This window comes from Pinus tabuliformis, chromosome Q, assembly GCF_031772625.1.
Source record: "Pinus tabuliformis cultivar Carrire ecotype Pingquan chromosome Q, CPIR1, whole genome shotgun sequence".
Lineage (NCBI taxonomy): Eukaryota > Viridiplantae > Streptophyta > Pinopsida > Pinales > Pinaceae > Pinus > Pinus tabuliformis.
Window position 1 is genome coordinate 123,953,403 of NC_142296.1, and position 72,089 is coordinate 124,025,491.

The 72,089-nt window shown below is 36.1% G+C and overlaps 1 protein-coding gene, 1 long non-coding RNA gene and 1 pseudogene across 2 annotated transcripts; 2 read left to right on the forward strand and 1 right to left on the reverse strand.

Moving 5' to 3' along the window:
• Positions 1 to 3,094: 3,094 nt before the first annotated feature.
• LOC149218565 (cation transporter HKT1;3-like) lies at positions 3,095 to 7,095 on the forward strand. The gene is made up of 3 exons (XM_089382416.1): positions 3,095 to 4,612; positions 4,969 to 5,253; positions 6,624 to 7,095. Exons 1-3 carry the CDS (start codon positions 3,282 to 3,284, stop codon positions 6,718 to 6,720), a joined length of 1,713 nt encoding a protein of 570 aa, XP_089238542.1. The 5' UTR covers positions 3,095 to 3,281; the 3' UTR covers positions 6,721 to 7,095.
• Positions 7,096 to 13,104: 6,009 nt separating this feature from the next.
• On the forward strand, positions 13,105 to 25,729 carry LOC149218566 (UDP-glucuronic acid decarboxylase 4 pseudogene; annotated as a pseudogene).
• A 43,263-nt stretch (positions 25,730 to 68,992) lies between these two features.
• On the reverse strand, positions 68,993 to 69,490 carry LOC149218567 (uncharacterized). Its single transcript, XR_016248627.1, has 3 exons — positions 69,418 to 69,490; positions 69,223 to 69,274; positions 68,993 to 69,080 (listed from the first exon to the last, which is right to left on the reverse strand). It is a non-coding gene; the product is annotated as an uncharacterized LOC149218567 (long non-coding RNA).
• Between the last annotated feature and the right edge of the window lie 2,599 nt (positions 69,491 to 72,089).

Consider the following 72,089-nt stretch of genomic DNA (forward strand, 5'->3'; position numbering starts at 1 on the left):
ACCATCTAATCTCCTCTTGCACAAGATCTGACCAAAGTCTCTCCCATCCTAGAAATTTCTCCCTTCCATTCACCGAGTCCTGGTAGCTATGCCAACCCTTAGGAAGGCCAAGGAGTGCTAGACTCACCATATCCTCATCCTCAACAGTTACCCCCACACTTCCCAGCTCATCCCAGCATTGGGTGAACTTCGTGAGATACTGGGGCATACTGTCTCCACTCTCACACCTGATGTTTCTGAGTTTATCCTTGAGCGCCATTCCACCAACTCAAAACTAAACCGCTTCTGTTCTAAAATTCGTGAGAAGAAAGTATTTCTTGTATAGAGATTGACTGTATGGGCATTCACCAGATATCTCACCTTCCAAAAGAAGGATGAATCCAGAGGCTACCTGGCCCGATTACAGACTCTGCCTGAAGAAATAAAATGTAAACACTTTCTGAATAATAGATCTGATGATCAACAGCTCCGATACCATGTAGAAAATTTGAGTAATAAACACTTATTCAACAGAGATTATCCCGATTATACACTATTGTGGAAAACATGCATAATACATAACCTCCTCTACGTTGATCATCAATTTACAGAAGCAGAAACAATAACATGCGCACATAGAAGCATCAATCACACATATCAACACAGTATTTTCCCGGGGAAAGAATCTCGCTAAAAACCCCAACTATCTGTATATTATATTGATTGAGAACATGTAACAATACATAGTACAATACTCCTCACAAGTACTCAGTACTATCTCCACCTGTTACACACAATACAACTCAGATCTGATCTCCAAATCTCCTCCGCTACTTGCCTGCCTCCACTGCACAATACCTGCAAGAGAATGAATGAGAATGGCTGATCCAAACTCCTATTTACCTTGTGAAAATCACCCACGCTGTGAATCACATGAGAACAAGCTATATTTCACTTGGTATTGGCCCACACTACGCAGAGATCATTGGCATAACTCAATCCCATGCATGTGCACAATCTCATGCACAACTGATAGCAATCTCAACCTCTAATACCTGTCTCCACTGAGCTGTACATGCACTGAGTTAACTAATGTATTCTTCAGTTGCATTATGAGTTAATAATTAGTGAATTAATTAATAACTAATTCACACAACTCATCACTTAGTCTATTGATCAGTTAGACTAAATACAACTAGTTCAACTAAGTCAAACTGAACACAACTCCATTAATTGCTCATCTAAATCCACATAACTCAACCACATGAGTTCTAACTGATGTCCTGCATGCAATAGCTCAACTGACTCATAAAGAAAGCATATTTCCTTTTGGCAGCTGCATGTGCCACATCTGTAGCTCAAATCGAAGTGCTCCAAGAGGATAAGATAAAGTTTATAGTCAAAATATTATTATGAGGCAATAATATTTGACTTTTCTATTTTTGACTAGCAGTCTAAAAATAGACTCTGATCACTCCTGCTGTGATCACCCTTGCTGTGATCACTCCTGCTGTCATCCAAAAATAGACTTTGTGCCATAATTTTCTTGTGGGCACACTTAGTGAAGGCGACTCCTTTCCACTAAGCTCCATCATCTTGTTGCACTCTCAACAAGCATTTCTTGTTGCACACCTTTCAACAAATTTGATTAGAGATAAGGGGTCTTGAGCCTTGAAATAATCAACTTGAATATTTACCTATACCCCACCATTAATTACTCCTACTGAAAACGTTAGCTCAGGCCCTTGAGAATATGGTTTGGCCAAATCATTTTGTATCAACACCTCACTCAAGGACAAACCCTCACTGGATTTTGGCAAAAACTCTTCAGCGAGTGAAACCCATGGAGTTAGAAGAGGATTAATGTCATTAAAGCTTATTGCCTCCCTTCAGATAGCTGAAACTAAGGAACAACTAAAACAAGTGCTTCCAAGATCTCTAGGGGAGCTTGTTCCACATAACATAGAAATAACACTCCATTATGCTCTCGTGTTGGAAACTAGATAGGGTTTCTAACTTCCTGAGTTGTTGTCAAGCCCTAGACATTTCATCATATAGAATCCACTTATCGCGTATCCAAGGAGCCAAACATTCCACCTAAGAATAATGATCCTAGTATGTCATCTCGAGTTGAAAGTGATATGCTAGATGGATAATACATTCTCACCAAATTTTGTTGAGCGGGTTCAAGACCGAAAACAACCAAACTATCCTGTGAATCAAGTTCTAAATCAATGTGACCATCCATTTTTACTGCAGTGAAACCCCCCTCAATTCGCAACCTAATCAACTCAAACCTCCATAAAAGACCCTCTGTGTTACCCGGAACCGCTTCCACATAGTGTAAATTAAAAAACCCAAACACGAAAATCAAAGGGAACCTCGGGTTCCCTACGGTTAGAAGGGCATGTGCTCACACTTGCCTTTAACATCATGATGAACTTTAGAACCATAAAACCGTAGCTCCATTCCCGAATCACTTTTGTCCAAATTGGCGAATCAAAAATATTTATTTTTATTTTAATAAAAGTACTTATAAATCTGATTTTTAGTATAAATGAAATCACACATCAACTCAACTTATACTTTACTGTTGAATAGGCCTGATACAAAATTTAAATATTAAAAAATTTACTATACTTGAACTCAATTTTTGTTTTATTACATTCATCGGTGGTCATTCATGGTTGAACGGAAGGTAAAAAAATCGTAATCTCAAAAAGAAAAAATCCTCATTCATGCTTGAATGGCGTTAGGTAAATAAATCGTAATCTCTTAAAAAAAAAAGGCATGCTACCGTTTTGGAAATGACCTCTGCTCCTACCAAAAAAGAATCGATCTCCTATATTCTCGAATGTGTCAGGGAAATAAATCTCCACTCCACTTAAAATATGAGCATGGCCCGATTTGAAGATGACCACTGGTCGTCATTCGATCCGCATAATAATATTTTTAAAGATATTGAATTGTCGCCACAGAATATGCGTTTTGAGTCATGAACTTTCCTCCATTATTGGGCCACTTGCAGCAGTGTGGCAACCTAACCTAATCAATAAAAGAAATGAAGTGCGTACAATCAAAAAAAGAAAAAATTCGATATAAGACTTTTAAGGCTTCTTTGCTTAGCTTAATCTCCCTCTGGCGGGCCAGCCCAATGTTCCCCGGCGTGTTCTATAATAAAACTGCAACAAAGCCCAATCTCATTCACCTGAGCGTCTCGTTCCTCCGTTACTTCGGCTTCGTCTCAATTACGCAGCCGAATTGTGTTATTAGAGTATGAGGATCTTGTCTGCAAAGTAACAATGGCGAGTTTCAATATGGAGAAACTGCGAGAACGCATAAACGGGCATTCCCTGGTAGGTTTTTTTATGCAGGAAAGGGGAAGAGGTAGAAACGGCCATTGCCTGTCTAAATTAATGGGAGTTGCTTCAGATTGGGATCTTGAAGCTTTGTTAGATCCATATTGGCTTCATGTCTTTTACTTTGTTGGAAGTTCTATATTGGGCTTTTTTTTGCTAAAATTGTCCCAAACTAGAAGCCAACAATATCTGAACCAGTTGGATGCTTTCTATACTTCTGTATCAGCAGCAACAGTCACAAGCTTGGGATCTGTAAGAATGCAAGAACTCTCTGAGTTTCAGCTTGGTATTCTTACAATATTGATGCTAGTGGGAGGAGAAATCTTCACTTCCACACTTTGTCTACATCTCAAAAGACTTTTAACCACTCATAAGAAACACATACCTGAATTTGAACCACAACCGAGGGAGGTGAGGATGGATATCTTTGGAGATGAAAATCTGAATTCTTCCAATAAGTTTTCTCAGATAGAGGGTTCTGATCAATTGATTACAGATGTGGATGATGCAACAGAAACAACTACAAAATGTGATCAAATCGAGCAAGCTTGCAATCATCATAAATATAAGGAAACGGAAGCAACAAACAAAGAGATGTATAATTCTGAGAATATTGTTGAAGAGGATCTAAAGAACCGAGCTGTCCTTGTTCTTAGCTATATTACACTGGTATACTTTCTGGTAGTTCAGTTAGTTGGTATTTTAGTTTTAATGCTCTGCTTCTTTTTTTCTCCTGCTAAACAGCACATCCTAGACACCAGAGGTATCAGAATGTCTACATTCTGTGTGTTTACAACTGTGTCATCATTTGCCAATGCCGGATTCATTCCTTTGGACGATAATTTTCTGCCCTTTAGAAAGGATACCATCTTTCTTATCACAGTTGCATTGCAAGTGCTATTGGGAAATACAATGTATGCTCCATGTTTAAGAGCCATTATATGGACTCTCTGGCGGTTGAGCAGATTAGATGGACCAAACAGGAGGTTGTACGAATATATCCTGAGAGATGGATCCATGAAGCAGCTGTATGGTCACTTGTTTCCTACCAGCCTCTCTGTTTGGCTCGTCATCACTGTTGTGGGATTCTTAACTGCTCAGATACTTCTGTTCTGTGCGTTGCAGTGGCATTCTGAAGTGTTGGAGGGACTGAACACATGGGAAAAGTTGGTTGTTGCAGGGTTTCAGTCTGTGGCTATTAGGACTGCAGGTGAAGCAGTTGTCGATCCTCAACTCCTATCACTTGCAGTTATCTTCCTATATATCGTCATGATGTGAGTTATCTCAGAAGCAATTTTCTTCCATATTTTTGTAAATTTAACTTAATACACAATTCAGGGATCCATGGGTTCTGTAATTGTTTAGAATCGTTTCTATTTCTTACCACTTATAATAAATTTAAGAAGGGGTGGATTCTATAAAACACAATTGTTCATAAATTTATGTTAATATGGATTCTCTTGAACACATAGCTTGGCCTTCAATGAATCTATTAAATCTACCTCAGGCTCTTCATCTTCCTAATATTTGGCTATCTACAGAAATGCTACTTTTACTCACATCATTAAAATGTGATCACTATTACTCAGGTTAACCTGAAGATTCAGTGATTTAGCTTATTTTCTGTCAGGTACTTGCCATCTTATCCAGTGTACTATATGGCCGAACGGGAGGAAGATGTAATGGAGGTTAACAGTTCAGTGTCAAAGAAGAGAGGAGCGGAGCATCGCTGCAAACAGGTCCATGGATGCCATGCAAATAAGAGGAGCATAGGTGTCCAGCTTGAAAAGCTTTTGTTTCAACACTCTTGCTATTTGATCATAGCTGTCATTGTGATTTGCATTACCGAAAGAGAAAGTATTTCTCAGGATCCCCTCAATTATAATATTGAGAATATTATCTTCGAAGTTGTGAGGTAAACGTTTTGTTTTAATGGTTGAATAGAGATGAAGCTATTATATAAAGTTAGTGAATTCTTACTTTAGATCTGGGAATATTGTCTTTGAGAATATTGTCTTCGAAGTTGTGAGGTAAATGTTTTGTCTTAATAGTTGAATAGTGAGGAAGCTATTATATAAAGTTAGTGAATTTTTATTTTAGATCTGCGAATATTGTCTTCGAAGTTGTGAGGTAAATCTTTTGTTTTAATAGTTGAATAGAGAGGGAAATTATTATCTAAAACTAAGTGAATTTTCATTTTAGATTTGGGAATATTGTCTTCGAAGTTGTGAGGTAAATGTTTTGTTGTAATGGTTGAATAGAGAGGGAAGTTATTATATAAATTTTAGTGAATTTTGATTTTACATTTCGGAATATTTTGAAGATATATAAAGTTAAGTGAATTTTGATTATAGGTTTGAGAAATTTTTTAATTTCTTTTATATATTAGTTTAGTTAATCATTTGAAATAGTTTACATTTTAAAATATTCTGTATTTTGAGAATATATAAAGTTCAGTGAATTTTGATTATAGGTTTGAGAATATTTTGAATTTTTTTAATATATTAGTTTAATTAATTATTTAAAATAGTTTATTTTTTTTAATATTTTGTATAATTTATTTAAAAATAATATATAAAATTATTAGATAAAACAAATATATTAATTTATTTTTAATTTATAAAAAAATAGTCTTTATTAATAAAATTACTGAAACAAAAACATTTTTCGAATTTCAAAATAATTTTTACAATATTAATTTTCTTGTTTAACAAACTCAAAAGATATAAATATATGTTATATATGTAATTCATTAAACTTCAAGTTTTCTAATCCCTGATCAAATAAGTTTTAATAGATTGAAACTTCATGGGTATATAATTGCAAATTGTATTTAAATTAATCAATTTCCTTTTAATCTGCAATCAAAATATTGAAAAGTTTGAAGACAAAGTTCCAATAAGTAATAATATTGAATTTTGTTCTTTTCATTGATTGAAGAGAATTTAAACTTTAAATCACATAGTTTCTTAAACATTAAATCATAAAAACAGCCTAGTTAACAATGTGTTTCTAGAAATTGAGCCCATACAACTAAAAACAATCAAAAGTATGCTATATCTCTGGAACTAGATTCCATCGACAATAATACTGAATTTTAAACATACAGGGTCAGCGTTCTTAGTTTGTATATTAAACTTGAGTTTGTTTGAAATTAGTGTTGTTTCTTGTTTTTAATCGATTTTCAATGAACTTACATAGCAAATACGAAGTTCGATAGCTTCTCTCTAAGAAAAACACTGATGATGATAGTTTATGAACACTGAGCCATTCTGCTTGTTGCAGCGCGTATGGGAATGTCGGAATGTCAATGGGGTATAGCTGCAGCCTGTTCAGAAAGCTTACTATAAATTCCGAAGGGCATTGCGAGCAGGTGTCTTAGAGTTTCTCTGGGAAATGGAGCTCTAAAGGGAAGATGGTAATCATTTTGGTCATGTTTATCGGTCGGCTTAAAGGAATCAAACGAAACAGCTATATTTTCTCAAATACCAAGGCCAAAATCTGCAGTTATATACAGAAGCAGCTGAAAATCATCAAAATAGCCATTCACCCATGTGCTTTGCGGTTTACGGACCACGTTTACGATCCCTTCATGAACAGACGGATACAAGACCTTATTAAGCGAGCATTCGTTTTTCTCGCTCGTAAATGATGTAATGGATTAGCTAACCCACAATCACATACGTGTGATTGAGGAGACCTGAGTTCATTTTCATAAATAAGACTAATTTTTCTTCTTAATAAATGAACGTGATTAGGTAAAGCAATCACATTAGTAATAATTATTATTATTAGATGATAATAATAATATTTTTATTGTAATTATTTTTTTGGTATTATTATTTTTATGGTTATATATTTATATATGGTAGATACATATGAAATTTTCGATCATATCAATTATATTGATATTTTTGATGTAGTTGTGTTAGTTCGCTGACACAATCATAATCATATTAATAAATGTAATTGAGAATTTTTATCTTATTTTCATAACCATAATTATAATGTTGAGGATAATGCTTAAACTGAGTTATGTAATTGCTCACAAATTATTGTGTTTTGAGTTATCAGAATTAGGACAGCAAATTAATAGATGTAGACACTTATCATTCAACAAATTATTAGGGACAATAGATTAGTCAGTTAATGGATAATCAAATCAGAAATATGTCAGCTATATAATAATGTATTCATTGCTCCTATATAAATATGAGACTCCAATGAGAGTTCAGCGCATGGATTGATAATCAAACTTCTCTTATTTTTGTTCATTAGTTTTGTTTGTGTTTTCATGTGTATGCTCTTGCTAGATTTAACGTGGTATCAAGAGAGTTGATTTATATGTAAAGTGTGCGTTGTTGGCAAGAGGTTTCAAAAGTTTGTGAAAGCCATTTGCAAGAGTTTTCATAATTTTGTGAAGCCTGTGTAAATTCAAGTTATTGGTGGGAGTGCAATTAGCAGCAATAGCCAACAATATGAATATTTCTTAGCCACAAATACCACCGTTTAAAGGTTATAACTTTGGTTTTTGGAGCATTAAGATGAAAACATTGTTTCTCTCACAAGAATTGTGGGATTTCGTAGAGAATGGATATACAGAACCAAATGTTCAAACACTTGCCCACTAGACTCAAGACCAAAGAAACCAGCTAAAAGAAAATCGTAAGAAAGATTCAAAGGCTCTCTTCCTAATCCAGCAAGTAGTGCATGATTCTATTTTTCCAAGACTAGTTGGAGTAACAAAATCCAAGGAGGCATGGGATGCTTTGCACCAAGCATATCAACGAACTGATAAGGTAGAAATTGTTAAGTTGTAGTCCTTAAGGATAGAATTTGAAACTTTCTGCATGTAAGACTCTGAATCTATTCAAGATTTTCTCACTAGATTTATGGGTATAGTGAATGAAATTAGGTCTTATGGAGAAGATTTAAAACATCAAAAAATTGTTGAGAAGATTTTAGAAAGTTTGTCTGCAAAATTTGATGGGGTTGTTGTTGTTATTGAGGAGTCTAAGGATCTAACTCAGTTGTTTGTGAATGAGCTAATGGGGTCTGTTCAATCTCATGAGCAAAGAATCAATAGATCTTCTGAAATATCTATTAAGAAAGATTTTCAAGCAAGAGGAAATATTTTTAAAGACAAAAGGGGTTCCTCCCATAAGAAAAGCGAGAACACTTTTGGAAGAGGAAGAGGAAGAGAAAAAACATACAGAGGAGGCATAGGTCGAGGACGATTTTTTTCTGCATACAACAAAGGAAGAGGTATTCATGACAGTGATGGAGGTAAAAAATTTAATAAATCCCAAGTTTAGTGTTTTTATTGTAAAATATTTGGCCATTATGAATGAAATTGTTGGAAAAAAACAAAAACAACGAGCTAATTTTTATGAAGAACAAGAAATAGGTTGGCACTTTATTCTTGGCTTCTAATTCAACTAATAATGTTTCCAAAGAGGTGTGGCTTATGGATAGTGGTTGCATCAATCACATGACAAGAAACAAAGATGGCTTTGTAGAGATAGATGAATATACAAAATCTGATGTACTATTGGGGGATTACAAGCTAGTTGAAGCTAAAGGTAAGGGAACAATCACTGTGAAGACAAAACAAGGAAAACCAAAGAACATTAATGATGTTTTATATGTTCCTGGTCTAGCACATCATTTGTTGAGTGTGGGGTGGCTCCTTGAAAGGGGATATTTAATTGCTTTCAAGGACAATCAATGCATAATCTATGATACAAATGATCACAATAAAACTATTGCTAAGACTAATATGCTACAAAATAGAATTTTTGCTCTCAGTCTCCCTTAGGAAGCAAATAAAACATTAAATGTTGCTTATGATGATAGTTCCTCGCTATGGCACATAAGGTATGAGCATTTGAATATGAAAGACTTGAAATTCTTATATAACAAGAAAATGGTCAAAGAGTTACCACTTATTGGTTCTACTGATAAAGTCTATGAAGGGTGTATTCTAGGTAAGCAACGTAGAGATTCATTTCCACTAGGAAAATCATGGAGAGAAAGTAAACCATTGGGACTAGTGCATGTAGATATATGTGGTCTTATGCAAACCTTGTCTCTCAATAAAAATAAGTGTTTCATTATTTTTATGGATGATTTTGGTAGAAGAACATATTTATATTTCATTAAAGAAAAATCTCATGCATTTGTCATATTTCAACAATTTAAAGCTCTTGTGGAAAAGAAAAGTGGTTATTGTCTAAAAACATTACGCATAGATAGAAGGGGAGAATTCACTTCTAATAAGTTTGATTCTTATTGTAAAATGAATGGCATTCAAAGGCAATTGACAGCTACTTATAATCCCCAACAGAATGGCATTGTTGAACATAAGAATAGAACAATTGCTGAGATGGATAGGAGCATGACGGAAGGCAAAAACCTTCCAAACATTTTTTGGGCTAAAGCTGTAGCTACATCTGTTTATTTTCTTAATAGATTCCCAACAATAAGTATGAAAAATATTACCCCTTATGAAGCATGGTGTGGAAGTAAACCAAACATTTCTCATTTAAGAGTCTTTGGATGCATTGCCTATGTTCATGTTCCTACTGAAAAGAGAAGAAAGCTTGATGATAAAAGTGTGAAATGAAATTTTATTGGATATTGTGAGAAACCAAAGGTTATAGATTGTACAATCCAGAAACTAAAAAATTAATGATTAGTCGTGATGTGTTATTTGATGAGAAAGAAGAATGGGAGTGGAATCACAATGTGCAACAACAAACTCCAAGCATTGTTGTACAAGAACATGAATCTTTTGTTTCTGCAAATCCATCCAGTAATCAAAATACTTTAGAGCCCACATCCACTCCATCATCTTCTGCTACTTCAAGTCTTGTTTCATGTCCAAGTCCTTTGAAAAAGATAAAATTTTTAAATGAAATTTATGGTTATACTAATTTTGCTTTAATGTCTTAGATTGAAGTAGAGCCAAGATGTTTTGAAGATGCAGTAAAAAAGTTAGTTTGGTGCAAAACAATGGGTGAAGAGATGGAAATGATTAAAAAGAATGAAACATGGGTGCTTGTGGATCCTCCTACTGAAAAAGAAGTCATGGGGTGAAATGGTTGTATGAAACCAAGTATGCAGCTGATGGATCAATAAAAAGGCACAAAGCAAGGTTAGTAGGAAAGGGATATGCCCAACAACCAGACATTGACTACAATGAAACATATACTCCTGTTGTAAGATTTGATACACTCAAAACTATTTTGGCATTGGAAACACAATATAAATGGTTAGTTTATCAATTTGATGTTAAATCAACCTTTCTAAAGAGTGAGTTGAAAAAAGATCTATATGTTCACCAACCCCAAGGATATGAAGAAGTAGGAAATGAACATAAAGTCTACAAATTGAAAAAGGCTCTTTATGGGCTTAAACAAGCTCCAAGAACATGGTACAGTAGAATTGACACTTATTTTTTGAAAAATGGGTTTAATAGAAGTGAAAAATGAACACACATTATATATCAAGTCAAATGGTAATGCTATAATAATTGTGTGCTTATATGTAGATGATTTGATATACACATCTTCAAGTGATTTTTTAATGGAAGAGTTCAGGGAGGCTATGATCATTGAATTTGAAATGATTGGTTTGGGTTTGCTCCATTATTTTCTTGGAATAGAAGTGACACAGATGAATGATGGAATTTTTATTTCACAAGAAAAATATGTTTCAAATCTTCTTAAAAAATGGAAAACGGGAAATTGTAAACCCATGAGCACACCCACGAACACAAATGAAAAATTTTCTATAGAAGATGCAGCTGAAAAGGTAGATGCTCAATTCTATAGGAGTATGGTAGGAAGCCTTTTGTATCTTACTACCACTAGGCCCGATATTATGCATGCAGTAGGCTTGATTTCTAGATTCATGCAAAGTTCAAGTAAGATTCATTTTGGAGCAGCAAAAAGAATTTTGAGGTATTTTTGTGGAACAAGAAATTATGGAATTTGGTATACTTCATCAAATAATTTTGGGTTAGTTGGTTATACAGATAGTGATTGGGCTGGCTCTTTTGATGATAGAAAAACGCTTCAGTTTATGTGACGCAACCCCAAGGCTGCAGAATCAATATAACTTATCGAGACTTAACTTTCCCTTATTAACGACCCTTTAAAGTTTTGTGCCACATATATGCATCAAAAGCGTTTTACAGGCATCCAGCCTTAAAACTTCCAAGTCGATCAAAAAATGATCCATTCAATCACCCCGCCGAACACCCCTTTTCCTTTATAAACTATGACTTTTCCCTTTGGGATTCCAAAGCCTTTGAAAAGTCTTAGACACAATATCGGGACCGATATATCAAAATACAAAATCAAACATACCTTTTCCCTTTTGAAAGCAACACTTTATATTATAGCCGCAGATATGGATTTGGCCAATCGGACGACTCAGATTAGATCGCAATATCGGAGATCGATAGCACCATTACTACACTTTCGGCACTTGCAACATTCCCTTGCAAAACTCCAACGCGATATCATTGATCGCTATCAGCGATCACAATGTCCAAATTCACACCTCACTACTCCCACTTCCGCTGCGCTGATGCGAGGTGTCGGTGAGCGCAAATTGCAAAGGTCTGCAGACAAACTTTTCTACACGCAGTTGAAAATAATTAATATTATTTTGTATTAATGGAGAAATGGTTACACAAGTTGTAACGTATCTCCTTAGTTTAGGATTTGTTCCTAGAGTTTAGGAATTTGGTTGCAACTTCCTGATCTCTAGTAATGTACTTAATGATGTAATTGCTCATTTGATGGATGTAGAGTGTACGGAGAGAGTTCTCTTTGTTTGAGTGCAGTCTCCAGGTGCAGTACTCACCTGTGAGCTATAACTCCTTCTTTTTCAATTCAGGTCTGATTTTTATCTTGGTATCAGAGCACAGGGTAGGGACAACCTTAATTTTTTTTTTTAGAATGCATCATTGATTACAGAACTGTAGTGGCGGTGGAGTAAATAGAAGCATTTGTAGAATCAGGTGGACTGCAGTAACACCTGAAGCATAGGTCTCAGATGACTGATCATCTCTGAGCGCAAGAAAGGGTTGGCGCGGAATCTTCGCGAACAGTCGCGCCATTTTTGAGCAGAAGCAGCAGCTGGCATGGTTTATTAAGGAACAGACGCACCACTTGGCGCGGTTTTGAGGGTGATAAGTGCGCCATCGCACCAGAAAGTCCTATTGGCGCGGAAAATCAAGCCTTAGTCGCGCCGATTTCGTAATATGTATCGATTTTGTTTCCGGTGCTAGTATTTCGCTATCGAGAAGTGCCAGCCTCTTTCTCTTTGGAAAATCTGCAATTTTTAGCAGACCAGCCTTGCCCAGTGGTGGCACTTTGAAGTTTCTGATCTACTCGGTGGCAACAGATCGGACCTGCCCGGTGGTGGCGCATTGGAGTTCCTGATCTGTTCGGTGGTAGCAGATCGAATTTTCCCGGTGGTGGCGCATTGGAGTTCCTGATCTGTTCGGTGGTAGCAAATCGGATTTGCCTGGTGGTGGCGCATTGGAGTTCCAGATCTGTTTGGTGGCAGTAGATCGGACTTGCCCGGTGGTGGCGCATTGGAGTTCCTGATCTGTTCGGTGGTAGCATATTATATTTGCCTGGTGGTGGCACATTGGAGTTCCTGATCTATTCGGTGGTAGCAGATCGGATTTGCCCGGTGGTGCTCATTGAAGACTTATTCATCAGAGGATCAGAAATTTTATCAGTTCAATATGAATAATAGTGATGAGTACTCTCTTAAGCCAGAAAAAACATGGTCTATTATCAGGCCAGTAGATTATTTGCTCAGGGAGCAGTGGCTGCTGTTTATTTTGATAGCAATCGCCATCGCATCGAATTTCTTTATCCTTTATTCTAGTTTTTTGGCTTCTAATGTTAATGAAAATGGAAGGTTTGTGCCCGAAAAACCTCATCGGGTTGTTTATGAGATTCCTGTTTCTCGATTTGCTCAGTATCATTCGGGTTCGATGGTGAATTCGGGGACTAAAGTGCCCCTAGGTTTGAAGAGAAAGTCCCTGCGAGTTGTCATGATGGGTGGAGCTGGCTTTGTTGGCAGTCATCTACTTGACAGGCTCATGGCAAGAGGTGACAGTGTTATTGTTGTCCACAATTTCTTCACAGGAAGGAAGGAGAATGTTTTGCATCATTTTGGCAATCTGAGGTTTGAACGGATAAGGCATGATGTTGTGGAACCCTTATTTTTGGAGCTTGATCAGATCTACCATTTGGCTTGCCCTGCTTCCCCTGTGCATTACAAACACAATCCTGTGAAGACTATTAAAACTAATGATGTGGGAATCTTGAACATATCCATACTTGCCAAGCGTGTTGGGGCAAATGTTGAGGTTCAAATTGCCCGAATTTTCAATACATACAGTCCGCGAATGTGCCGTGATGATGGTCAGGTTGCAAGTAATTTTGTTGCTCAGGCTTTGCGCAAGGAGCCTTTGACAGTCTATAGAAATGGGAAACAGACACGGAGTTTCCAGTTCGTTTCTGATCTGGTTATGGAGGGAGAACATGTTGGTGACTCTAACACTGATTGGCACATTCCATTGCTAATGGAAGAAAACAATGAGGAAGATGAAGAGTAGGAGCAGAAACAAGAAGAAGAAGTAACAGGAAATGTAATCAATAATGCAAGCCCAGAAAAGGCTAAAATAGAAAGATTTGAGGTAAGTCCCCTACCAAGGAGATCAAGTAGGAATACTCGATTACCTTCTAAATTGAAAGACTATGCATTAATGTCAAAGTTTTTAAACATTGTAGAACCTGTAAATTATGAGGAAGCAAGTAAATCTGATGCATGGAGGGCTACAATGTATGAAGAAATAGAATCAATAAATAGAAACCATACTTGGGATTTGGTTGAATTGCCTGAAGGTAAAACCCCCATAGGATGAAAATGGATGTATAAACCAAAAATAAACGCAGATGGGAGTATAGAGAAACTTAAAGCTAGACTGGTAGCAAAGGGTTACTCACAGAAAGAGGGAATAGATTTCGATGACACCTTTGATCCTGTAGCCAAATGAAACACCATTAGAATGCTAATTTCCTTAGCAACAAAACACAAATGGCAGCTACACCAGCTAGATGTTAAGTCTGCATTTCTGAATGATGAATTGAAGAAAGAAATTTATTTAGTACAACCTGAAGGTTTTGTGAAAAAGGGGTAGGAACATCTTGTGTGTAAATTGAAAAAGGTACTTTATGGTTTAAAATAGGCACCCAGGTCATGGTATGAGAAAATTGGCTCATTTTTTGTACAGAATGGCTTTCATAGGAGCTTGAATGATCCAAATTTGTATACCAAGTTTAATAAACAAAGGCAAATTATTTTGATTTCTTTGTATGTAGATGATATGATTGTAACAGGGAATGCTAACAATCTGATCAAAGAAATCAGATGTCACAAGTGTATGAGATGGAAAGACTCTGGAAAAATCTTTATTACTCAAGGGAAGTATGCCAGAAGCTTGCTGGAAAGGTTTAGAATAGAGCAGTGCAGATCAGCAGCAACACCATTACAGCAGAACTTAAAGTTGAGCAGTGACGACGGTACTAAAGAGGTGGATGCAACCATGTACAGACAACTAGTTGGTAGTTTGATATATCTGACTACAGCTAGACCAGATTTGGCATACTTTGTTAGTGTGTTGAGCCAGTTCATGTCAAAACCACTCAAAAGTCATTGGATCACAGCAAAAAGTGTGTTGAGGTATCTTAGAGGTACTAGTAATTATGGCATTTTGTACATTGACACTTCTGATGTTATTCTAGCAGGTTTTTCAGATTCCGATTGGGCAGGTAACTTGGATGATTGAAGACCTATCATAGGTTACGCATTTAGCATTGGATCCGAGGTCATAGCATGGAGCAGCAAAAAGCAGAGCACTGTAGCTCTGCTTCATCGAGAGAAACTACAGTCAAAAGAGATATGTGTTGAATATTGTAAAACTTGTGATAACATGGCTGATATGTTTACTAAGCCTCTTGGTCATGTAAAGTTTGAATTGTTTAGAGGGATGTTAGGAGTTCAGGATAATCCTTTCTCCATTAAGGTGGGGAGTTGAAAATAATTAATATTATTTTTTATTAATGGAGAAATGGCTACACAAGTTGTAACATATCTCCTTAGTTTAGGATTTGTTCCTAGATTTTAGGAGTTTGGTTGCAACTTCTTGATCTCTAGTAATGTACTTAATGATGTAATTGCTCATTTGATGGATGTAGAGTGTACAGAGAGAGTTCTCTTTGTTTGAGCGTAGTCACCAGGTGCAGTACTCACCTGTGAGCTGTAACTCCTTCTTTTTCAATTCAAGTCTGATTTTTATCTACGCCAATCCAACTACGCGATGCGAATTGGTTTCATGTACCCGATGACCTTAAAAACTCCCATTCATAGCTTTTTCAAGTCCATCTTCTAATTCTAAGTGTGTTTGCGTCCAACACTGTATTTTTGGTTTTCCGCTTGTGGAAACAAAACGATAGGTTTAACTTCTCCGATCGATCTTTTATATTGTATTTCGATTATAACATTTGGAAATCACAGAACCACACCAATTTCATGCGAATGCAAAGGAAATAAGTATTCAAAGCCTTCATGGGTTGTTTATACAGTCATACCCACAACACAGGTTCTTTATTCACAATAAATAAATATAGAGTCTCGGCCCTCGACCTAATTAAACATTAAATACCTTTGTCTCAAGGAATGTAGTCCTCACATTAACTGTCCATCCTCGCTCTCTCTCCTTCTATCTCCTCTCGCATCCCTCCTTTAGAAAATAAGGAAATTACATATATGTCATACCTAATAGTTTCCTTCCACAAATGAATTAATTCACTCTATTCCTAGAAATCCTATCCTACTCTAACTAATCAATATAGCTAATTGGCTTGATCTCCATGTAGGGAGGATCACTTGCCAATTATTTCCAATTTTGTTCAGAATTGGGCCACTCTTAACTACTTACATTTACTTGAAATTAATAATAATTTAATAACCAAGTCTCCCTCCAAACATGTATTTTCCACAATATGTGACCACTCCATCACATTGCTAGCTAGGCCTTGATGCTCCTGCATCAGACTCCCAAAGTTAAATTAATCATGTTCTCCTGATCATGCACTTCTGATTTGTGTCCTTCTGGATCCCATACTTGGTTTGGTAGTCTGTCCTTGGTTACTACTGTTGTTGTTTGTCCCTCAATTCTCCATCCTTTATGCTGTCATGCCCCATTTTCTATGCTCTCACTGTCTAACGCTGTCCTTTTCACATATTTTGCTGTTGTTTTGCTCACTCTAATTCACAATTTTCCATTCCCTTCACCTGTACCATTCATTCTAGCCAATCTTCCTTTCTTCTTTTGCCTTGTATTTGTTTTATTGGAATGTTGTTGTATGAGTTTCCACAACTCATCCAATTCTTTGTTCACTTCACTTCTCATATGTTCAATACTATTCCCCTTCAACTGATTATGTTTTTGAATAAGAACATTGTTAGCTCTACTATGTTCTTTGATACTTGATGGATCAAAATAGGTGTTGAGCAGTGCTGGTTTAGTTATATAAGGCTGGAAACAGTTTTTCATGCTTTCTCCTTCATTTTCCCTTTTCTCCTATAACCCCGCTACCTCCATTTCCTTCTTTCCTTTCATTCTCCTTGTTCCCTTAACTCCATTATTTTTTTTTGTCTTTTATAAACACTATAAAACCCCCAATAATGCTACCTCACACCATAGCTTTCCTTTCCCTTATTTTTCTACTTGCGCTCTTATGGGCCCCCATTCCTCTGTTTTACGCTAAAATTCCTCCATAAACCCTTTTTTTCGAGCTTCCGCACATTTTGGTTTAAATACTATCAAACCCGATAACCTGTTATAACCCTTCACTAGCCTATTTTACATATTTTCACCTATCATATCAATTAAACCACATGTTTTAATTTTTCACCGTCTGACCATCCGCCACAAGATCGGACAGTGGACGCTTCCCACGATCATGCGACTTGCACACACGTTAATCTGCGGGGGCGGCGGTTTTAGCCCGCCACATGTCGCATTTTTGTTGGATCACAGACCCTCATACAAAAACCACCATCGCTCCATGGGCGGTGCGGGGAATACCACTTGCCCGTGAAACCACTTATCCCCCAACCATTATCCTCCGCACTCCTTCCACTTGCAATCACCATCAGATCTGCTCGCCCGCGATCCAACGGCTCTCGTTCATCCATTCTTTTTTACGCCCGATAGCCCCTTAGATCCAATCTTCGCTGTCCAAATTGCCAGATCCGACGACTAATACTCACTCTCAGGCCATTGTTCATTTGCCATGTATTTTTTAGTGTTTTTGGCATGTTTTGTGCATGCGAAGAAGGAAGAGATGATCCGATACTCAACACAGTTAATACTTCACCCACCTGCATTCAACATAGCACGGCCAAGGACGAGAAGGACAATCCTCGAGCACTTCAATCACTGCAGCATTTATTGAAATTCATGCAAATAATACTTCACCTATTCAGCAAGGACAACAAAGTACCAGTAAATGTCAAATTGATCCATTAAAGCAATCAAATTGTATCAAAGCCCATATCTTATTGTAAATGCGGTTGGTGGTCAGTTATGACCCCTCCACACATAGGTTAGCAGAGATTTTTTTGTGAACAAATTCTATATATACCAAAAAGCAAGATGTAAACAGGTTGATGAATGTTATTTTGGTGTAAATTTCAACTTCTAGAGACTGCAACTATTGTGACACCTGCAGCTTTTGGTCTTCATTTCTAGCTAATACAAGCTTCTTTTGTTGTTGATTGCTCACTTTCCACTTCTTATTCTTTGTTCCAGGCTGTGCCTGTTATGTATTTATTCATGTGCTATTGATGCTTAGCATTAGAGGGGCTGTCATCCCACCTCTGTGTTAGAATCTAGCTGTATCATTGAATTTGTATGCAGGTATCTATTGTTTTAATGCCAGAGAGCTGTCATCCTGTTTGTGTATTAGGAAACAGATTTACAGACCTTTTAACTGGTTGCAGCTAGCCATCACAGGGTCCTGTGCATCTGCTAGTGTGATCAATGTTCTCCATCATCACATTTTCATTAAAACTATGAGTAATTGGTGGTCTAAAGCCTTGTAGTCTGGGGGTGTTCACCATGTCTGGGGTTAAGCATAGTAGAAGTGGTTATCTGGCTTTAATATGTAGCACTTCTCTCATTCATCCACCATCTTCCAACATTTTTTGTTGAGTTTGTAATGTTCCTGAGCATCTCTGAGATACAACCTAGGAGAGTTTCTTGGGGTGATAACATTAATTGGCACCGTTGTTGGGGAGAGGATAATTGAAGGTCAGCTTCCCTGGGAGAACGACACAGTTTCAATCTTTGATGATAGACAAGGCTTGAACATAGTTTTTGGTTGTAATCATCTATATGGCGACTCCATTGGAGGAAGACCATCCTTTGGCGTCCCCACATTGAAGTTCTGGCTGAGTTTGTGAGACACACTAGAAGAAATCCTTAGAAATCTCCAGCTAAATCATTGCCTGACCATGAGAGGACTGTCAAATCAAAGATATCTTCACAGAAAGAGGCATCGGGATCAGGTAAGCCTAAGAAATCTTATTCATCTCTGAAAGATAAAGGTATTGCTAAAAATTTACAGTTTGAAGATTTAGAGCACAACACTATTATTAAGGAAATTCCTTCAGAGATTAATGTAGCCCCTTTGTCAGTTAGTTCCCCTTTGAATCTCTGTCCAAGAAAACTTCCCATTCAGTCCAAAACATCCCTTTGTCTCTGCCATCCATCACATTATTTCCTGTTATTCAATCTGTCACTATTCTTCCACATATTCCAATCATGCCAGGACAGCAAGCACCTACGAAGATAAAAAGAATTGTTGCTGCTATATATGGACCTTTAGTCTTGCCTATTCCTTTAAATCCTATGCCTATGGGAGAATATAAAAAATATATGGCTAAATTCATTGGCACAAAGAGAGTAACAGTAGAAGAACACCATGAAGCTTTTTACAGTTATGCTGATAATTTATATATAAGTGAAAATGATGTGTGGATGAGAGTTTTTGTTCAGAGCCTTGATGGAGAGGCTAGGAGATGGTTCAGAGAATTACCTCAGAGATCTATAATAGATATTGAAGCATTAGATGATGCATTTTTGAAGCAATGGGGAGATAAAAAAGACTTGCTGTATTATCATATTGAGTTTGGTAATCTGAAGAGGGAAAATGATGAATCTTTGCCTGATTTTAATAAAAGATTCAATCAAATATATAGTAAGATACCAGCTGAGGTAAAACCTACTCCCACCTCTGCCAAAATCACTTATGCCAATTCTTTTGACTCTGATTTCTGCTTGTTGTTGAGAGAAAGGAGATGTGCTACGTTGGCAGACATGCAGGATGCAGCCCTAGAAGTAGAGTCCAATATCATGGCTGCAGAGAAACTAAATAGTCAAGCTAATAGGTGAAGACAGAGAAATCATGCTTCTACTTCTTCTGCATCATCTTCAGAGCCTAAGTTAGACAAAATGACTAAGATGATAGAGTCATTGGCTGTTGAAATTTCTAAGCTAAAGGTTGAGCAGAATTCAACAAAAACAAGGCAGCAAAACACATTTGCTCCAAGAAATCCCAATCCATTCAAAAGAGAAAATGAGTAGTTACAAATTATGCAAAGGGGTGAAGAATCAAAAGAAGATCAGAAAGTTAAAGCTCCTTTCCAAAATGTAGTCATGGAGGAGGAGCAATTTGAAGAGAATGAGGATGAAATTCACTGCATGGAAGATAAAGGTGGCGTTGCATTTTTTACTTTGGCTGCTTATGAAGAGTCTTTGCTGCAGCAACAAGACAGTCAAGAGTGGGACAAAGGAGTTGTTCTACAAACTGAGTAGTAGCAGAGATGTAATCTGAGGTTGAATGCAAATAATGTCAAAGAGAATCCTGCACAAAGAGTTGCTGTCCAAACAGAGCCACAGAATATCAAGCAGAGAAGACCAGTAGCTGATCTAGTCATCCTAAAAGCTCTAGTTCAAGAGGTAAAAAGTTCTGGTAAATCATCTTCTTCTTTTAGCTTTGAGTCAGAAGTTCAGAAATTGAAAATATCTGTGCCTCTGGTTGAGTTGGTGAAGAGTGAAGTATTTAGGAAGCCTATCCTGGAAGCCCTTGAGCTAGAAACCAAACAAACCTCCACTGACTCTGTTAATTTGCAAGATGACAAGGCTGCCATTGTGCTTAGCCCCATGATTGAATCTGCTGATAATAATTCTCCATCTTTTTATGTCTCATTGACCATTCATGACAAAATCCTCCACAATTTCCTGCTAGACATAGGGGCCAGCCACAATTTGATGCCTAAAGCTGTCATGGAAGAGTTAGGCCTTGATATCACTAGACCCTATCATGATTTATTTTCTTTTTATTCAAGGAAGGTGAAATGTCTTTGATTGATTAAAGATCTGGCCATTACCTTAACTCAGCTGCCCATGAAGGGTATGGTTATGGATACTGTGGTAGCAAATGTCCCTCCTAAGTTTGGCATGCTGCTATCTAGAGGATGGATTAAGAGACTAGGTGGGACATTACAAGATGATCTATCTTATGCCATTGTCCCAGCTTTTGGAGGAGAAAGAAGGAGATTGTATAGAGAATCACAGCTGGCATACATCATTAGTGATGAGAGGAATCTTACTAATCATCCCATTTATGAAGTGGACACTAATTTTGGAGCATGTATTCTCCAAATATAAGAATCTCAGAAGACCTCAATGCAGCTCAAGAAACCAACAATTCAGGCCAAATAAGAGCAAGGAAGTCAGGTTTGGGATATGTTTTTTGATGGAGCATGTTCTAGAGAGAGTGCAAGAGCAGGAGTGGTGCTGATATCTCCACAACAAGAAAGCATTCAGCTGTCTTTTAAGCTAGTTTTTCAAGTGACAAACAATATAGCAGAATATGAAGCACTGTTGTTGGGCCTTAATGCAGCAAAAGACAGAGGAATCAGGGATCTAAAGGTGTTTGGAGATGCTGATTTAATCATTCAGCAAGTAAATAAATCATTTCAAGCAGAGCACCCAAGGCTAAAGGCATACAGAGATGAGGTATGGAGAATCAAAGATTCTTTTGATTATTTCTGTATTTCATACATTCCTAGAGCCCAAAATTAGCTTGCTGATTCCCTTACTGTGTCTGCTAATCTATTTATCCCTCCAATGCCTCCCAGACTAGTTTATGAAGTGCAAATGAAATACAGACCTTCCTTACTTGATAATGTCCACCATTGGAAAGTTTTTGAAGATGATGATGAGATAAATAGGTTTCTACAAGTTATTGATGAATGTTCCGAAATGCAGATTGACCAAGAAAATGAAGCCTTGCAAGAAAACCCCCAATCCCAACTTAGAAATAAAATTGGTAAAAACAACATTGTCCAGCTTCCTAGTAACCATATTCTTAAAGGTCTAATTCCTCTTGAAAGACAGTTTGACCAGAATGATGCGCTTTACAAAGTTTCCCAAAAAGAAGACCAATCTACAGTCTGTAAGCAGGATATAGGAAGTCCAGGTCAGCCTAGATATGTAAATTTGTCCACTCATTTGTCAGCTGATCAAAGTGTTGAATACTACAATTTAATGAGCCAGTTTGCTGATGTGTTTGCCTGGGAGTATAGTGATCTAAAAACATATAATAAAAGCATAATTCAGCACAAAATCCCTCTGGAGAAAGACACTATTCCTTTCAAACAGAATCTAAGACCAATGAATCCTATGCTTCTTCCACTAATTGAAAAGGAAATTAAAAAATTGCTGACTACCAAGATCATTGTCTCTCTCAGGTATTCAAAATGGGTAGCCAATTTGGTGGTGGTGATGAAGAAGAGTGGAGAAATCAGACTGTGTGTTGATTTCAGAAATTTGAACAAATGCTCCAAGAAAGATAACTATCCTTTACCGAAGATGAAGCACTTGTTGCAAAAGGTTTCAGGAGCCAAAGTAATGTCTTTCTTGGATGGATTTTCAGGCTTTAATCAGATTGTTGTGCACCTAGATCATCAAGAAAAGACTGCATTCACCACTCCTTGGGGCACTTTCATGTATGCCAAAATGCCTTTTGGGTTGATGAATGTTGGATCCACCTTTCAAAGAGCCATGGATATAGCATTTGTGGGAGATAAGGACAAATTTGTGCTTATCTACCTTGATGATATAATATTTTACTGTAGCAGCCATCAAAATCATTTGCAACATTTGAAAAATGTGTTTCTGAAGTGCAACAAGTTTGGAATTTCAGTCAATCCTAAAAATCTTAGTTTGCTTTAAATGAAGGCAAGCTACTAGGACATATTGTGTCTTTTGCAGGTCTTCAGATTGACCCAGAAAGAGTCAAAGCAATTCAGACTTTGTTTATCCCTAGATCAAAGAAGGATATTCAGTCTTTTTTGGGAAAAATTAATTTTGTCAGGAGGTTTATTCCAAATTTTGCAGAATTGGTTAAGCATGTGACCTCCATGTTGAAGAAAGGATCAGAGGTTAAGTGGACTGATGCAGCAAGAAAATCATTTGAGTCTATCAAGAAAGCAATTATGGAAGCTCCCACATTAATAAGTCTAGATTACAGGAAGGAGTTCCATATTTTCTTATTTTCCTCTGAAGACACCATTGCAGTTGTTCTATTGCAAGCAGATGAAGGAGGTTCAGAGCTTCTAGTGGAATTTTTCAGCAAGAACTTGAGGGATGCTGAGTTGAGGTATGATATTATTGAAAAACAGGCATATGCTCTTATTAAATCCTTGAAAGCCTTCAAAGTTTATATCTTGCATTCAAAAATAATTGCATATGTACCCTCTACTGCAATAAAAGATGTCTTAACACAACCTGATCCTGATGGAAGAAGGGAAAAATGGATTGCAAAAATGATAGAATTTAATATAGAACTGAAGCCCACTAAGCTGGTCAGAGGTCAGGGTCTTGCCAAGTTATTGGTTGAGGAAAATTGCAGGTCTTTAGATATTATTTTCTTGTGCACAATTGCAGAAAATGATCAGGCAGAAAAAGAGGAAGCAACTAAACCAGAGAAATAATAGTCAGTGGCCAAGAATCTAACTTCATGTGGTTGGTATTCTGCAATAATTAATTTTTTGCTGAAGCTAGAAATCCCTTTAGAATTTACTAAAAGTCAAGCCAGGACTACAAAGCTTAGGGCGGCAAAATATTGCATCAATGAAGATCTGCTCTACTAGAGGGATCCATCTAGAATACTTTTAAGGTGTCTGGACAAAAAAAAGTCAATTAAATTCATGTAGCAATTTCATTCCAGCATGTGTGGAGGGCACCATTATTGGAAAACCACAGCCCATAAAATTCTCAGAGATGGGTACTATTGGCCCACTTTATTCTCTGATATATTTTCTTTTGTTAAATCTTGTGACAGGTGCCAAAGATTTGGAGGAAAACAACAGTTGAAGTCCCTGCCCTTGAAACCAATAATTGCAAAAGGATCTTTTTAGCAGTGGCGTTTTGATTTCATTGGAGAAATCAATCCACATTCCAGTGGCCAGCACAGGTGGATATTAGTAGCCAATGACTGTTTTACTAAGTGGATTGAAGCAGTCCCCACTAGGAAGGCTGATCATAATGTGGTCATGAAGTTTTCGATAGAAAATATCTTCAGCTGATTTGGTTGTCCACATAAATTAATAACAGATAATGCAGCAGCCTTCAGGGCAAAAGAGCTAGTGGAAATGTGTGATTCTATGGGTATTAAACTTGTTCATTCCACCTCATATTATCCTTAACGAAATGGTCTGGCATAATTCTCTAATAAAAGTCTGATCAGGATAATTAAAAAGTTGTTAGAGGACAATAAAAAGAATTGGGATTCCAAGCTCAAGTATGCACTGTGGGCTGACAGAGCGACCATTAAAAAATCCACAGGGAATTCTCCTTTCAAGCTGGTATATGGCATTGAGGCTGTATTTCCAATTCAACTAACTCTTCCTGTGGCAAAATTCCTTCAAGAAGAGCAGGATGAGGAAGAAGATATGGCAAAGAGGATCATTGATTTGGCAGAGTTACATCAGATTAGAGAACAACTGGTTGAAAAGGCTACAACACATCAAAAAAGGGTTAAGGAAAACTTTGAGAAGAAGGCAAAAACAGATAATTTTCAGGTTGGTGACTTGATTTTGAAGTGGGATGCATTACAAGAAAAGAAAGGCAATCATGGGAAATTTTATGCTTTCTGGACAGGGCCCTTCATCATTTCACAGATTCAAGGGAACAACACCTTCATACTGAAAAGTATTGGAGGACAAACAGTTTTTGATGGCCCAGTTAATGGGCGGTTTTTGAAAGTTTATGTTGTTTAAGGTATTTGGCCTTAAAGGTTGTAAATATTGTGTTTTTATCAGTTTTAGTATAGATGCAGTAGACTCCATGCCCAATGGAACACTAACAATTTTGTCTAATTTGTTTTTCAGCTAGAAAGGCGTGATCTGCAGGTTCTTGAGACCTCATATAGAGGATCTCATCCCCAAAAGGAGCCAGTGTTAGCTCTGCTATGTTCTTTGATACCTAATGGATCAAAATAGGTGTTGAGCAGTGCTGGTTTGATTATATAAGGTTGGAAGCAGCTTCTCATGTTTCTCCTTCATTTTCCCTTTTCTCCTATAACCCTGCTACCTCCATTTCCTTCTTTCCCTTCATTCTCCTTATTCTCTTAACTCCATTATTTCTTTTTGTCTTTTATAAACCCCATAAAATCCCCGATAATGCTACCTCACACCATAAATTACCTTTCCCTTATTTTTCCGCCTGTGGTCTTATGGCCCCCTATTCCTCAGTTTTATGCTAAAATTCCTCCATAAACCCTTTTTTTTGGGCTTCCACGCATTTTGGTTTAAATATTATCGAACCCAATAACCTGTTATAACCCTTCGCTAGCCTATTTTACGTCTTTCCACCTATCATATCAATTAAGCCACATGTTTTAATTTTCACCATTCGATCATCCGCCACAAGATCCGATGGTGGATGCTTCCCTCGATCGCGCGACTTGTGCCGGCGTTAATCTACGGGGGCGACGGTTTTAGCCTTCCACATGTCACGTTTTTGTTGGATCGCAGGCTCTCGTATGGAAACCACCATCACTCCATGGGCAATGCGGGGAATATTGCCCGCCCACAAAATCGCTTATCCCCCGGCCATTATCCTCCATGCTCCTTCCACTTGCGATCACCATGAGATCTGCCCGCCCGTGATCCAACGACTCTCATTCATCTATTCTCGTTTACGCCCGATAGCCCCTTAGATCCAATATCCGCCATTCAAATTGCTAGATCCAATGGCTAATACTCACTCTTAGGCCCTTGTTCATTTGCCATATATTTTTCAGTGTTTTCAGCTTGTTTTGTGCATGTGAAGAAGGAAGAGATGATCCGATACTCAGCGCAGTTAATACTTCACCCACCTGCATTCAACACAGCACGACCAAGGACAAGAAGGACGATCCTCGAGCAGTTCAATGACTGCAGCAGTTATTGAAATTCAAGCAAATAATACTTCACATGTTTAGCAAGGACAACAAAATACCAGTACATGTCAAATTGATCCATTAAAGCAATCAGATTGTATCAAAGCCCATATCTGATTGTAAATTCGGTTGGTGGTCAGTTATGACCCCTCCACGCATAGGTTAGCAGAGATTTTTTTGTTAACAAACTCTATATATAACAAAAAGCAAGATGTAAACAAGTTGATGAATGTTATTTTGGTGTAAACTTCAAATTTTGGAGACTGCAACTATTGTGACACCTGTAGCTTCTGGTCTTCATTTCCAGCTAATACAAGCTTCTTTTGTTGTTGATTGCTCACTTTCCACTTCTTCTTCTTTGTTCCAGGATGTGCCTGTTATGTATTTATTCATGTGTTGTTGATGCTTAGCATTAGGGGGGCTGTCATCCCACCTCTGTGTTAGAATCTAGCTGTATCATTGAATTTGTATGCAGGTATTTGTTGTTTTAATGCTAGAGAGCTATCATCCTGTCTGTGTATTAGGAAACATATTTACAGACCTTTTAACTGGTTGCAGCTGGCCATCACAGGGTCCTGTGCATCTGTTGGTGTGATCAGTGTTCTCCATCATCACATTTTCCTTAAAACTGTGAGTAATTGGTGGTCTAAAGCCTTGTAGTCTGGGGGTGTTCACCCATGTCTGGGGTTAAGCATAGTGGAAGTGGTTATCTGGCTTGAATATGCAGCACTTCTCTCATTCATCCACCATCTTCCAACATTTTTTGTTGAGTTTGTAATGTTCCCAAGCATCTCTGAGATACAACCTAGGAGAGTTTCTTGGGGTGATAACAAACATCATAATCTTTGTGTCCATGACCTTCCATATACATTTATGAAATGTACAAATGCCTTCTCCATTTATTCTCTGCAATAATTCCAGGTCCTTCTTTTGGTTTCTCATTCATGACTTCATCATTCCTTACTTCAAATTCCAGCATACCTGTAACTCCACAAATTTCTTGGAAACACATAATTCTTGCTGCTTCTTTAGCTACTTGGAATATTTCTTCTTCCAGTAACTTCATTTCCACACTCTTAAGGATTATGGCATCATATTAATTTGCATCTAAAATGTCATCTTCAGCCTTTTCTCCATCAACAAATCGCTGTAGTATAATAGTAATTCTATTACTATCATCTATTGATCTCATTTCTAGTTCAACACCCCCATACTCTAGATTCAACACCATTTCATTTTTCCGAGACATTCTGATGTCACCCTTCATTAATTCAATATGTTCTTCAGAATTAACTTCTTGGTTCAGATTGACTTCATATTGCCTTCTTCTTGCATGTAAATTTTCATCAAAATTAATCAATTCAATATACAAAAATGCTTTACCTTGCTTCCTCATTATTCCAACAGTTCTGGCAACTCCGTCATTCTCATTCAATTCTGGTTGTATAGTATGATCACTTATTCTTTGGCTTTCTTGCATCCTCTTCAAAATACTTGACTTATGCCACAAATCTGTCATCTCATTTGCAATTTATTCCAATAGTTCTGCACAATCTTCATTGTCTGCATCATTTGTCTTTAATCCTTCTTTACTCTGGCTTTCTTTAAGGTTAATGATTATCAACAACTATTTAATATCTACAAAGTCTTCTTTATCAATCTTCAATAATTGTCCTCTTTTGGCTTCAGTTTTAAACAGTTGTCTTATATCTACATAATTTACTACAGCTATGTTTAACAGTTGATTTTCCCTCTGCATCACATAATTATGTGAGTTTCCTTTACTTATGCCAACACTAAACAGTTGCCTTACCTTAGTGTATCCTTTGATTTCAATAATTCTTTTGCCATCCTTCTTTTCACTTATCCTTTGGATGTCATCTGACTGGATATCCTCCTGCACTTGGTTGTAACTTCCCTCCTTATTCTGCATATGACTATGAGTAGGCATCTCTCCACTTGTTAATATAACAATTTCCGATAATTTCTTGTCTTTACTCAAGTCCATATGACCTACAAACACACAACAACTTTCAGTTTTCAAAATACAATACCTTTCATTTCCTTTTGATGCTTCAAGCACCAATCCTCCATCATAGATCTTTTGGATTTCAGCAGATCCTTCTCATTGTGTCTCCATTTCTTTTAGTATTTCCTTTTGTAACATATCAATATGAATTTGCTCAAGTTCTCTGAACTCATTTATTAGCTTGCCATTCCACCTCTGTTGCAATAGCTTCCACTTGACCCTTTTCTTGATTCTCCATATGTATCTTCGGTCTTCACTTGTTTTTCTTTGTACTGCCAAACTAATCTCTGGTTCTTCATTCTGCTACTATGCTATACTGATACAATCTAGTGTCTTCCTCAAATTCATTCTCATGTAGCTGATCATCCCTTCCAAATTGCTAGTTCTTTCCATCTTCATGTTGATGAATTAATACTTCTATCTCCTTCATGTCTCTGAGGACATAACTTTCTTGTTGCTCCTGATCTTTCATCTCACCTTCAAATAATCTCTACTCAATTTCTTTGATTTCAGCATCATATTTATTACTTCTATCTTCCACATCTTTTTCTCCATCAGGTTCTACGAGCTTCATTTCTCCTTCAGGTTCCCTAAGAAATCTCTCCAAGAATTCTATTTCCTTGTGAAATCTCTCTAGCAGTTCATCACAATCTACATTCTCAGCTTCATTCTTTTCCTGGCAATCCTCCTGAGTTGTCTTGTTTTATACACTATCATATTGCAAGAATCTTTCATCAATTCCATTAAACAAATTCATTGGTTTACCTTCTTTTAGTACCACTATGGCATTGTCATTAGACTTCTAGTCTATATCAACCTCATCTGCCTGTTTCACATCAAACATAATTTCATCTATGAACTCCATCTGCTGCAATAGATCAACACCTTCTTCCTCTAAAAGGGATTCTCCATCATACTTCACCTCAAGAGCTTCATTCCTGCTCATGACAATTTCACCAGACTGTCCATCATCCTCTGCATATCCTACAAACATACACAAGCAATGAGAATTAAAATCACAAGGCTTCATTGCCTGATCTACTTCCCTTGTCAACATATCTTTGAATTTCTCTTAACCATGCCAATAGTCCATGAGATCTTCAGCTGATCTCTCATTATCCTCTTCACCCAACATTTCACCTTGTTCTGGTCTACAAATGGAAACTTCCATTTCTGGTTCTACTTCTCTGAGTTCCTTTGATTCCTCTTGAGCACTCAATATCTGCTCAATATTTCTTAATTCTTCTACTATCTCTAACTTCACTTGTTGATTTCTCTTTTCTTGTAGCCTCTGCCAATTTACTCTTTTCCTCATGGTCCAACCATGCTTCTAGTCTTCAACACTTCTCTGCAGCATCTCCATCAATATTCCAATATGGAAATCTATCTTAGCTTTCTCTCTGCCAAACTCTTCTTGACTCATCCTCATGCCATTTTCTTTGGCATCTTTTCCTCTGCTGTGGCTTCTTTCTGAACCTTTGCTATGACTATTTGTAGTCATCTTCTTCTCCTCTCTTTCCATGGGCTCCTCACTCCTTTGCAATAAGTCTCAGCAACAACAAGTCTTCCTTACTGCGATCTTACCTCACTAAGCTCTCCTCACTCAGTCTTTTGGTAAGCACGATCCTCTATCTGGAACCTTCTCTTGAGAAAAACCTTTGCTCCTTCCAGGCTTCTGTAATCTCTCACCTTCTCTTTCGATAACACTTCAACTATCCTCTCTGTCCAATATCTTGTTGTATTCATCAAGTTCGTTGCCACTTCTGAGTGCTTTCCCTACTCTGCTTTTATGAACACATTCGGTTCTTCTCTCACAACTTCTCTTATTTTATTGCGCTGCATTCTTCACACTTTCTGTTTGAATGGATTTCCTTTGTCTCTTGCATCTGTAAGTTCTTCTACAATCTCTAAGAATTTCCCAAAAGTTCTTCTACAGTCTCGCTGTTGTAATCTGGTACCAAACTTCATTCATTCAACATGTTGCTATTTCCATACCTCTGTAGTATTAAATCTTCATAAGCAAACATCTCTTCGTAGGAAATTTTTTCCTTTCTTTCTCTGATACCAAAAATGATGCAATCCTAAGGCTACACAATCAATATAACTTATCGGGACTTAACTTTCCCTTATCAACCGCCCTTTAAAGTTCTATGCCACATATATGCATCAGAAGCGTTTTATAGGCATCCAGCCTTAAAACCTCCAAGTGGATCAAAAAATGATCCATTCAATCACCCCGCCGAACACCCCTTTTCCTTTATAAACTATGACTTTTCCCTTTGGGATTCCAAAACCTTTGAGAAGGCTTAGACACGATATCGGGACTGATATATCAAAATACAAAAGCAAACATACCTTTTCCATTTTCAAAGCAATCTTTTATATTATAGCCACAGATCTGGATCTGGCCGATCAGACGGCTCAGATTAGATCGCAATATCGGCGATCGGTAGCTCCATTACTACACTTTCGGCACTTGCAACATTCCCTTGCAAAACTCCAATGTGATATCATCGATCGCTATCGATGATTGCAATGTCCACATTCACACTTCACTGCTCCCACTTCCACTGTGCCAATGCGGTAATGCTGATGCAAGGTGTCAACGATCGCCAATCGCAAAGGTCTGCAAATAAACTTTTGTACGCATCAATCCAACTACGTGATGTGACTTGGTTCCACGGACACGACAACCTTAAAAACTCTCGTTCATAACTTTTTCAAGTCCGACTTCTAATTCTAAGTGTGTTTGCGTCCAACACTTAGTGTATTTTTGGTTTTCCGCTTGCGGAACCAAAACGATGGGTTTAACTTCTCCGATCGATCTTTTAGACTGTATTTCAATTATAACATTTGGAAATCACAAAACCACACCAATTTCATGCAAATGCAAAGGAAATAAGTATTCAAAGCCTCCACGAGCTGTTTATACAGTCATACCCACAACACGGGTTCTTTATTCACAATAAATAAATATAGAGTCTCGGCCTTCAGCCTGATTAAACATTAAAGACCTTTGTCTCAAGGAATGCAGTCCTCACATTAACTCTCCATCCTGGCTCTATCTCCTTCTGTCTCCTCTCACATCCCTCTCACATCCTTCCTATAGAAAATAAGGAAATTACATATATGTCATACTTAACATTTTCTTTCCACAAATGAAGGAATTCACTCTATTCTTAGAAATCCTATCCTACTCTAACTAATCAATATAACTAATTAGCTTGATCTCCATGCAGGGAGGATCACTTGCTAATTATTTCCAATTCTGTTCAGAATTAGGCCACTCTTAACTACTTACATTTATTTGAAATTAATAATAATTTAACAACCAAGTCTCCCTTCAAACTTGTATTTGCCACAACATGTGACCACTCCATCATATTGCTGGCTAGGCCTTGATGCTCTTGCATCATTATGTATTTAGCCTTGGATCAGGTGCAGTGTTATGGTGTTCAAAGAAGTAACCAACTATTTCATTTTCTTCTACAAAGGAGCAGCAACAGTAACATGTGAAGCAATTTGGTTGAAGAAAGTATTGTTAAATCTAAAACAAGAACCAAAATATGCCACAACTATTTACTGTGATAACTTGCCTACCATTGCCATAACTAAAAATCTAGTGTTTCATCATCACACCAAACACATTGATATCAAATATCATTTCATAAGAGACTCTGGCAAAAGGAGAAATTGAAATAAAGTTTGGTACAACAAATGAACAGCTTGAGATATATTTACGAAAGCACTACCTAAAGGGAAGTTCAAATACATGAGGGATATTCTTGGAATCAACTCATTAAGCATTAAGGGGGAGTGTTGAGGATAATGCTTAAAGTGAGCTATGTAATTGCTGACAAATTAGCCATCAAATTTTGTGTTCTGAACTATCAGAATTAGGACAAAAAATTAATAGATGTATTCAGTTACCATTCAACAAATTATTAGGGACAATAGATTAGTCAAACAATAGATAATCAAATTAGAAATATGTCAACTATATAATAATGTATTCATTGCTCCTATGTAGATATGAGATTCCAATAATAGTTTAGCACATGGATTGATAATCATACTTCTCTCATTTTTCTTTGTATTTTCATATATATGCTCTCGATAGATTTAACCTATAAAAAATGTAGTTTAATAAATTAAAAAAGTCTCATTTAAAATATAGTTTTATAATTTCTGGAAGGATTTTTCTTTCTGATAATAAACTCGAGAACAACTCAATATCTTTCGCAATTTAGACAAGTGCTAAATAAATACCAAATTTCTCCGGATTCTGAGCTAGAACCAAATTAAAAAAAGAAATTCAATCTTCGTTATATCACAGAATTCCATCAACTGAATAACAGTATCCTGGAAGATTAAACCATACAGATGGAGAGTGTATAAAGAATAGTGTGTCATTTGTTCGTGAACAAACAAAGGTATTTCCGTACTTAGTTTCTGGTGTGGTGAGAGAGCAGTGACTCTCCAAGAACAATAACATTTATGTGGGAGCTTTTCAAAGTCACTAGTAATAAAAGGTGCTTATTTCATGGTTTCGTTGTTTATCTAATTTGTAAAATACTGAAAACGTTGAATCTTCCAGATAGGGAGAAAGTTCAGAGCATAACCTAATTTATATTTCGACGGGTTTTGAAAAAGGAATATTTTTAGAATATCTGCTTTTTAATGAAAATATTATAAGAATAAGTGAAATTTAATAAACATGCAATATTTTTCATAATAAAATAAAAATTTAGTTTATTTTTAATAAAAAATTAGCTTAGTTTGTAGTGTGGTAGTTAATTTTTTTTTCTTTTATTTCAATTATTTTAATAATAAAAAATTGACATTAAATAAAATAAGATTGAAAATACAATTATGGAATAAAACAAATTGATTTTATTATAGGAAAGGAAATAAGGTTATAAATTCTATATTTTATAGTTTTATAAATAACAAAATTATTTTCTTTTATCAATTTTATTATAGGGAAAAAAGTTTATAATATTCTTTTATTAATCTTATTATAAAAAAGAAAATAGATTTAAATTTTATATTTTATAATTTTATAAATAATAAAATTATTCTTTAAAAAAATAGTTAATAAATGGTTAACAGGAATTAGTTTTTAAGATATATACAATAACAATAAGTCATACAATTAGATGTTTATGTTTTTAGTCCCATTATAATGTGCCATGATGCCCACATAAAATTTGAAACCAAGTTGAGAAGATAATATCCTAATAAAACTACCATCGCACAAAAAACAAATAATGAAATTATTTTTATAATGAGAAGATAATATCCTAATAGAGCTACCCTCCCATCATCCCACAAAAAAACAAATAATAAAATTATTTTATGACGTAAAGAAACATAAAAATAAAGTTGAGTTACACTGAAAAATTAAAGGTGGTTACTTTAACAGCAGTCCATGTGCTGATGGAACTTCATGCAGCGGTTGCGCCTCTGTTCTCGCCTTTCTCCTGATATCAAATTAATATTTTTGCTTCTAATTTAATGAAATAAAGAAACATAAAAATAAAGTTAAGTTACAGTGAAAAATTAAAAGGTGGTTATTTTCCAACAGCAGTCGATGTCCGGATGGAACTTCATGCAGTCGTTGTGCTTTTTTCGGGTTAGTGATCCAATTTGAAGGGCTGGTTTTCCAAATTATTTGGAAGTATATATTTATTTTATTTTTCAAAAATGAAAATTATAAAAAAAAATTGTACTTCTATTAACAATGGTATAAATGAAAATTATAAAAAAAACTGTACTTGTATTAACAAGTGTATAGTAAATAAATTCTTTATAAAAAAATACCAAAATCAAATATTGTCCAGCTAAATCTTTAAAATTTAAAAAGTAGCTACATTAAAACACTATAAAATCTTAATAGAATTTAATATATAAGCAAACATTTTTCTCAAATTCTATTAAAAAAACTAAACAGATATTTCTTTTATTCATTAGATAATGTTAAAATTATATTTCTTTTATTCATGAGATAATGTTAAAAATTATTTGAATTTACATCATTATAGAATTCCATCAACTGAATAACACTATCCTGGAAGATTAAACCATACAGACAGAGTGTATAAAGAATAGTGTGTCATTTGTTCGTGAACAAACAAAGGTATTTCCGTACTTAGTTTCTGGTGTGGTGAGAGAGCAGTGACTCTCCACGAACAATAACATTTATGTGGGAGCTTTTCAAAGTCATTAGTAAGAAAAGGTGCTTATTTCCATGGTTTCGTTGTTTATCTAATATGTAAAATACTGAAAGCGTTGAATCTTCCAGATAGGGAGAAAGTTTAGAGCATAACGTAATTTATATTTCGATGGGTTTTGAGAAAGGGAATATTTTTAGAATTTCTGCTTTTTAATAAAAATATTATAAGAATAAGTGAAATTTACTAAACATGGCATATATTTCATAATAAAATAGAATATTAGCTTAGTTTTTATTGCTGTAGTTAATTGTGAGAAAGAAAACAAATTAAAATTCTATATTTTATAATTTTATAAATAATAAAAAAAAATTAGCAAAAAGAATAGTTAATGGGAATTAATTTTTTTTTTTAAGATATATACAAAAACTCGTAGTTTTTTTTTAAGATATATACAAAAACTGGTAAGTCATACACTTAGATGTTTATCTTTCTAGTGTGATTATAAGGTGCCCTGGTTTCCGCATAAAATTTGAAACCAAGTTGAGAAGATAATATCCTAATAAAACTACCATCCCATCATCCCACAAAAAAAAAAAAAAAATTATTTTGTGATGTAAAGAAACATAAAATTAAAGTTAAGTTACACTGAAAAATTAAAGGTGGTTACTTTAACAGCAGTCCATGTGCTGATGGAACTTCATGCAGCGGTTGAGCCTCTGTTCTCGCCCTTCTCCTCGTATCAAATTAATATATTTGCTTCTAATTTAATGAAATAAAGAAACATAAAAATAAAGTTAAGTTACAGTGAAAAATTAAGAGGTGGTTATTTTCCAACAGCAGTCCATGTGCCGATGGAACTTCATGTAGCGGTTGTGTTTTTGTTAGTGTCATTGATCAAATTTAAAGCGCTGGTTTTCCAAATTATTTAGAAGGGTATATATTAAATAATTTTTTTTATAAAAAAATGTTACAATGAAATGTTATCTTTAAATTTTTAAAATTTAAAAAGTCTTTACATTAAAACATTATAAAATTTTAATAGAATTTAGTATATAGGCAAACATTTTTCTCAAATTCTGTTAAAAAATGGTAAATAGAGGTTTCTTCTATTCATTATAGATAATGATCAAAAGTATTTGAATTTACATCATTGAAAATGTAAATCTATTTGCACAATGAAAATAGTATTTTTAGTTTTCATCTGTTTCTAATTTATACTATATGTTTTGTTCAGCTTGAAACAATTTAAAGAAAACCAAAAAACAAATATATACCTTTAACAACCAAGGGAATTGAACTTTTCTCTTAACATTTCTCAATCGAAGAACACTATCACTATACTTTCATCTCCATTAAAAACTTCAAGTTCTATAGATTCAATAATTTATGTCATTAAAAGGAAAGTTTTCCATGTCTAATAGGGAAATATTGTAATATGTAATACACATCTGCAGTGTTGTTGTTGTAAGGCTTGGTTGGTTGTTTTGTTGTCATTGTTTAAGAATGGTTTTCAAAATTGGTCCTTACAATGAATTCTAGTTTGGTTGATATCTTTTTCTAATAATGTGGTGGTTTCTTTTCGTTGATGTCTTCTTCTAATAATATGGTTTCATTTCATTAACATTGTCTTTTAATTTTTCTATGATTTCAACATCTCCTTAAAAACCCCTTCATATCAAGTTTGGTTGATATCTTTTTCTAATAATGCAGTTTCTTTTAGTTGATGACTTTTTCTAATAATATGGTTTCTTTTCATTGACAATGTTTTTTATTTTTTCTATGATTTCAACATCTCCTTAAAAACCCCCTCATAACAACAACTACATGGACACCCACATGCACAACTTATTTCTTAGATGCTAAATGGAGAGAATGAAGTGGGATACACAATAGTAGTTGTATGGATAGCTATTGGCATTCTATATCTTTTGCGAAGACCGATAAGAAAAAGAAAATTGAGTTGTAGCCCTGTACGTAGACCAATATTCAGTTGTGTGGTTATTAATAGAGTCGTGGAGTTTCATTTCAACACCTCTCTCTGGTTCAAAACTCTACATAATTTTATGGGAAGCACACTTATTATTTCTCGATTTTTTTTTATAGCATTAATTTCTATGTTTTCAAAAACTAGAGATTTAATAAAGAAAAATACTTTTTAAGATAAGAGAAGAAATATGGGGTTTTAAATAAAGTTTGATTTTACAAATGCTAGGCTTAATAGTAAGCTTGATTACAGTAAGTTCAAATGGTAGCAATGCTAGGCTTTTGTAAGAATTATGGTTGTTAGTCATGGGATCATCTAAAAATAGAAAAGAGATGGCAGTAATTTACCACAATTTAATGGGGTAATTTCATAATTGAACAATCTTCTTGGTTGACAAGAAAGAAAGAAAATTTTGCAAATTCGAAAAGAAAATGAAGATACAACAAAAAAATATTGTTATGATGCAAAAACATCAATATTATCACTTTAATCTATTTTTAAACATGATAAAATTACATCATTATCTAATTTATTTCATTTATTACTATAAAAAGAATAATGGTTCATTTATTACTATAAAATAATAATACAAATTAAAAAAGAGATTACTCTGTCTATATATCGATGTTCACTAAAAATAAACCCTAAAGAAAGAACCCTATCCATATTGTTATGCTATCTCAAGATTTCCATCTCGAACATCAAAGTTTCAAAGTAATGATGTCTTCATGAAAACTGTAAGGAACCCTATCGGCCTTATTATACTATGTCAAGATATCTATGTGGAACATCAAAGTAATGTCATGAATATGTCCTCATAAAGGTAGGATGGAAGATGTTTTCATAGTAGTAGCATGATCACTACTCGAATATATTTGGCATCCTCTAAGATGTAGTAGATGGTAGTAGTTATTTACAAGATGAAAAAAAAAAAGGTTTGTGAATCAGTAAGCATGGTTATCAACATCTAATGGGGTAATCTCGTAATTGAACAATCTTCTCATAATCGAACAATCTTGTGTTAATAGTGGGTTGACAAGAAAGAATAAAATTTTACAAATTAAGGAAAATAGAGATACCACACAAAATGTAGTATGTGGTTATGATGTAAAAATATCAATACTATCACTCCAGTCTATTTTTAAGCACTGGACAAGCATGCAAAATATCGTTTTAAATGCTAAAATGCATACATGTTGAAGGCCATTGATTTGCATAGCATTGATTGGGACAGTGAAATCACTTGCCTTATGCACGCTTCAAAAGCTTCATAACTCCCCTTCCAATCCCCTGGAAAAACGAATATATGAAAAAATATGAAGTGAAATACTTCAATGGATTGATGTTTCAGAGTTGAGCAGAGCATGATGTAATTACAAGTAGAAGTAAATATAACAAGACATAAATCAACATCAAACCTTTGGGTTGAACGAAAATATTAAGAGATTATGCTTGATATGGAGTGTAACCTTGATGATTCTCATTTCGCAGCAATTTCATCGTTTCCTTCACATGAGGGAAAAAGGTCATCAAATTTGCTCAAAGACTTAGTCCAAAAAAAATCTTCATGGATGACATGATGGACGATATAAAAGAAATCCAGATTCTACATATGACTATATAAAAATCAATATGCTCAAATACTTAGTCCAAAATGTTAGGATATTCCGACACATAGGAAATAGTTAAGTACAACTTGGTCTAGTATAGAGTTAGGTATAGAGTTAGGTAAAGTGTGTTTCTTTACTATGTACATTTTGTAACTCACAATCTGACGGTCACGATATGTAGTGATCTGATGGTTCATTCTCTCCTCGGTATTACCGACACTTGATCCGTGGCTTAACACCCGATTGGTCCATGATCTCTATTTAAAGAGCATGGAGGGTCATTTGTAGGGTAATCCGTCTATGAGAGAAGAATATGTAAATTTTCATTCTTTTATTAATAAATTGCCTGAAGTGGCTGCGTTGGCTCAGGTCGTGGACTGTTTCCCTCTTGAGGGTTTTAACCACGTCAAAAGTACTGGTGTATTGATCTGCGATCTGTTTGTGAGCGGTGTCCTTTGGTGTTCTGTCTGAGGAACTTACCCTGTAAATTCCTACATGGTATCAGATCTATTTGAGGGCCACGTCCGTTGGTGATCCAAATCTGAAGCCGGTAGAACTGCATCCGACAACCGTTTCCTAGATCTACCGTTTCTGACTGCTTTCGGGCCGAGAGGACTGCTCTGTTGTGTTGGGAGCATCTGTTCCAGTGAGGAACCCCTTTCGTTTCATGCGAAAAGGTTTCCGGTAGCCCTAGCTGCGTCATTTTTAAGATCTGGAGGTATACAATGTTTATTTTGGTTTTCGATTTATTTAGCTTTTTTTATTACCAACTATATACCTTTCATTTCTGCGTATGCTCTTTGCCCTGCGACTCTGTGCGATCTAGGCAAATCAGAAACAAAAAGGAAGGATTTTTCTCATGCGTATGCTCTTTTTCGCTGCGCCTTAATGTGATCTCGGAAAATCAGAAACATTGAGGAAAATATTTAGTTTCCGGCTAAAGCTAACTTCGAGCCGCAAGGTTTGTTTTTGAAAATTTATGAGAGTAGAGGTCTTGGGCAACCCAAAGCATCAACCCCCTCTCTCTCTCTCTCTCTGCAAAGCTAATTTATGAGAGTAGAGGTCTTGGGTTCAAGTCTCCATTTTGTGGGGGGCGGATTTTTCATTTCCGTACATTCCCGCACTTCGTCGGTGACTTCATCAAATTTTCTTCAAAAAGCCATAACTTCTTCATCCAGAAGGCATTTTCAGAACCGTTTTTTTTTAAACAGCCTAATTTTTTGAGATCTTTTCATTGCAACACTTAGTTTCAGCATCTATAACTTCAGTTTTTTTAAAATGGAAAGTCCATGCCAAGTTATTCTTGACAGCACCAACTACTTCCAATGGTGGTCCTACATTGTGGATTTACTTAGAAGTAAAGGTCTTTACAGAATAGCCACAGGCCAAGAGACCAAACTGAAAGATGAAGACAAGGCAGCTACATGGGAAAATAGACAAGACCAAACACATGGGTTGATAGGGATGTTTATTTCTCCAGATCTTAGATTCCATATTGCAGAACTTGATACTCCTCATGAAGCAATGAAACATATTACTAAAGTCTTTGGAATTAAAAATGAACTTAAAGCCCATCAACTTGAAAATGAATTGCTTACATTGGACCCCAATAATTTTTCTTGCATTGAAGATTTTTTGTCCAAGTTCAAGACCCTTAGACTTCTCTTGGAAGGTGTTAAGGTTAAGAAAGAAGATACTAGCCTTATCTACAACATTCTTACTAAGTTAGGACCAGCCTATTCTGTGTTTGTTTCCACCTTCCATTCTACAAGAGAAGCCTTCATTTCTCAAGGACAAACCTACAAGTCCCCTTCCTTTGATTCCTTTTGTGATTCTTTAATAAGAGAATAAGAAAAACTCTTACACCTTGGTCTTCTTCATCTTGGAAACTCTTATAAGAAAGCGTTAGCCGCCCAGTAGCAACCAAATCCAAAGAATCCTAAGAAGTTGTATCCTAAAAAGAATGGTCCTAAACCAAACAAGGGTCCTAAGCAATTTCAGCCTCAAAATGAAAAATCATTTCAACAAAATGATAAGACAAATAAAAACAAAGGGAAGAAGACTGATAGACATTGCAACTTTTGTAATCGAGATGGCCACTTGGAATCCAAATGCTTTAAGAAGATGGAAGCCTTGGAAGTAGCAATGAAGAAGCATAACATCCATTTGGAGCACTCTTCAACTTCAACTTCATCTTCAGGAATGGCACTTTCTGCATGTGGTTTTCAAGCATCTTGGTCTCACTATGCACTAAATGTATCTTCTTCTCATTCTCATGAGTGGCTCATTGATTCTGGAGCTTCTTATCACATGGACAAAAAAAAAGCCATGTTTTCTTCTTTAAATGATTGTAACACCAAAAATATATATGTTGGTGATGATAGATCTCTTAGTGTTGTAGGGACTGTAACCGTTCATCTAGACAATGGTCAGTTTAATGATGTATTATGTGTTCCAACCTTATCCTGCAACCTTCTATCTGTATATCAGATAACTCATTTAGCTGGAGGTAAAATCGTTGAATTTTCACCTCACGATGTTGTAATTAAGGACCTAAGAGATCCTAGACAAATTTTAGCTACTGCCATTGCTGATGATTCTACAAGGTTGTATAAGTTTCACAACTTTGGGTCATCAAATCTTCCCTCAGCATTTGTTGCTCATAATGATGAAGTGAGCAAACTTTGGCATGAGCGATTTGGTCACTTAAATTATCGCTCTCTTCAGACTCTATGTAAAGAAAATATGGTGACAGGTCTTCCAATGGTATCTTGTAGAGATGGTGTTTGTTCCGGATGTGTACTCGGAAAACATCATCAGGACAGTTTTGAAAAACGTGCCTCTTGGCACGCCTCAGCCCCTTTACAGCTTGTGCATAGTGATTTATGTGGTCCACTTCCAGTTGCTTCATTCTCTGGCTACAAGTATCTCTTAACTTTCATTGATGATTTATCCAGACGCACTTGGGTATACTTCTTAAAACTCAAGAGTGAGGTATTTAACATGTTCTTGGCCTTTAAGGCCTTTGTTGAAAAACAATCTAGACATCAAATTCTTAAGCTAAGATCTGATAATGGCGGAGAATATGTTAAAAACACATTCATCAACTTTTGCACTGAGAATGGAATTCAAATGCAACATACTATTCCATATACTCCACAACAAAATGGTGTAGCTGAAAGGAAGAATCGCACCTTAAAGGAAATGGCTAATTGTATGCTTCAATCTAAAGGACTTAGTATTAATTATTGGGTAGAAGCAATTAACTGTGCAAATTACATAATAAATCGCACTCCTACTAAGGTTTTAAAGAATATCACTCCAGAAGAAGCATGGAGCTCAATCAAACCAGATGTAAGTCACTTTCGTGTTTTTAGAAGTGAAGCATGGGCCCATATTCCAGATGAGAAACATAAAGCTTTAGAACCTAAGAGTGAAAAATGTATTTTTGTTGGATATTCTGAAGATGTCAAAGGATATAGACTTATTCCACTTAAGTCCAAAAATGTTATCATTAGAAGAGATGTAAAGTTTGCTAAAAATATATCGGCCTGTGAGCCTAGTTCGGTGGATGTGCCATCTCTCCCTATCTCTTCTACTTTTGAAAATATTTCTTCTTCAGATGATGAAAGCGAGGATGAAAATCCTCCCCCACCTTCTCAAGATCCTCCTTGAGCTACTCAGCTTCCAAAATGGGTCTGTGCTACTCGGGATGCAGCACGTGATCTTGCCGGTGATCCTACAGATCAGCGACGTACACGTTCTCAGTTCGAGAGAGCCTCTTCTTTACTGGCTCAAGCTTCAGTGAATTATGATCCTGACACCTTTGTAGAAGATTCAGGCCATCCAGATTGGGAAGCAGCTATGAATGAAGAATATCATTCATTATTGGAAAATGATACATGGGATCTTGTTCCTCTACCAAAGGGACGAAAACTTGTTAGATGCAAATGGGTTTACAGAACCAAGTTTGGACCAGATGGGAAAGTTGATAAACATAAAGCTCGTATTGTTGCTAAGGGTTTTTCACAAGTTGAAGGCATTGACTATACTGAAACCTTCTCCCCTGTTGCCAAAATGAACTCTATCCACCTTGTTCTTTCCCTTGCTGCCTCTTTCAAATGGGAAGTCCATCAGATGGATGCTAAATCCGCCTTCTTGCATGGGGACTTGCATGAAGAAATCTATATGGAACAACCCATTGGCTTTATACAAACAGACTCCAGCCTTGTATGTCGGCTTAAGAAATCCCTTTATGGTCTCAAGCAAGCTCCTCGAGCTTGGTATGCCAAAATGGATAACTTTCTTTTAGAAAATGGCTTTTCTAGGTGTCATTCTGACAATACTGTCTACACCAAGAAATTGGGCAAGTCTCTTATCATTCTTGTTCTTTATGTTGATGATCTTATCCTGACTGGTAGTGATCCCAACCTTATAAACCATGTGAAGTCTAGCCTTAAAAGGAAGTTTGAAATGACAGACTTAGGACACTTACATTATTTTCTCGGTCTTCAAGTCTTGCAATCCAAGGAAGGTATTTTCCTTTCTCAGTCCAAGTATGCATGTGATATTCTACGCCATTTTCACATGGAAGACTGTAAGCCAGCCCCTTCTCCCTTTCAGTCTGGAGTCAAACTTTCAGTCACTTGTACTTCTCCTGAAGTTGATGCTACCTTATACCATCAACTTGTAGGAAAACTTTTGTATCTAACCCATACTCGTCCTGACCTTTCCTTTGCTGTTGGCCTTGTTGCTCGTTTTATGCAAAACCCATGTGAAAGTCATTGGAAAGCAGCTAAAAGAATACTTCATTATGTTCGAGGTACAGTTCAGTTCGGGATTATTACAGTGCTGAAGCATCTCCTCTATTGGTTGGTTTCACTGATTCCAATTGGGCTGGTGACCCTGATGATCGGAAGTCTACTGTAGGTTATGTGTTCACTCTTGGTTCGGGACCTATTACATGGGCTTGCAAGAAACAAGGTGCCATTTCTCTTTCTTGAGCAGAAGCAGAGTATCGTGGTGCCGTAGAAGCTAGTAAGGAAGCCTTGTGGCTTCGTCAGATCCTGTCAGAGTTTGGCTTTCAGCACCAACATCCGACTACACTTTGGTGTGATAATCAAAGTGCCATTCAGCTATGCAAAGATCCAGTCCAACATGAGCGCAACAAACACATTGAACTACACATGCACTTCATCAGAAAGCTCATTCACGACCATGTTCTTGAAGTGCAATATTGTCCAACAGATGATGAAGTTGCAGACATCTTTACAAAGGCTCTCACAGAGGCGAAGTTCACTAAAATTCGATTTATGGTTGGAGTTCAGGAAGTTGTCACTAAGGGGGGATAGGCTCTAGTGCCTCCTTCCTTCTCCTATTGTCATATTTGTAAATCCTTCAATCCTATCCCAATTTGTTCTTAAGGGGGGATGTTAGGATATTCCGACACATAGGAAATAGTTAAGTACAACTTGGTCTAGTATAGAGTTAGGTATAGAGTTAGGTAAAGTGTGTTTCTTTACTATGTACATTTTGTAACTTACAATCCGACGGTCATGATATGTAGTGATCCGACGGTTCATTCTCTCCTCAGTATTACCGACACTTGATTCGTGGCTTAACACCCGATTGGTCCATGATCTCTATTTAAAGAGCATGGAGGGTCATTTGTAGGGTAATCCGTCTATGAGAGAATCATATGTAAATTTTCATTCTTTTATTAATAAATTGCCTGAAGTGGCCGCGTTGGTTCAGGCTGTGGACTGTTTCCCTCTTGAGGGTTTTAATCACGTCAAAAGTACTGGTGTATTGATCTGCGATCTATTTGTGAGCGGTGTCCTTTGGTGTTATGTCTGAGGAACTTACCCTGTAAATTCCTACACAAAAAATATTCATTGATGACATGATGGACTATATAAAAGAAATCAAGAGTCTACATATAACTATATAAAGATCAATAAACCATTATCTTCATTGATGACGTGATGGATGATATAAAAAATTCCAGAGTTGAACTGAATGAAAGGCCATGGAAATAAAAGTTGAAAATTAAAACTGAGAGTTCAAAATACCTCGCGAACTATGCTACAATCACCCTCAGTCATCGTTAATTCTGTGTTTTGTCATTTGTTTATTCTAAATCTCATACCTTCAAAATATGCCATTTTCACAGATACCAATACATAGCTACTTCTCATGTGCTATCAATGAATGCGAAAAGAAACCTCTCTTATCAATGAATGTGAACACAAACCTCATATCATGAATGTTAACTCTATTAGTGTTGCCATTATGACTGATGACTTGGAAATGGATGAACAACTTCCATTACATCCCATTGCCCTTTCTTGACTGTTGCCAAAACCTCCTACAGACATTAGAGTGTTACATCAGTAAGAGAACTGTTTTTTTTTTAATTTCCTAAGGACAAACATTGCTTCATATAACATTTTATAATATTATTTAAATTTAAAAAAATACATCGTAAAAATCAAAATTTAAATTTCTTTTGACTAGTAAGCTTGGGAATGGCTGTGACGTGTTCAAATTTGAACACAATCATGCCTCTCTTAGTATATTAAAGGTGGTTACTTTTCAACAGCAGTTCATGTGCCGATGGAACTTCTTACAGGGCTTACTTGTCTGCTCGCCTCTCTCTTAATATTACAATAATATTTTTGGTTTTTGTTGTCATGTCTATTTATTTTTCATGAGTGTATGGATTTCATTATTGGTTCTTAATAATATATTAGCACAATATTAATAACTATGATGAATAATTCCAATAAATATAAATCAATTATATAAACAACCATATTAATAAATTTAATTAATGTAAAAAACAAATTTTAATAGTAAAAAATTAATATTAATATTTATAAATATATAATTATATCAATAATACTATAATAATTTTTATTAGATTATAATTATGATAACCATTATAATTATTATTATTATATCATAGTTATATGGTAATATCATTGATATTATAGATAATATAATAAATTGAATAAATTATAAATTTAAAGTAGAAATATTCGAATTTCATAAATTTATAAATATAAATAATTAATATTATAAATCCAAATTATTAATAAATGAAAAAATATTATTAATATTATAAAGTAATAAAATTATGAATTAAATTTATAAGGAGTTGTCTATAACGCGACTTTTTGAAAGCCTTTCCGGCGGATTTTTCCGGTCGAAATCCGGCAAGAATTATTGGAATCGCAAGTTTGATAGCTAGTTTCTGCACAATGAAAGCGTCCCAGGGGTTTTTCAGGGTGCTGAATTTCAGGGTGCTGAATCCAAATATGCAGTTAAAAAACCATTTTAACTGCAAGAAATCAAGATTTGACCTCAATTTCTTCGCAGGATTCCGTCACCAAAATCTTCAAAAAATCGCATTATAGACAACTCCAATTTATAAATCTAAAAAGGTAATATTATAAACACAAAAAATTTAATATAACAAAAAAATTAATAATATAAATCAACTTGTTAGATTGTTCATCTTCCTCGTATTTAGCTATCTACAACAGTACTACTTTTACTCTGATAGCTAAAATGTAATCATTATAACATGAAGATTCAGTGATTTAGCTTAATTTATGTCAGGTAATTTCCATCTTATCCAGTGTATATAGCCGAACGGGAGGAAGTTGTAATGGAGGTTAAAAGTTCACCATCAAAGAATAGAGGAGAGGAGAGAGGCATCTGTGCAAACAGGTCCATGTATGCCATGCAAATGAGAGGAGCATACGCGTACAACTTGAAAAAATTCTTGCTATTTGATTATGGCTGTCATTGTCATTTGCATTACAGAAGGAAAGAGCATTTCTCAGGATCTCCTCACTTATAAAATTGAGAAGATTGTCTTCGAAGTGGCCAGGCAAATGTTTTGTTTTAATGGTGGAATGGGGAGTGAAGTTATATAAAGTTAAGTGAATTTTGATTATAGATTTGGGAATATTTTCCAAATTTATATATATTAGTTTAATTAATTATTTTGTTTATATTTTTAAAATTTTATAAGATTTATGTAAGAGCAATGGTTATGCGATGATATTATTAGATAAAATAAAATATATTAATTTATATTTAATTTAATTTTAAATTCATTTTAAATTTTAATGTTTATTAAGAGAATTAATTTTTTTTTTTCACAGAAACGGTTATGAGCTTTCATTAACTAGGCGGCCAAAAGTCATAAATTAGGTTACAAAGGTGGGGTAGATTTACTGCATGACTTTTCAGCCAGCAAACTATGCCACCTACTCTTAACAGGCTCTTCTTTTTACATTTAACAAAGTGTGTTTCCGCTGCTAAATTCCCAAGGTGAAAGATACAAACAAACTGATGAAGGAGACAAAAAAACATTTCACTTTAGGGAATTGGATCCCAAAGAATTTCGTTGTCTCTGAGAAGGGAACCAATGTCTAGTTGAGCTGCCTTGTTTGCCTCGCTGTCTGCTTTTAGTACTTCAGCTTCATGGACTTTGTTATACCTTTGATCCTTGAAAATATCCTTGTAAGCTGTAGATCTACTGAGTTGGAATTGTTCGCCAAGGCTTGGATGATCACCTCGGAATCTCCAAACACATTTGCCTCCTTATAGCCCAGTTCTTTGAGGAATTTGGTTCCTTGAAAGAGAGCCATCACTTCCACTTGAATGCCTGTGGAGTGACCTAATCCCCAAGAGAATCTATGGACAGTTGTTCCATCTGGATTCATCATAATACCTCTGGCTCCTGCAGTACCCGGGTTCCCTTTAGCAGCCCCATCGAAGAAGAGAGATGGAAGGGTTTGATTGGACATCCAGATTTGGAATTTGTGTTCAATTTTTCTAATTTGCCAGTCTTTGCAAGGAGAAGGAGAGCTGTTTGCTTTTGGGAATTTGAAGTTAAGTGCAGATCCTAACTCTGTGTCCTGCTGGTTTAAGTTTGTGTCGTCCCCTTTATCTTCCAGCCACTCAACTAGCTGGCATTTTGTTGCGTTGGCCACTAATCTGAAATCCCGTTCCTTACTTCGAAAAATCCTTCGGTTCCTTTCCAGCCATACTTGCCAGCTGATGAACTTTGGTAAAGCACTCCATGCTGATCTGACTGTTTTATTTTTCGGAGGATAGTCTGGGTATTTGGTCATCCAACTCGCAAATAATTCCGGGACTGATGTTGGGAAGGTGAATTTATGATTCCAGGAAGCTAGGAGCTCCTGCCATATAGAGGTTACGAATCTGCATTCAATCATGATGTGGAGAGCAGATTCTGAATTTTCCTTACATAGAGAGCATCTAGACGGCCCATAGAAGCCCCTTTTCTGAAGTGTGTCTTCAGTCAATATTTTCTTGTGACAGAGTAGCCAGCAGAAGTGATCAACCTTGGGGATTGAAGGAGTTCTCCAAATGCCAATCTAGGGAGCAGGGTTGGGAGGCACGTGGGGCCTCTCAAGGCATTTGGCATAGCCCTGGGCTACTGAGTAGCCTATTCGACTTGTTTGCCAGCCTCTCACATCATGCTTGTTTTTTTGAGATGGAGCGAGCCCATGCAAATGCTTGATTAGCATATTCTGATCGGGGTGTAGATAGGAAGGAACTGCGAGCTGTTTCCAACCCAACCACACATTTTCCTCCCATGTTGAAAGATCCCACAGTGTATTTATGCTGGCTTTTGACATCCATCGTTGCAATTCAGGCATGCTCCTTGCTTCTGCAAGTGGGGGTCTATTAAGGATGTTGTCATTCCAAATATGTATGCACTTTCCATTTCCTGGAATCCAGAATGCATGATTCCTTATCAACAAGCTGGTTTTGCTGATTAACTTGCTGAAAGGAGAGTTGAATTTGTTCTTGGGCTGATCTAGACATCTAGTCCTCAGTTCTTTGAGGTATTTTCTCCATAATGCATTTTGCACCCAGCCAGGATTTGGAGCTATGATTTTCCAAATTATTTTCGCTCCCATGGCTAAGTTCTGGGCATTGAGATCTTTAAAATTCAAACCTCCCTCCTGATATGGTCTGGTGACTGTATCCCAATTTACCAAAGGAATTATTTTCTCGTTTTGTTTACCTCCCATCCAGAAAAAAATTATGATTAAGTCCTCCATCTTTTTTATGATTCCTACAGGGGCCAATAAGACTGAGAATTTAAATATGGGAAGACTGCAGAGCACTGATTTTATGAGGACTGATTTCCCTGCTATGTTTAACCAAGAGGACCCCCATGCCTGCAATTTTAATTTAAATTTGTCTAACTGTGGCAGCCAATCTTTGCTCAACATCCTTGAATGAAAGATGGGCAATCCCAGGTACTTGAAAGAAGACCATGAGACTGAGATTGCAAAACCCAGGTAGTGAGCAATGGAGCTTGCAGTTGAGGCACGTAGATGTGGCATTTGGCATTGTTTAGAACACTGCCCGAGACCTTACAATATGATTCCAGGACTTCCTTGAATTTGGACACTGAATGAGGTGTTGTGGCCCCCAGCAAAATAGTGTCATCCGTGAAGAGGGCGCGATTGATGCTTTTGACCCATCTAGCTATACACAGGCCAACTATATCTTGATCTTGTTGTTTTCATTGTAGATAGAAACTGAGAACAGAGGCCTGAAGAACAAAAGGAAGAGGAGACAAGTGGCACCCCTACCTCAGCCTTCTAGTGGCTTTGAAGAAGTGAGTTGCCCTTCCATTCACCAATGGAGCTATCCATGGCTCCAAGATGCAGGCTCTAATACACTTGATAAAGCTTGGACCGAACCCCATTTTTTGCAAAACCTCAAACAAAAGGCTATGTCTAACATGATCAAAAGCATTTGCAAGATCTAGTTTGATAACCATACCTTTTTCCTTTCGGTGAAGACTGGAATGGATCACCTCTTGAACCAGCACGAAATTATCCACCAATTGCCTGCCATGGATAAATCCACCTTGATTATCCGTGATGATTTTGGGGAGGATCCTTTTAAACCTATTGGCTATCACTTTAGTTATGACTTTGTACCCAATATTGCATAGGGAAATTGGATGAAATCTATTGAATGAGTTTGCTCCTTTCTCTTTGGGAATGAGGGCGAGAAAGGCTGAGTTTGTATAGCCACCTATCTTTTGGCAATCTTCAGATTTCTGTATCATTTTGTAGAATTCCTTCTCTACAATCTGCCAACAGACCTGGAGAAACCTCGGTGTGAAACCGTCTGGCCCTAGGGCTTTGTCTGGGTCCATTGGAAAGAGGGCTTCCTTAAATTCCTTTAGCGTGATTTTGGCTTCAAGAGACTGATTCATTTTAGAGGTGACCATATTAGGGACTGTGTCCAACAGGGAAGCGTTGAATTTAGCTCCTGATTCTTCTCTATACAACTGTTCAAAATGGTCTGTAGCTGCCTTTTTTATGCTGATAAAATCCTTCAAAACATGGTTGTCTTCTTTTATTTCTTTAATGGAGTTGCGGCCTTCACTGGCTTGGGCTTGTTTATGGAAGAATGAGGAGTTTCTATCTCCAAATTTGAGCCAGAGGCTCCTGGACTTGAGCCTCCAGAATTCTTCCTCTGCTAGACAGGCTTTGTGGAAGCTTTGATACAGTTTGGCCTCCTTTTCCAACTCATCCTTAGTGATTTCAGCTGTTTCAATATGCAGGTGTTGTCTTTCTAACTCACTTTGAATTTTTTTCCTTTCCGTTGCAGGGTTTGGCAGGGTCTTGGCCCAATTTTTCACCATGTTTTTAACTCTTCTGAGTTTTTCCTCCCACACAAAAAATGTTGATCCATTGACTGGATTTTTCTAGCACTCTCTGATATTTTCCATAAAATCCTTTTCTTTGATCCACAGGGAGCTGAATTTGAAAGGAATAGGCCCCAGGTCCTTAGGGGTCAACAACTCAAGGCTGATGGGCTTATGGTCTGATATGCTGCTGTGGAGGATATGTGATCTGCCTTCTAAACCAAGGAGCAGAAAGGAACTTTGCACCAAGAATCTGTCCAGTCTTGCCGCTATGTGACCCGAGCTAACTTTCTTGTTTGACCACGTGTACTTGCCAGTAGTCGGCTTAATATATAACAGATCCCAATCTTGCATGAGATCTTCTACTGATTCTCTTACCGGGTCTCTAACAATGTTGCCTCCACTTTTTTCTGACGAGAGGAGGGTGAGGTTCAGGTCTCCGGCTATGATAATTTTCTCCAAGTTTTCTAGATCTGCCAAAATTTTGATGGATTCCCAGCATAAGTTTTTTTCAACTGCATTGTTAGGAGCATATACATTGACCAGAAAAATAATTTCCTTAGATTCTAGGTGTTGTAGTTTTAACAAAATCCAATGGGTATTCAGGGACTCACAGATTAGAGAGAACTTATTTGGATTCCAGAGTGACCCAAGTCCTCCCAATGCTCCACGGGTAGAGGTTGCTTTTGCTCCGTCTTTTTTTCCAAAATTTTCTACTTGTTTGGAGGAAATTTGAGTCCTCCAATTTAGTCTCCTGGATGAGTAGAATGTCCGGGGCTTCCAGTCTTACTAGACTATTCATAGCTTCTTCCTTGGCTTTGGAGCCCATTCCCCTACAATTCCAAGAGACTATCTTCATCATTTATTTTTACTGTGGTGAGCTCCCTTGGAGCTCTGGGTTTGGATCCTCTTCATCTTCGGGGTTTTAGCTAGGAGTTTCTCTAGCATTGGTTGGTTGCCCTGAAGCTTGTCTTTATATGTCTCTTGATCTCTTTTTTCCTTTGTTGACATCCTTCCTCTCATAGATGTTCTAGGGGTAGACTATGATTCCCCTATCTGTCCTTCTTCCTCTGATTCCTCTGACTCTTGAGTTTCCTCTGCTTCTTCTGACAACTTCCCTTTGGATCTCTCTGGTACGCTTATGGATTTTGTCGGAGAGACTTCTTTCGGGATTTCTGTCTCTTGCGTGTTCATGATATCAGATCCAAGGATCTCAAATTTGTTCCCTTGGATTCCAAGGGTGGATTCTGAGCAGATCCCGCTTGGGGGACTTTAGCATTAGTGTAAGCATTCTTCCTAAGTGAATTTTTGGATATTTTTGCCTGGTTCCATCCTTCATCTTTCCCTTTTTCTTCTACCCCTTTGGTTGGGCAATCTCTGGCAAAGTGACCGTAGACTTGGCACTTCCAGCATTTGAATGACAACGGCTCATATTCTAATTTTTTAACATCCGTCCACGAACCTACTCTTATTCTGATGGCCTCTGGTAATCCGACCTCCAGATCTACCTCCACACAAATTCTGGCGTAGTCGTACTGATCTTTGCTGTTAGCCTTGTCTATGAATTTCCCGAGAGCGTTTCCGATATGTTTCAAAGAGTCTCAATTCCAGCAATGAACGGGAAGATTTGGGAGCCTTACCCGCACCGGGACTGCAGAAGGCACATCCACCGCCGGATCGAAGTCTGGCGTCCATTTGTTTAGATACAGCCCTTGAGGGTCCATGAAATAGGGACCATTTCTGAAGATGAGATCCTTATCCTCTTTGTCAGTAAATTCAAATGAGAAACATCCTCTTCCGAGGAAGTAAGAGGTTACCTTGTTCTTTATCAGTGGAGCCCAGTTCCTAGCAACCCAGTTCTCTATTGATTTCGGGGAAGGCCAGAGACCTGTAAACTGACCGACCAGAGCACGATCCGCCAGAGATAATGCTACTTGAATCGGACCATCAGGAGGGAGGGCGATCTCAGGGATATCTTCTAGCTTTTTCACGAACTTGGCAGCTTCCACGACTCTCTTCTTGGGCAGAGAGGCCAGCAAGGATCTGAAAGCTTCAGCGGCGGAAGGCGGAGAAGGCGAGGAAGACCCCTGGGGGGGAGACGACTCCTCCATGGAGGGCCAACAGAAAAAATCCTAGCCGACCGCAGCCAGAAGCAGGAGCCCTCTCCGGATCTGTCCGCAGGGATCAGAATAGGCAGAAAGCGGGCGCGCACGCAGATTTTAGGTTCCATGGGGTGCGGATCTCACAGGAGAGCCGAGTGCGCATAGATTTGATCTATTATGATCAATCTTAAGAGAATTAGTAATCTAATTCATTTTTTTAAATTTTATTCAATTTAAAGTTAAATTTCAAAATATTTTTTTATGATACTAATTTTTTTAGCTAAATAGCTCTCTCTCTCTCTCTCTCTCTCTCTCTCTCTCTCTCTCTCTCTCTCTCTCTCTATATATATATATATATATATATATATATATAAGTAATTTATTACAGTTTAAAATGTTCTCGTCTTATTTAAAATTTTTGAAATAAAATAAATTTTAACAAATAGAAATTTAATGTGCATATAATTACAAATTGTTAAGCCTAGAGGCTCATTCTACAGCCCAATATGATGTGTAATTCTGTTCATCTATCATCAAAGTTGAAATTTTGCTCATGTAGGCCCAAATAAAATTAAAAATAAATAAATAAATAAATAACTATACAAAATATTTAAATAATGTTCGTTCATAAAAAAAATTTACTCTTGAAGAAATTGGATCCCTCTCAAAGTTTTAATAAATAGAAATTTAATGTGCATATAATTGCAAATTGTTAAGCCTAGAGGCTCATTCTACAGCCCAATATGATGTGTAGCTTTGTCCATCCGTCATCAAAGTTGAAATTTTGCTCATGTAGGCCCAAATAAAATTAAAAATAAAAAACAAAATAAATAAATAAATAACAAATACTTAAATAATGTTAGTTCATAAGAAAAAATTACACTTGAAGAAATTGGATCCCTCTCAAAGTTTTAATAAATAGAAATTTCATGTGCATATTGTTGAGATTTTCGGTTTTAACAAATTGGGAAAAATCTCATGTATGTGACAACAATAGGATTTGTTGCTAAATTAGCTCTATTTTGTTGGGAAAGAGTTAATGCATCCTATATTTGTTGTGAGGGGATTTATGAGTCAGTTGGATTCTCTTAGCTATAAAATATATGCCCGTAAAGATATTGGAGTGTGGTAGTAGAGAGTATAAGGAAATAATTATTTGTAATCTCCTGATTAATAATAAGATTGCCGATGCCTATGTTTGGTGGACGTAGCCGAGATTGGTTGGGTGAACCACGTTAAATCACTGTGTCATTTGTGTATGGTTTTTATACTGTATTTGTATTTTATTTTCCGCTATGCACTGTTATGCTCTAACAATTGGTATCAGAGCGTGTTGAGGAGCGAGTGCGTGCGTGCGACAGAGCGGCAGGTGGAGTTTTTTTCGAGATTTGGCGATTGGCGCGGTTTCGGGCGAAACAGTCACGCCAATACAGGCAGTGAACGGGTTGGCGCGGTTAATTAAGGAATAGGAGCGCAAATTGGCACGGATCCGACTGGTTTAGTCGCGCCAATTTCCATACTCTAACCGATTTTGCTTCCGGCGCGGATCGTCTGCTGTTGAGGACACGCCAAAACCCCTTAAGCGCGCCAACCGAGGACTGTGTTGGTAAAACTGCAATTTTTTATTTGTTTTTGATTTATAATTTGCAGTCTGTACAGGCAGGGCGATTTTTTGATAAAGTAAAGGCAGTACAGTAGAAGGCTAGGGCAATTTTTTTGTTAGATATTAATTTGATTGATTAACAAGTTGGAATTGGAGATTGTTTTTTGGTTGATACAATATGGCAAAAACTCAGAGTGCTCGTTTTGAAATCGAGAAGTTTAATGGCAAAAACAACTTCGAGATCTAGAAGGTGAAGATGTATGACCTGCTTGTGCAACAAGATGTCGCAAAGACATTGATGAGCAAATCCAAACAGCCATACAACATAACAGATGATGAGTGGGCCGAGATGGATGAAAGAGCAGTAAGTGCTATTCGGTTGTGTTTGGCGGATGATGTTTTGTTTAATATCGTGTCGGAGAAAACAGCTGATGGTTTGTGGACGAAGCTTGAGAAGCTGTACATGACAAAATCCTTAACCAATAGGATTCTCCTAAAGCGACAGTTGTACAGTTTGCGAATGAAAGAAGGTACATTGATTACTGATCATTTGAATGTTTTTAATACTCTCCTGGTGCAATTAGAAAGTATAGAAGTAAAATTTGAATCAGAGGATAAAGCTATTGCCTTATTGTGCTTGTTGCCCGAGTCATGGGATCATTTTGTTACTTCTATAAGTCTCAGTTCATCAGAAACCCTTGAGTTTGATGATGTAGTTGCATCTTTATTATCTGAGGAAACAAGGAGAAGGTCGAATTTAGATACCTCTACATCAGAAGCAATGATGGTCAGAGGTCGTTCTAAAGAATGACGCTTCAGCAGGCAAAGCGACTCACGGTCAAAGTCGAAAGGGAAGAAGAGTAAGCTAAAGTGCTGGTTTTGTGGCAAATCGGGGCATTTGAAGAAGGACTGCTAGAAGTGACAGCAAACTTCTAAAGAAGATTTTTCGATAGAGAAGAAGGAAGCAAACACGACAGATACAGGTTCGGCATCTGGTTCAGGTATGAGTGATGAAGTGTTATCAGTTAATTTGTCAAATCATGATCAACATTGGCCGTTAGATTCTGGTGCATCAAACCACATGTGTATTCATAGAGAATGGTTTAAGACGTATATATCAATTAATGATGGAGTCGTGTACATGGATAATGATGTCACATGTAATATTGTGGGAATAGGGAGTATACAGCTGCAAATGTTTGATGGGACAACCAAAATGTTAACTGATGTAAGACATGTACCAGATTTAAGGAAAAATATAATTTCACTAGGAGCACTTGACACAAATGGATATAAAACTGTAATTCAAGGTGGAGTAATGAAAATTTACAAAGGTATTTTACTAGTAATGAAATCTAAGAAGGTAGGAAATCTATTTCAGTTAGAAGGGAGAACAGGGTCAGATCATGTGTCTACGGTGTCTAAACATGACAGTAGTTCCATTCGCCTATGGCATCAAAGGTTGGGCCATATGAGCGAAAGAGGGTTAAAAATTTTGGTTGATCGCAAGTTACTTCCTAATCTAAAGTCTGGAAAGTTAGATTTTTGTAAACATTGTCTGTTTGGAAAACAAAGTAAGCAAAAGTTTAAAACAGGCAAACATACTAGTAAAGGAATACTTGATTATGTCCATTCAGATGTTTGGGTTCCAACCCCTACAACCTCATATGGTGGCTCGTCATACTTTGTATCATTTATTGATGATTTTTCTATGAAAGTGTGGGTCTACATGTCGAAAAAGAAGTCTGATGTTTTTACAATTTTCAAGTAGTTTAGAGCATTGGTAGAAAACATCACTGGTAGAACTATAAAATTTTTAAGAACTGACAATGGTGGTGAGTTTACTTCCAAGGAGTTTGAAAACTATTGCAAGGATGTAGGGATTGAGAGACATAAGACCACTGTTTACACTCCTCAACAAAATGGAGTTGCTGAACGCATGAATAGGACTCTCTTAGAGAGAGCAAGGAGTATGTTGAGTAACGTCAGTTTGCAGAAGGAATTGTGGACAGAAGAGGTGGCTACAGCTTGTTATGTGATAAATCGATCACCATCCACGACGATAGGTTGCAAGATTCCTCAAGAGGTATGGAAAGGTCACCCTTGTGATTATTCTAAACTCAGAGTGTTTGGTTGTGATGCATATGCTCTAGCGCCTAAACATCAGCGAAATAAATTAGATCCAAAGTCAAAAAGGTATATCTTTGTTGGATATGGTGATGGAACAAAGGGATATAGATTGTGGGATCCTACTACCCGCAAGATCATCATCAACAGATATGTAAAGTTTAATGAATCCTCTCTTATAAAGTTAGATGTAGATAATAAATTGAAACAGGATGATCTATTTGATTTTTAGCACATTCAGTTTGAAAGCACTTCTAATGATAGTCATGATGACCATAGTTCAGATACTAGTCATGAACAAGTTTCAGAATCAGATCATGAACAGGGTTCAGATGTAGATCATGAACAGGTCTCAGATGCTGATCATGAAGAAGTTCCTACAGATGATAGTCAGCCAAATGTGGAAGCACCAGAAACATCCTTAAGGAGGTCTACAAGAATCAAACGCCCTCCTAAAAGGTATGATGATTATGTTACTTCAGTTACATTTACCGCTAATGACGATGAACCTTTGTGCTATCAGGAAGTTGTAGAAGGTTCGAAAAGTGACAAGTCGAAAGTAGCCATGAAGGACGAAATGATGGCCTTAGGTAAGAATGGCACATGGGATCTGGTTGAACTTCTGAAAGACAGGAAAATTGTGGGATGTAAATGGGTTTTCATTTTGAAACGAGGTGTGAATGATACTGAGGACAGGTACAAAGCAAGGTTGGTCGCAAAAGGTTTTTCTCAGAAAGCAGGCATTGACTTTCATGATATTTTTTCACCAGTTGTTAAAATAGTTTCAATTAGAATTGTGTTAGCATTAGTCGCTTTTCTTGATTTAGAATTGCAGCAACTAGATGTTAGGACTACATTTTTACATGGAGACTTAGATGAGGAAATTTATAGGGAACAACCGGAAGGGTTTGTTCAGCATCGCAATAAGAAATATGTCTGCAGGCTCAAGAAATCATTGTATGGCATGAAGCGGTCACCTCGGCAATGGTACAAGAAGTTTGATTCTTTCATGTTGAGTCATAAATATATAAGAAATGAATATGATCATTAAGTTTATTTTAAGCAATTAAATGATGGCATGTTCATTATCTTAGTGTTATATGTTGACGATATGCTTTTAGCAAGCAAAAGCATAGTGGAGATCAACAGGTTAAAGGCTCAGATGGCAAGGATGTTTGATATGAAAGATCTGGGAGCAGCAAGACAGATTTTGGGCATGGAGATTTTGAGAGACAGGAGCAATGGTAAGCTATGGCTATCACAACATAAGTATATTGAGAAAATACTCTTGAGGTTTGGTATGAACAATGTGAAGCCTGTGTCAGTCCCTTTACCTTCCCATTTTAAGCTTTCTTCGAGTTTATGTCCTAATACAGATGAAGAAAAGGAATATATGTCTCGAATTCGGTATGAAAATGTAGTAGGATGTTTGATGTATGCGATGGTTTGTACTCGACCAGATATTTCACATGCAGTTGGGGTTGTCAGCAGGTATATGGCAAATCCAGGTAAAGAACACTGGTCAGCAGTGAAATGGGTGCTTCGGTATTTGAGAGGCACAACTGATTATTGTATCACTTATAATAAAAGTATTGGATTTGTTTGTGGATATGTTGATTCCGATTTTGTAGGTGATTTGGATAAGAGAAAGTCAACATCAGGGTATGTCTTTACTCTTGCAGGTGGAGCTATTAGCTGAATGTCAAAGCTACAGAACATTGTTGCTTTATCCACTACTTAAGCAGAATACATTGTTGCTTCTCATGCTTGCAAAGAAGCGATTTGGTTGAAAGGTTTGTTTGGTGAGTTTGGTAGGTTGCAGGACAACATCAAGCTATTTTGTGATAGTCAAAGTGCAATACATTTGGCTAAGAATCCGGCCTATCATAGTAAATCAAAGCGTATACCAATCAAGCACCATTTTGTAAGACAGGTTATCAATGAAAGGGGAGTCTCTCTTGAAAAGGTGCATACAAAGGAGAACTGTGTAGACATGTTCACGGAACCAGTTTTGTTAGAGAAGCTACGTTGGTGTTTGGCTTCTCTTGGCTTGCAGAAAAGATAAAAATAATAAAGAAACAAGGTATCAGGCTAATTGTTGTCAAGGTGGAGATTGTTGAGATTTTCGGTTTTAACAAATTGGACAAAGTCTCATGTATGTGACAACAATAGGATTTGTTGGTAAATTAGCTCTATTTTGTTGGGAAACAGTTAATGCATCCTATATTTGTTGTGAGGGGATTTATGAGTCAGTTGGATTCTCTTAGATATAAAATATATGCCCGTACAGATATTGGACTCTGGTAGTAGAGAGTATAAGGAAATAATTATTTGTAATCTCGTGATTAATAATAAGATTGCGGATGCCTCTGTTTGGTGGACATGGCCTAGATTGGTTGGGTGAACCACGTTAAATCACTGTGTCATTTGTGTATGGTTTTTATACTGTATTTATCGTTTATTTTCCGTTGTGCAATGTTATGCTCTAACACATATAATTGCAAATTGTTAAGCCTAGAGGCTCACCCCAATATGATGTGTAACTCTTTCCATCGGTCATCAAAGTTGAAATTTTATTCATGTAGGCTAAATAAAATTAAAAATAAAAAATAAAATAAATAAATAAATAAATAACTATACAAAATATTTGAATAATGTTCATTCATAGAAAAAATTACACTTGAAAAAATTGAATCCCTCTCAGCTCATATTAGATCTCTATTTAAAATTGATTTGTAATAGTATTTAGATCAATTAATTTTTTTTATAATGGACAGTCAAAATCTTGAAAAATTTGAAAACAAAGTTCTAATAATAAAAATAATGAGTGTTTTTTATTCACATGATTTAAATAACACAACAATCACTAATCACTAATAAAGTTACCTCTCATAAAATTTAAATACCACAAGGAGTTATTTTACAATGTGTTTCTGACAGCTTGAATCCATACAACTAGAAACCAGAAATGTGTCTGATATTACTCAAACTAAATTCCATCCACAATAATACTGAACTTTAAACATACATTATAAACATCACATATTATTTTGTGACACAACAATCACTTATTGAGTTACCTCTCATAAACGTTTGATATCACAAAAATTATTTTACACTGTGTCTCCGAAAACCTAAACCCATACAACCAGAAGCAAAAGAACTTGTACCATACCAAAACTAAATTCGTTCCACAATAATGCTGAACTTTAAACCTACATTGTAAACATTCTCAGTTTGTATATTACAATTGCCCTTATTTGATTATGTGTTTGCGTTGTTTCTTGTTTCTAATCCATTTTCAATGAGCTTACACAGCAAATACAGAAGTTCGATACTTCTCTCATGAACACTGAGCCATTCTGCTGGTTGCAGCGCGTATAAGAATGATGGAATCTGAATGGGCTATAGCCATTCACCTATGTACTTTGCGGTTTACGGACCAGGATTATGATCCCTCCATGAACAAACGGTGTCACGACCTTATTAAGGGAGCCCTGGCTTTTCTTGCGAATAAGTGATGTAATGGATTACCTGAGTAAATGTGATTGAGATAGGCTTTGCTTCATTTTCATAATTCAGAGTAATATTTATTTTTATTAATAAATGATATAATTAGTTAAACAAATTATATTAGTAAATGTGATTAAGATAAATCCTATTTCATTTTTATAAATATAATTATAATATATAATTTGATAAATTAGAATAATTTAATTTAGAATAAAATTTCATGGTTTGATAGTGTCGAGAATAATATCGGAGAATAACTTGAACGCCTCTTAAAACAATATCCTTCACAATTTTGAGAAGTGCTAAATAAATGCAAAATTCCTCCAGATTCTAAATTAGTCGTTATATCATTTTCATAATTGTAACTATAATATGTGTAATTTGATAGATTACAATAATTTATTATTTGATATCGTCTTTTTCATAAATGTAATTATAATATGTGTCATTTGATAGATTAGAATAATTTACAATATGACAGTGTCTAGAACGACTATCCTGTATGGTAATAAACTCGAGAATAACTTGAAAGGACAATACCTTGCAAAGAAATATCCCTCCCAATTTTGACAGATGCTAAATGCATACAAAATTTCTCCAGATTCTAGAATATAAATTAGAACTAAATTTTTAAAAAATCGATATTCTTTGTAATCAGCTGAATAATCCCATCCTGAAAGATTAGACCACACCGACAGAGAGTGTATAAAGAATAGTGTGTCATTTGTTCGTGAGTAAAAAAAGGTATTTTCGTACATAGTTTCTGGTGTGGTGAGAGAGCCGTGACTATACAATGCAAATAATATTTATTTGGAAGCATTTCGAAGTTACTAATAATACGGAAAACTTTGAATCTTACAGATAGGGAGAAAGTTCAAACCGTACTGTAACTTATATTGCGATGTATTTTGAAAAAGAGGTTTTCAGAATCTCTAAATTTTTTAGTAAAAGTATTACAAGAGAAAGTGAAATATATTGGGATGTATTTTGAAAAAGAGATTTTCAGAATCTCTAACTTTTAATAAAATAATTACGAGAAAAAGTGAAATTTAATAAAGATGGCATATTTTTAATAATATTTCATAAGAAAGTAAAATTTTAGTTTTTTTAGTGTGGTTGTTAATTATTTTGTTTTTTGTTTCAATTATTTTAATAATAAAATATCATAGTAAAGATTTAAAAAACAATTAGATAATAAAACAAATTAATTTTAATATTATTATAAGACCGAAAATAAATTTATAAATTTTATATTTTATAAATCTAATATTTTATAATTTTATTATTTTTACTTTGGGAAGTAAGGGTTCCATATTTTATAATTTTATTATTCAAGTAATGCTTCATATTAAAGATTAAAAAAAACTTTGAATAAAACAAATTAATTTTATTATGAGAGAGAAAATAAATTTGTAAATTTCATATTTTATAATTTCTAAATTTTATAATTTTATTAATGGAAGTAATGTTTCTATAACTTATAATTTTATTAATGTTTCCATGTCATGTGTAGTTTTAATTATGAGTTGGGAAGAGTCAATATAGAAATTGTTTCCTATGTATGAATTGTAGTCATGATTTAGATGTGTGGAAGTGAGGGATTTATGTCATATAGATGTGTAACTACTGTGATTAATAAAAGGTATCTCATTGTGGTTTTTTGTTGTGTATAATTGCTCTTTCTCACTTTTTCTATCGTAGTATCATAGACCTACTCCGCTTGACTCCCTCAAGGAAGGGCCAGGAATATGTGAGGGATCCTAAGTGTCATTATTTCTATGCATATTAATATAGATCTGTCAGAGTTTATTTTTAGTGTATGAAATTATTTTAGTGAGCTTGTGTGTAGATCTAAACAATAATGTGATCTGTTTGATTGGCAGCGGAGTTGTGGAGAAAATTTGTGGTGGTCTATAGTGATAAAGTTTATGAAAATGACATGTTATCACTTAAAGATCAACCATTTCATAGAATTAAGAAAAAATCCAAACCAAATGTTGAGAAGTGTTGGGTGACAAAATTGAAATTCAATTCCTCAACACTTAATTATAGAACCAAGGCTTCACAAGCTTCAAGGCATAACACAAGTAATGCCCAGAGTTATGAGTTTACTCTATAAATCCTATCTCTATCCTTGTAATTAAATCGCACATGTTCAAAAGAACAACTTTAAAGAAAGCCTTTTAGTTCTATTCCTGCGTTGTTAACACAGTGACACTAAACCATTCTAGAGACCGGACCCTCACTCAAAAAGTAACAATCGGAGACTTTGGAAAATGTTTCAAAAGTAAACAAACTCAGGATTCATTCCAAAGCATCCAAGCTCCATCATTTTGAAACAAACCTATTCATGCACTGAAATTTTTTTCAAAACAATTCTATTCCTACACGCAGTTCTGTACTAGGAAAGACAACAACTTTCTTCCTATTCTAAAAAGAATATTGTGCAACATAAAATCGATGCATAAATCTCAAGATAAGATGAAGACTCTATCAAACAAGGATCCACTGTCGTGGCAGTAGTCCCTGCCGGGGTCTGCAGGGACAATACAATACAAACGCTTAAAGTTGTAAGCACTAAACATTTGTGGAAATTTGGTGTAATAACCAAATAGAGACAGTGCAATATGGAAGAGGTATCAGTCCTTGAATTAGCAGGTTTCCTGGTTATTATGAGTAGAAATTGAAAGTTAGCTAACATCAACTAAATGTTGACATCTATATGTTGAAGTTCTGCTTTTCTAGACCCTTTGGGGCCAGAGAAAAGAGATATAATACCAACAATGAAGTGGAGTAATTCAGGAAGATCTATCAACAGAACCTCAGCCCTAATATGCGCCTCAAAACCTCAGCTGGTCATGTACTCTGAGGATTGTAAAGAAAGGATATCAGTTCTGTCCATCAAATCAGTACCACTATTCATGCATTATAAACCATTAAACATACTTACAAGTAGTAAATTTGAACTTTGAACTATGTGTTCAACATTCAACATATGACAAACCCATCATACCCTTAATAATGACTACGCTTAATCTTAATAATGACTACGCTTAATATTGGACTGCATGATTGTGTGTTAAGACAATGAAACTAAATAAAATAGATGAAACCTATGTATGGTGCAAACCAAAAATATTATGGATTTCGTGACCCTATAGTTCATATGTGATGCAAATAATCACTAAATGATGTGTGCAAACTTTGTGAAAAAGAGAATGTAATAGAAAACATTGAAAAAACTAATACTCAGTCACTCTAACAACTGTGGACACAAGAAAATGGTATAGAAAAAGGTAAATATACTAGTTATGAAAGTATCACGAAATACATTCAGGGCATATTTCCAAATTATTGTCCAGAAATAACTTACTGTCAACAATAATATTTATCAGGAGTTCGTTTCTTGTTGGTGCTAGTAGTAATGAAAAGCATAATTAAATCAGTGATTTCATTTAGATACAAAAATGAGAACACATAGTATAATTGTTCACTAGGTTATAAAACCCCTTTTTTCAAACATTCCCAAATACATGTCTGAATACCAACAGGATGAAATATTAGATCCCTTACAATTCTACTTGATTTGTGCCTTGGTAACCAAAACTTTTCTACCTGTAGAAAACAAACAAGAGTTTTGGTTAAAGGAAGTTAACCTATGTACAAAATAATTGGTATGTGCATAAAGACAAGTTATTTTGTTACCTGGGTTGTAGATTATCTTGTCATTTCCAAAGAGCCTGTGCCACCAGAGTGGAAAGAAAAAAATGGTCAGCAGATTTCATGCCAAATATACATATGTAGGCTCGACGAAAAAGAAAATTTTAAAATTGACAAGTAGAGATAAGTTGTACGAATTACAAGAAGCTATGATTTAGAGAAAATAACTGAGTAAAATAACAAATTTCTTCTCTATTTCCCATAAAAGGTTGGTGCCCGACCTTGGCAACAACATAATTGTGTTTGTTTCTCACTAGGATGAATTGGAACAAAAACAAATAATTTATAATTTCCCTTAGAAGCAGGTATGAAACTGCCACCCCAAACTAGGAAAGGCATACGGGGAAAATAAGAGAAAATACCTTAAAATGAATGGAAGAGGACACATTGTATTTTTGGTAACACACAAATGAAAACCCATAGTTTCCAGAGGAAAAATTGCAAATTATTAAATGTAGAAAGAATTATGGTAAGTACCAAAGTGGAATTCCAACCCATAGAAAATGTAAGCTCTGTACTGGTACCAACAGGGGGCTTATGGTTGAACTGTTTTTGTTTTAAAAAAAATAAACTTGAGAAAAATTTATTGCAAAATGCAGCTAATGTTGGCCAATCATTATGCATACAGAGAATTCAAAATCCTAGCATGTCGTAGCAAAGCAAGTGAAAATGGAGGTAAAATAAGTTGAAAGGGATCTATCGCATGCAACTGAAGGAGTAGGACCAATTGTTAATAAAATACCAGATACAGTTGGTACTAGCCTCCAAAAGAGTTCCTTAACGAGAAATACGAGTGGAATTGAAACCTATACCTTCTTGAGTCGTAGCTCTTCCTGCCTTTGTTTCTTGAGATAGGAAAGCTTTTCATCCACCTATTCCAGGTATCACAAGAACCATTATGAACTTAAAGAAGCTTTATTTGAATGAAGATGCTAAGTAGAAATGCACAAAATAATTTAGGAACAGGGTTTGGAGATAAAAAGTGATCGAATTCAGCCCTTTCAGATGCTCTGGATTTTTTGTGAAGCTTTATATTCAATGGCTTAGTTTGCTCTTTCACGGTGGGCTTTCTCAGAACCTGTAAATTTGACAAAATGCACTTTATAATATAATTCAAATAAGAAACTTTGGATGGCATTTTGAACTTTTGAAATAGGAATTCAGTCATTCAAAACTATCATCAACATGATACATAAACTGGCTTGCATAAATTTAAAACTTGCCTGTGGTTCATCAGTTGTAAGGGGCAACCTTCATGCAATTGGTATTTTGGGCTTTACCTCCTCCTCGATTTGTTGTTGTAGCTTTCTCATAAATTGTTGCTCTTTCACTTGGCCTCTTTTCTACAAAACAAAAGATGTTCTGTTTCTCAAGGTATGCATAGACATTGGTTTATTGTGAAACATTTCACTGCCCAATGACTCCAGCAATAATTGTATAACCATGTCTCGGTATAGGTAGAGGTACAGTGCTGGACATATGGTCATATCAACCCGTAAGTGCATTATTTAAATTAATTGAAAGGGTAAAGAAAAGGATATTATCATAATTATGTTTCTATCTCTGTTAGTAGTCTGAATAATGGGCAGGGAGAGACACTATTTCTGATAAACATATTCTATTCAATGTCTGCCATACTTAAAAGATAGGCACTTAAGACGAGATAAGCAATGAACTAGAGCATGCATTGCTTTGAGAATTTAACATTCACACAAATTCTGTATTTGGAGCGAGATACAGTCTCAAGCTTACAGCCTACATTATCATGAAATTACTGGAATGTCCCTATATGTTGTCCTTCCCAATAGGATAATTATTTTCTTTATCCCATTATAAAGCCAGCCATTATTTTGCAGTGAGAATTTCAATTTTTTTTGTAGCTGGACAATTTCAAGAGCATTCTGTTCATAAGATATAATGAATCGTTGATTCTAAAATTGAAATGAACCATCACAGAATATTTTGATCTACGGAATTTTTTTAAGTAACAATCTACATGGTCCAAAATTAGCGAGGAAAAGCCTATGGAAAATTCTTCAGATGCTGAGATGAGATGAAATTCTAGTCTAGAAATGGATATTGCCTTCAGAATATATAATCTTCAAATGCTAACATGAGACGAAATTCCTGTCTTGCAATGGATTGCCTTCAGAATAAATAGACCTCAAGTAAAATCTTAAAGATCATGTTTTCGATAAAAAAAAAAAATTTAAGATTCATAAACCACCAAATTTTTTTTAGAAAATACTAAACAGAGAAAAAAACAGATATGTGATCAGTAATTATCGGGAAAAAAATTGTCAGTTGGACAGTGGAATAGTGGTAAGTAATGAAGTGTTCAAAGCACATTGACCCAAGTTTAATACTCAGTCACTTCTCTCTGGAATGATAATTTACTGCAGTTCCCAAATCGGTAAGCTTTGTACTGGTACCAATAGGGGGCTTATGGTTGAGCTGTTTTTGTTTTAAAAAAAATAAACTTGAGAAAAAATTATTGCAAAATGCAGCTAATGTTGGCCAATCAATATGCATACAGAGAATTCAAAATCCTAGCATGTCGTAGCAAAGAAAGTGAGAATCGAGGTAAAATAATTTGAAAGGCATCTATCGCATGCAACTAAAGGAGTAGGACCAATTGTTAATAAAATACCAAATACAGTTGGTACTAGTCGCCAAAAGAGTTCCTTAAAGAGAAATACGAGTGGAATTGAAACGTATACCTTCTTGAGTCGTAGCTCTTCCTGCCTTTGTTTCTCGAGATAGGAAAGCTTTTCATCCACCTATTCCAGGTATCACAAGAACCATTATGAACTTAAAGAAGCTTTATTTGAATGAAGATGCTAAACAGAAATGCACAAAATCATTTAGGAACAGGGTTTGGAGATACAAAGTGATCGAATTCAGCCCTTTCAGATGCTCTGGATTTTGTGTGAAGCTTTATATTCAATGGCTTAGTTTGCTCTTTCACTGGGGGCTTTCTCAGAACCTGTAAATTTGACAAAATGCACTTTATAATATAATTCAAATAAGAGACTTTGGATGGCATATTGAACTTTTGAAATAGGAATTCAGTCATTCAAAACTATCATCACCATGATACATAAACTGGCTTGCATAAATTTAAAACTTGCCTGTGGTTCATCAGTTGTAAGGGGAAACCTTTGTGCAATTGGTATTTTAGGCTTTACCTCCTCCTCCATTTGCTGTTGTAGCTTTCTCATAAATTGTTGCTCTTTCACTTGGCCTCTTTTCTGCAAAACAGAAGATGTTATGTTTCTCAAGGTATGCATAGACATTGGTTTATTGTGAAACATTTCACTGCCCAATGACTCCAGCAATAATTGTATAACCATGTCTAGGTATAGGTACAGGTACAGTGCTGGACATATGGTCATATCAACCCGTAAGTGCATTATTTAAATTAATTGAAAGGGTAAAGAAAAGGATATTATCATGAAAAATGGTGCGTGAAAAACCATGGCGAACATATGATACTTGGATTAGGCTCAAAATCAGAATAGAGACAAAGCGTAAAATAATGCAAAAATAGGCCTGAGCTTCAGAATTTTGACAATCTCTCCTAAAAAATGTGAGCTGTAACTCAAATATACTCCATAATCATTGTGCAAAACCATACCCAAAAGAAGAAAAAGAATTGAAGCCAAAAGCCACTTATTTCTATTCCCTGGCAAGGATGCCGTAGAGGCAGAAGCAGTAGATGGATAGTCTAATAGCCAAGTACTTGTTGTAGATTCGTATGCTCCTCTGGATAGACTAATAGCTGAGTACTTGCCGGAGATTCCTATGCTCCTCGTTCAAGATGTTATTGTTAGTGGTTGTTCCTTGGTTTCTTTTTTCTTTGTGCTTCTACTTTTACGATGTCCATAATCAGAAGAGTCATGAGAACAAGTGCTAAGAGAAACAATGCTGCCAGTTGAGTAAGTTGGCTTATGCTAATGGATTCCATGTTATGTGAAGCAGAGAGATGTATGTCAATATGTAGGTGCAGAAGGTAGTTATGTTTTGTAGGCGAGAAATTATGCATTGCTTTTGCCAATTTATAAAAGAGTTCAACGTGTTTGCAAGCTGGTTTTAAGTGTGAATGGAACTGAGTTTTTGGGAATATTTTACTGCAAGCAAGAGGTAATCATTTGAAAAGATTGAAAGACAGTGGGTAATGGATGTTTGTATAGGCTTGTTCAACCTCGTGGAACGAGCGTTTTTGGAACCTATGTGCTAAAAGAGATGCAACCGAAAAGTGTTGTACAACCAAATAGGGAAACCCGTGCAAGATCGCAACACTTCAATGCGGGATAAATTTATGACAGGTGCAGAAATAAATACATATACGGACTGATTTGAAATGGAGTTGAAATACTTCAAGATCAGATTGGAGAGGATATAATCCAATATGAAGAGCATTTAAGTGAGCAATCGGTGCAATTAAGTGATCTATCTGACATCGGAGGTAGATGGCATATGAAATGATGTATGTGACAGCAAAAGTAAATCAGAAATTAAGTGATGTATCTGACATCAGAGGCAAATCTCAAATAAAATCTTGGTGTTAGATTGCAAGTGAGGTTTTGGCATTTGAGTGTGACAGGCACGAACTTCTCGTTGCACAGAAGAAAGGATATGACAGTCCTCGATATGGCAATCTATAAAGCGAAAGAGTGGAAGTAATGAGGGGAAGATACATACCCATAACTCCACTCTGCATAAGCATAGGGTTCTATAGATGGAAAGCAGAATTTACATAAAATGGCTAAGTTGTGGTTTTATGTGTTACTGTCATTTTGTGAAGAGACATGAAAAAGCAATAGGGGCCACGTTAAATCTTGGCTGACTTTGATGGAAGGGTACTCCATGCTCATGCATTAATGTTAATGCACTATTTCAAAAATATCTCAGAATCTGGTCAGAAAAGTTAAAAATAAAAATAAAAACAAAACAATTCATGGCATTTTAACTAATCCAGAAAATCTCTGAAACATATTTTTGCTAATCTGAATCAGTTACATTGTTGATGCAAATGCAGATCTGACAGTTTTCTGTTCTATGAACCATGATTGGTCATGAAGATCAAGGGACTGACAAATTGCCTCATTTTGTTGAACAACACTAAGATATTGAAAGAGAGGAAGTAATGAGAATATATATAAAGTCTAATAATAGAGTGCATGCAGTAGTAATTACTGTAAAGTAAAGTACTGTAGTGACAATAGATAAAGACAAAGTTTACAGGCCATGAAACTTGACAAATATTTTTGATAAGTTACCCTACTTTGTTAGGGCTTACAAAATAATGAATTAAACCTGACTGCCTTCAATACAGATATCATGAACAATTCAGAGTTCAGTTCGAAGTCAAACATACATTTCAGATATCATCAACAATTCAGAGTTCAGTTCGAAGTCAAACATACATTTCAAGATTGTTAAAATATTTTAAATGGTTATTACCTGATGTTGTTGTGGCTCATGCCCATTGCAAGAGACATATGTCTGAATAACATCTATTGCCCCGTCTTTAGACTTGGCAATAAGATTGGACCACATCTGTTTAATATACTACAAGGATTACTCCATATCCTTTGATTTATTTTATAGTGTTTCCACAAATCTTTGTGAACTCTCTGGGCAATGCCAAAGCTTACCTAAACATATACTAGATAACCAATTATGATATAGATCCTGTGTTTGGAAATTCTGCAGACCTAGGAGCATGAACCTAATCAAAATGCTGTCGCATTTTACAAAAGGACTATGGGCAATAGATTATATTACACTCACTTTCTGGCGGGTCCAAGCCATTCTAATAAGTATGGCAGTAACTAATAGGAAATTAAAGTTTAAAGGGCAAACTTGGTTGGGCACTATCTGAATTTTAGTAGTTATCAACCACAAACAATTGGCTAGACAGGACAAGTAATCAGTCTATGAAAGACATGTTTAGATTCTAGAAAAAATATGGTAGCCCAGTTCTAAGTGCAAGAAAAGATGACATTTGCAAGGTTCAAATCAATAACAGCAAAGATCAAACAACAGGTTATCATGCCTTATGGGGCAATTTACAGCCTTTGTTCATTTCATTCCTCTCAATATTGATCTAGATAGAACATAGGAATAATTGGGGGAAGCATATAATAAATTACAATAATGCACAACCCAACTGGAAAAAACACAAGCACAGACCATGCTACAGCAAAAGCACAAGAAACTGCCTCAATCTTTGAAAATGACCGAATTTGGAAAAACACAAACAGGAATCAAGCTATATCACAAGCACGAGAAACTGCCTCAATCTGAAAATGGGATATAGACATTTCAAATTCAAGCCTAAGAATATGAACTCTAAAATTGAATCTCACAATTATAAGAAATTAAAAAAGACTAGGAATTAGCCTTGTCAACGTAAATTTGAATTCACGATTTCTGGACGAAGATCACACTTACAAAGGGAAAATGTGTTTCTCCCCCTTCTACATCATTACTTAGATACATCAGCATTGTTGCAACTCTTTGGCTTCGTTTCAAGTTGAACTGCACAACCAAATATGTGTTCTCAGCATAAAATAAATTTCTAGAGTACAGTTGGAAAGAAATATTAGTTTGAACATCTATAAGTAATCCAAAACTTCAAAACAAAGGTTACCGGGACATTGGCTAACTCATAAGGTCATACCTCATCCGAGAAATAATCATGATGAGATTTATAAAATTCACCTTCCTCATACCTGTGTTCATGTACTATCACTTAGATATCCGGTTATGGAACTATATAATAATAAAACGGATTGCAAAGATGAGCTGTACATAATTAACAGAAATACAATCTGCAATGAGACAAAAATGGTTACATTAAAATTTAACTGCATACCGTAGAACCTGCATAAGTTCTCCATTTTCTATTGGTACTTGAGAATAAACTGAAATGCGCTTCTCAATTGCCTTTCAGATAACAAACAAAATGAAATAAAATCAATCATTTGTACCAAATTGGCTAGTAAAGTTTATAACAGACTATCATGATATACAGTCACAAAGTATGATATACAGTCACAACGTATGTACAAGGTAAAGACAAAGCTTTTAAATAGACACTTGTCACACATGCAATGTATAATACAAAAACATATTTCAAACACTTAAAATACCGTGGGGCCCACAACTTTACCTCTGTCTCATTTGAATGTCCAACGTGTCTACCTCCTAGCTAACCAACGTGAAAGCAGGAGTTCCGGGTTCACCACTGGATACTACAAGGCTTAACCCTGAACCCGGGAATGCACCAGATGACCGGGAAATCGCATTTACGGGGCGGTTGGGGGAGCGCTGACCTAACTTCATATCTTTAGTCTGCAACAGCGGTATACCTTAAGTTTGCAAAGCGGCATACCTTCAGTTTGCAAAGCCTCGTCTAAATGGGAAGCTTGAGACCATGTTTCCTACGGAAGCTTGAGACCATGTTTACAAGAAGAAAGGATTAGAGTTTTAATGGCATCAACAATGCGAGCGAGGTGCCAAAAACAATCTGGCCATAAAACAGACAGCTAGCTAGCTAGCTTTGAACATTCTATTTAGAGTTTTAGTGGCATTAGGTGCCAAAAACAATCTGGTGATAAAACAGACAGCTAGCTAATGGGGAATGATAGCATACTAGTTCTAGGTTACCCGTAGTTCTCAGGTTTGAGGCTTTAAAAGTGTTTGCATGATACGCATAAGTATGCTGACTATGCTTCTTGTTATGTGCAGCATACATTTCTGTATGCTGCTGATATTCTGCTATTGACTTGCAATTTTTGTTGATGAACTCAGGAAGCAGGCAGCTGGTACTGAAGGTGTCTGTGGCCCTCATACAAAGGTCTGTAGCGGACAACAGAAAGCGTACAACAGCGGGCATCATACGGACTTAAAACAGGCATAAAGCATACAGGAAGCTCTTAAGGGGAACCAATCGACTCGGTGCTCGTCACTTCATATATTTATACGGTCAGGACATGGGGTTACAAGGAAGGAGATTCACTAAGATCTGAGCGGGTAATTACATAAATAGTTAAGATTTTTCCCATCTTTTTTTCCGGCCGATAATGAATATCTTTCCAGCTAGTCATTACCTCTCTTGCCTCGTTGAACTGTGCTCTTCAGGTTCACTGTGCACTGTTGGACCTACCCGTGTAGGTGCGCTGTGCCGTGTTGGTTACTGGTTTGCAGCGACGAAGCCGTGCCGTCAAGTTATTCATCGGAAGGAAGGCAGCCAAGAGAGAAGGTCGAAGGAAAGGTTCAATAAGCAGGATTCGAACGCAAGCTAGGAGAGGTAGGGAAAAAGGCCCCCAAGCAAGCCCGTAAACTCTCAAGGTGCGCAGCAAGTAAGCATCTCAAGTTCCTGCTAGCAATGTAGTCAGAATTCCTTTCCAAACAAGTAAGTATCCGTCTGCTCATCACAGGAAAAAGCTTATGATCCCAATATATATTTCTGTTGGGAAGAATAATGAGATGAATATAACAAAAGCTTACCTGAGTCCGGATTGAAGAGATTATAATGGCTACTGAACGAGATATTGGCGATGTAGGCAGGCAGGCAAACTGGGCATGCGGTGGGCTGATTTTCTTACGACCAGGTGCAAACCCACCTCCGCGGACTACCATCTGCTTTTTGGATTCACATGGAGTACCCATACCAATTCTAAAGTCTGGAGAATCAGCAGGTCTCAGTATAGGGCATTATAACAACTGGCACATGCAGCATGCAGGACACTGCATGCAGGACACGGAGAACAGGTACCAAAAACAACTTAGGATAAATGAACTTGTCTGCACATCGGGCCAAGTGAGGCGGGCAATAAGAGGGTAAACTGAAAACTTTGGTTAAAGTTTTCTGGCGAACAAAGAGCCCAGCATAAAGTTTGGTTAACCAGTAAATAACCCGCAGAAATTGATGGTCAACGCACATTTTAATAGCTAGTCAACAGCCTATCGAACACTATAGTCCCCGGTACGCCGGACGTAGGGACTAATAACAAAGAAAAAATTAAACTCTTGTGCACAAACAAATAGACCACCTCATAAATATAGTTTCATTTATACGGCCATTTTCTAGTTTGATTAATATTGTATTCGAGATGAACTTTTGCGTTTATTAGAGATCCAAAACATTACTTCACAAGGAAGATTCAACTGATAACTTCAGATTAATTAGTGACAACAATATTCTAGTTTGATTAATATTGTATTCGAGATGAACTTCTGCGTTTATTAGAGATCCAAAACATTACTTCACAAGGAAGATTCAAGTGATAACTTCAGATTAATTAGTGACAACAATATTCGGTTCTTGTACCCGAGATACTCAAGTAGCCAGATGATAATCTGATTCAACGGAATCAAAAATATGATGCACCATTTAAATCATAATGTTCTTAGGAGAAACAAACAAGTCCACTCTCGCCGTGACAGTATCACATGATAATATTCACAAGAACAAATGTTTTCACTTGCGTTCTGCATATAAACAATCTAAAACATATACATATGAGTCACCGAGCAAGATCT

What these genes read in the sequence shown, in the direction of transcription:
- LOC149218565 (XM_089382416.1), top strand. Translation starts at nt 3,282, where the DNA reads ATGGCGAGTTTCAATATGGAGAAACTGCGAGAACGCATAAACGGGCAT. An exon ending in TTCCTATATATCGTCATGAT is followed by an intron (nt 4,613 to 4,968) that starts GTGAGTTATCTC and finishes ATTTTCTGTCAG; the next exon opens with GTACTTGCCATCTTATCCAG. An exon ending in ATTATCTTCGAAGTTGTGAG is followed by an intron (nt 5,254 to 6,623) that starts GTAAACGTTTTG and finishes TGCTTGTTGCAG; the next exon opens with CGCGTATGGGAATGTCGGAA.